At 40.7% G+C, this 72089-nt stretch overlaps 1 long non-coding RNA gene and 2 pseudogenes across 6 annotated transcripts; 2 read left to right on the forward strand and 1 right to left on the reverse strand.

The window, feature by feature from the left end:
• The first annotated feature begins 11127 nt into the window (after nt 1-11127).
• Nucleotides 11128-22312, forward strand: LOC143861479 (delta(3,5)-Delta(2,4)-dienoyl-CoA isomerase, peroxisomal pseudogene; annotated as a pseudogene).
• An 80-nt stretch (nt 22313-22392) lies between these two features.
• On the reverse strand, nt 22393-40836 carry LOC143862097 (uncharacterized). 6 transcript variants are annotated; one of them, XR_013240154.1, is made up of 7 exons: nt 40173-40836; nt 34115-34246; nt 32270-32335; nt 32069-32168; nt 31749-31872; nt 31558-31634; nt 22393-22599 (listed from the first exon to the last, which is right to left on the reverse strand). It is a non-coding gene; the product is annotated as an uncharacterized LOC143862097 (long non-coding RNA). The 6 variants fall into 6 exon arrangements; XR_013240156.1 differs by lacking the exon at nt 22393-22599 and adding an exon at nt 28942-29471; XR_013240151.1 differs by having other exon boundaries at nt 31558-31872.
• An 18465-nt stretch (nt 40837-59301) lies between these two features.
• On the forward strand, nt 59302-61195 carry LOC143861480 (cytochrome P450 71A1 pseudogene; annotated as a pseudogene).
• The last annotated feature ends 10894 nt before the right edge of the window (nt 61196-72089 follow it).

The following is a 72089-nucleotide window of genomic DNA, read 5'->3' on the forward strand; positions in this document are numbered from 1 at the left end:
CCAAGTAGCGGAGATGGAGATCATGGTTTCATGTCAGAGGTTAATTTGAAACTGAAACTGCGTACTGCGTACAGGTGATTGATTAAAATTGACGATGTGATCAAAACATTGCCCAATCATTCAGGATGTGATTATAATTGATTAAAATTTCCATCTGGATGTAGTATTTCTTCGTCTTCGTGTATTCTCATTTTTTGTTTTTGTAGTGATCATCTCGGTCTCCCCAATTGTGAAACTAACCAGTTACACCAAAAGCTTAAGCTGTTGGAGAAGGCAGTATTTAATCTTTTATACTTTAACACTCCCCCTCACGTGTGGCCCCTCTTTTTAGGGTTGGCCTACACGTGGCACATGTGACTCCTCTTTTGGGCTTTTGCCATTGCATGTGGATTTTGCTATCAAGGAGGTTTGAACCCAGACATTTGCTCTGACACCATGTGAAACTTAGCAGTTACTCCAAAAGCTTAAGCTGTTGGAGAAGGCAATATTTAATCTTTTATACTTTAACACCAATAATGAAATCTCCAATCATTAAAAAAAAAAAAAATTAAATCATTGCTCACTCATGATAACATTGCCGTGAGCCAAAATAGTATGAAGACTAGCTGTATACACATCCTTAAATGCTTACAAGTCAAACCACTAGTAAATGAGTAATTGCATAAAAAGAAGAAAAGCTACAGAAACCCTTTTGGAAACCCCAATAACAGGATTAATGGAGTTGTTAATTTTACTATCCAGCAATCAAATCGGTCAATTATCACTGATGGTGCTAGGTTATTTTAGGGAAATGATAAGGATTAAATACCTGAGTAGGAATTTCATCAACGGAGGGAACTCCAAATATCTGTAGCAAAATATCAGAATTCGCCATGTTCCCAACATAAATAAAGCAATCCTCTCCACGTTTGAGGAGAAAGATTCCATCATCAGTTACATACTCACTGGAAAGTGGAATTGTCGGTGGAATAATAGATTCATCAGCCTCCTGTCATTTCCGCAGAAGACAGCATTTGTTTAGTTTATCCATTTCTGAAGGGCATAATCGTGATTTTCAATTCAAATTCAAACTCATATTCCATACCTTTGAAACAACGTTATGGTTAGCCATCATCCTGGGATACACCAGAGGAACCACCAACGGAGTAGAAAGTGAGGAAACATGAAAACAAGAATACATAAACATGGAACATTCGAGGACTGGTTTTGGCACTCTGGGATGACAAAAGGGAGCAAAGAGGCTGCAAACCCCTACTTTAAAGGCTCCTTGGGGAATTCCAAATGCACTATCAAACAGTTAAAAGTTGTTGCCAAAGTTATTCCACCAGCCATGAGCTCCAGTCAAGCAAATCAGTTAAGTTTCTTCAGAGATATGCTATCAAACTCTTGATCTCACATGAAATATTTTAAGCTGAGACCCATGAAGTGCAACCCATCAGCACACCAGGTAACAATGATCTAGGACAGAGAGATTCTTGTTCTGGCATGCTACAAAGTGCAAATAGCAAACATGTGGATGGAAAGTTGTGTGGAACATCAAATTAATCAAAAAGCTAAACTAACTTGAACATGATCAAATGCCAGCCTAGGAAAATCTAATATGCTGCAAAAGGATATTACCAATTTATGAAATAAGCAAGAAAATGAAAACATACATACCACTAAATTTCAATGACAAAGGATTAATTTTGAATTTCACTTTGGAAGGTGAAGTACTAAAAAGAAAGAGGGATCTCCAAGTATCATTTGAAAAGTAGTTATGGAGAAAGCATATGACCTGCTCAAGTGGGAGTTCGTGCATTACCTTGCAGGTACATTGACAAGTGGCGAAAGTGGATGATGGGTTGCATCTTGTCTCCCCACTTCGTTATTATTAAGGTGGTGTGCTTCTAGGGAGACCCACATTCGTGCTGTAAGTAAAGCTGGGATAAAAGAGGACAAAGCCTTAACCAACTGAGCTAAGGCTCAACCCGTGTTCTTACTGAGCTTAAATGGCCGATACTACTGGAAGGATTCCTCTTTGGCTGATAAGTACTGTAACTAGTATTCATGTGATTGGTTCAATAGGTATTTTCTTTCACGGTTCATACTCCAGATTGGGCTCATCCCTATAGTGATCGGATGAGAACCGGATTGTGGACATGAAAATGTATGAACTCAAAAGGACCTTAACCCTCTTTGTTTTGTCTGATTCGATGGGTAAGGTCTCTTTTGATTATCACGAAACCTAACTCATTGGTTGGGCTTACTAGATGTTATTACATTAAATGACAATAATAAGTATTTCGAGTCATTCCAAATCGCGGTTGTTAGGCCTAAAATCGGTAACTGATACGGCAGTGACGTAAAAGCTGAGCTGGAGGACCCGAGGAGCCGAAGATAAGGACCTGAGTCCTGCGGAACCGGAGTGAAGGAATTGAGTCCTGCACAAGAGCAAACGAGGTCAGAAGACCAACCCGGAGTCGTTAGTCGGGACAGGCCCTTCGACACTCAAGTCAGTATGAGCAAGAGTACAGAGCTTGTTTTTAAGAGTGGTAGGTGAGAAGTTCTTACCCGCGATTCTAAGCCCTGGAAGGCCTTTTATAGAGGGAAACCTGGGGTGGTTGGATTACCTACCCCAGGACAGGTGTCGACCTGTTATAGGTTTAAATTTACCTACTCTTCAGGAAATCACCAGATTGCCCTTGTGCAACAGTTGGGCCTGTGGTGGGCCATCTTGGGGCCACGTGTCGACAGCTAACTGGCTGCTGTTTTTCATACCCCATCAGTTGCCCCCCAGTTCTCCAAGTCATTGTAGTGATTTGGGGAAGTGCGAGGAGTTATATTCCTGAACGGGGGAAGTCTGTCCGGAAATTCTATCTATCCGGCTTGAGAATCAGTTCGGAAATTCTGTCTGTCTGGCCAGAAAATCAGTCCGGAAATTTTGTCAGGACGGCCTGGAAATCAATCCGGAAATTTTGTCAGTCCGGCCTGGAAATCAGTCCGGAAATTTTGTCAGTCCGGCCTGGAAATCAGTCCGGAAATTATCTGTCCGGCTTGGAAATTGGTCCGGAAATTTTGTCTGTCCGGCTTGGAAATCAGTCCGGAAATTTTGTCAGTCCGGCAAATCTGTGCCATATTCTGTCTGGCTTGGGCCGGACTGATTTTTGTCGCGTAGCAAATGCGCCATATCCTGTCCGGCTTCAGCCGGACTGATTTTTGTCGCGTAGCGAATGCGCCATATCCTGTCCCGCTTGAACGGGACAGATTTTTGTCGTTTAGCGATTTGCGCCATATCCTGTCCGGCTTGGGCTGGACTGATTTTTGTCGTTTAGCGATTTGCGCCATATCCTGTCCGGCTTGGGCCGGACTGATTTTTGTCGTTTAGCGATAGCGCCATATCCTGTCCGGCTTGGGCCAGACTGATTTTTGTCGCGTAGCGAATGCACTATATCCTGTCTGGCTTGAGCCGGACTGATTTTCTTGATGGGCACAATCGCTTTAGGAGTTAATCTGTACACGAGCACCTTACGGATGTCCCTTACAGATACGCGCGTATTTGCTCACGCCCTTGCCTCGAAGTGTATGTCCGTCATTCATGAAAGACACGTGGCACCATACAAGGGCCCTCGAAGTGCGTGCCCTTCAATAAATGCGAACCGCCTTAGCCAAGGCTTATAAAAGGAGGGGTTTTTACCTTTCACATTTCACTTTTACTTTTGCTCTCTCCTCTTTTTCTTTCTTTCTTGCTCTGCCTGCTCGGCTCGGTTAGCTCGAGGTTGTGATCGTCCGCGGATTTAGGAGCTCTTCTTTGTTCGGTCCGGTAATTTCTTGAGCGCGTCTTTTATTCGTTTCTTTTCTTGCGTTCATGTCCTATAGTGACTCTAGCTCTGAGTCCGGTTCAGGGGAGTCCTCTTCCAGTAGCTCAGGGTCTAGCTCGTCGGGGAGGACCCAAAGTAATCCGACCAGGATTCCTGGGCCAAATATGGCAAGTCCCGGCGTTAGTGTAGAAATCATAAATAGTGAATACGAGGTGATTTTGGATCTGAACACCACTCCGCTCCCAACGGATAGTTATCTCCGGGCAGAGGCGAGTGTTGGTAGTGACGCCGCCGCGGCGTCCACAACATTCATCCCGGGCAGGGCCGTTGAGGTCGTGGCGAGGGCCCGGATGGACGCCAATCCTCAATACAACGTACAGGCTCTTTACGAGGAGAATATCCTTGATGAGTCCAGGATGGGGGACATTAGGGATAGGTACTGTATTCCCCCCAAGTTTGGGCTGAGGGCCGCGATAGAGGGAGATAGGGCTTGCAATGAGAGCTCCGACGTCTGCATATACGATGAGTCGTTAAGGGCCGGGCTCAGGTTCCCTCTGCACCCATTCTTCACCGCGGTCCTTCAATATTACGGGCTGGCTCCGGCTCAGGTTGCGCCGAACTCATGGAGGATGCTGATCGGGTTCATGTACCTCGTCCAGGGCCAGCTTCAAAGGAATTTGTCTGTGCCGTTATTCCGCGCGTGTGCGCACTTGAAGAGGCATAAGGACGGGGGTTGGATCTACATTAGCCAGCGCCCGGAGGTGAAAATGATCACTGGCATTCCCTCTTCCATACACTTATGGAAGAACAGGTTCTTCTACGTCGAGGACAGGGAGTCCACCCAGCCCTGGCCGGTTCCTCTAAAATGGGACGTCCCGGACACGATTGAGTTGAGCCGCAAGCCGTTCCTTGAGGGCGAGGATATGAGGACGTTCGCCCTAGTCTGTGAGGAGCTGGAGCGGGACGGCCTCATTCATTGTGCGGAATTCTATGGGGAAGCGGTTCTGGTCGGGCTTGGCCTTAGTACTGCGACCCCGGCACGTATGTGGCTAGTCTTGCTTTAAACTCCTTTTCCTTCTTTTTGCTTCTGACTGGTTTGTTCGTTCATGTTGACTTTCAGAGATGCAGGAGCAGTCAAAGATAGAGAAAGTGAGGCAAAGAGCCATTGGAAGGGCCCAGCAGGGCCAGAAAAGGAAAGCCGCGGAGATTTCGAGTCCTGCTCCGCCCTGGGACACGCCGCCCCCCAAAAGCAAGACTACAGTGAAGCTGGTCGGCGCCTACGGCCGGGGAGCAGGGTCCTCAAAGTCGGGTGGAACATTCACTGGAACCCGTCCTCCCCCGGCGAGGTCTGGGGATAACGTTTTTCGGCCCAATTTGGCCGTTCAGAAAAATGACTCTGGCCTTGGTGAGAGTCGGGTAGCAGCGGAGCTCCTCAGCAAGATTATCCTAGGCAAGGACAAGCTCCAGGTTCTAAACGAACCTCTAGCTGCGGCGGACGAGGCCATATTTTCTTCCCTTTACCAGGTAAGATGGCCCGTGTGCCTGCTTGTTTTGTCTTTTGTTTTGCTTCCTCGTGTTAACGCTTGTTCGCCTGCAGATTGGATTGTACTACAACGATCTTCGGGAGAAGAGCAAGAAGTTCTCCGAGGCAATAACTAAGTCTGAGGAGGAGATCGGCCAGCTGATGAAGGAAGCAGAGGAGCTCCAAAGGTCCATCGGAGAGAGGGACGCGGAGAATCAGCGGCTCAAAGAGGAGTTGGCCGTCCAGAAGCAGAAGGCCGCCGAGGCTCTCAACACACAGAGGGAAAGAGCCTGGGAGAGGCAGATTGTGGCTGTCGAAGCGGCCGTCGAGGAGGCTGTACAGAAGAAAGAGGACGAACTTATCAGTTTGTCCAGCGAATCCTACAAGGTGGGGTTCTTTGATTGCCTTGATCAAGTCAAGGAATCCAACCCGGCCGTGATTCTGACAGGCTTAGTTCTCCCTGACCCATTGGCGCCTGACGACACGGAGCCGGGCACCACCGCTGCTGCAGAGGTCCCGGTGGCAGACCCATCACGGGGTGGTAGCCATGGGGTGTCTTGAGCCCTCCTTCTTTCCTTCCTGGGTACTGTCCTCTGATTCTTTTTGTATTGGCCCTTAGAGGTCCTATTTTAGTAATGGCCCTTAGAGGCCTAACTTTTGTAATGGTCCTTCAAGGCCCCACTTTTCCATGAATAGAAATTGCATTTTGTTATCCATTCTCTACTTGTCTGCCCCCGGCTAATACTGTTTCATTCTAGCACTGTGGGTCAAGAATACTTTGGGCAGACGTTCGAGGTGAACTAACCAGCGAGTACCCAAGTTTTAGTGAACTGGGTTTCTAAGACGGTTTGGTTTTTCTGTCCGGGCCCGTTCTTGATCAGGAGTGCGCTCCCTTTCTTTGTGGAGACGAGCCGTGGCGAACCAAGCCGTGAGTACCCTAGTTTCACTGAACTGGGTTTCCAAGTAGCTTTGGTTTTTGCTGTCCGGGCTTGTTCCGGACCAGGAGTGCGCTCACGGTCTTTGCGGAGACGTGCCGTGGCGAACCAAGCGGTGAGTACCCTAGTTTTACTGAACTAGGTTTCCAAGTAGATTTGGTTTTTGCTGCCCGGGCTTGTTCCGGACCAGGAGTGCGCTCCCTGTCTTTGCGGAGACGAGCCGTGGCGAACCAAGCGGTGAGTACCCTAGTTTTAGTGAACTGGGTTTCCAAGTAGCTTTGGTTTTTACTGTCCAGGCTTGTTCCGGACCAGGAGTGCGCTCCCGGTCTTTGCGGAGACGAGCCGTGGCGAACCAAGCAGCGAGTACCCTAGTTTTAGTGAACTGGGTTTCCAAGTAGCTTTGGTTTTTCTGTCCGGGCTTGTTCCGGACCAGGAGTGCGCTCCCAGTCTTTGCGAAGACGAGCCGTGGCGAACCAAGCAGCAAGTACCCTAGTTTTAGTGAACTGGGTTTCCAAGGAGTACGAGGAGATTTGCAAAAGAGTTTCTATCATTCACATTCAATATATATTTACAAAGTCACTTTCACTCCGGGTGGCCTACTACTGATAGTATTTTCAGAGGTTCTTTGAATTCCAGGCATGGGCTAATAGGTGCTCCTCCAGCGTCTCCAGCTTATAACTTCCTGGGCGAATCACCTCTCTTACTCGGTACGGCCGCACCCAGGTCGGGGAGAGTTTTCCGACCTTCTTCGGTTGGGAGATAGCAGCCTTCCTTAGGACTAGATCCCCTGCTCGGAATTCTCTGAGGCATATTTTCAAATCATGATAGTTGGAAACTTTCTACTTGTAGGCGGCGACCCTGATTCGGGACTCTTCCCGGGCTTCTTCCAGTAAGTCGAGATTTGCGCGGAGCCCATCTCCATTGAGCTGCTCATTGAAGTTGGTGACTCTAGGAGACAGGGCTCCCACATCGACTGGTATTACTGCCTCCGTCCCGAAGGACAAGTTGAATGGTGACCCCCCCCCCGTTGGTGTGCGCGGGGTGGTGCGATACACCCACAAGACATGATAGAGTTCATCTGCCCACCGGCCAGCTTTTTCGTCCAGCCTCTTCTTTATCCCCTGCAGTATGATTCTGTTCGTTATTTCTGTCTGCCCATTCGTCTGAGGGTGCGCCACTGAAGTAAATCTCTGTTCGATCTTCAAGTCAGAGCAGAATTTTCAGAAGTTCCGGCAATCGAATTGTCTCCCATTATCTGTTATCAAGACGCGGGGGATCCCGAACCTGCAAACAACCGACTTCCAAAAGAAGTTCTGCACGTTTTGCTCTGTGATCTGGGCAAGAGGTTCCGCCTCCACCCACTTGGTGAAATAGACAATGGCCACTACTACGAACGCGCGCCTTCCGGAGGCCGGTGGAAAGGGGCCCAAGATGTCCATCCCCCAAACTGCGAAGGGGAGTGGGCTGATGATCGGGGCCATAGACACAACAGGTTGGTGGATGGTGGGAGAGAACTTTTGTCATCTCTCGCACTTCTTGACCAGGCTCAGTGCGTCTTGTCTTAAAGTGGGCCAGTACAGGCCTCTCAGCAGCACTTTGATTGTCAGGGCCTTGCCCCCTAGGTGTTCTCCACAAATCCCTTCGTGCGTCTCTTGCAGAGCGTATGCGGCGTTGCTTGGTCGGAGGCACTTCAGGTATGGGAGGGTGTACGACCTTTTGTACAGGCTCTCACCATCGAGGGAGAATCGGGCTGCTCTCTGTATCACTTTGTGGGCTTCCTTCTTGGCTTCAGGAAGCTTCCCGCTACGCAGGTATTCAATAATTTTGTCCATCCAGCAGGACTCGTGCTCCACCTGCATTACTTCAGCGGCCTCATTTTCGATACTGGATTTCTGTAGAAACTCCATACATATACTCCCAAGGGTGGTGTATCCGAATGCGGCCAGCTTAGACAGCACATCTGCTTTTGTGTTTTCTGTTCTTGAGATTCTGATGACCACAAAACTTTTGAACTTGCTGGCTAACTGGCGAACCTTGGAGTGGTATTTGATCATACGTTCGTCGCGGGCCTCGTAGACCCCTTGAATCTGGTTTGCAACCAGCTGAGAGTCACAATATGGTTTAAGCCTTTGGGCGCGGGTCTGGACTGCGAGATTCATTCCGGCGAGGAGGGCTTCATACTCTGCCTCATTGTTGGACGCGCGGAATCCGAACCTTAGGGCGTAATCTAAAGTGAAGTTGTCAGGCCTGGTGAGAATCAAACCGGCTCCACAGCCACCATTGTTCGAAGATCCGTTCACGTACACTTCCCAGAGCGGTTCGGTGGTTGATGGATCATGTTCTGCTGGTACGGGGACGATTTCTACTTCAGTCCTATCTTCTGCTCGCTCCTCAGTTGTGGTTTCCTTCTCCACAGCCGGGGTTTGTACAATTTCAGATTCGGTGCTCTACTGGGGGATGGTGCATTCGGCTACAAAGTTCGCCAGCACTTGAGCCTTTATTGCTGGTCTAGGCATGTACTGGATATCGAACTCGCTCAGCTCCACGGCCCATTTCACGAGTCGCCCTGAGGTGTCCGGCTTATGGAGAACTTGCCTGAGCGGCTGATCGGTCAGGACCTTTATTGTGTGGGCTTAAAAATACGGTCTCAACTTCCTGGCTGCCATGATCAGGGCGTAGGCCAATTTCTCGACCCGCTGGTACCTGATCTCGGCATCATGCAGGACCTTGCTGACATAGTAGACCGGTTTTTGTTGGCTGTGCTCTTCACGAACTAGGACGGCTGCTAGAGCCATGGGGCTCACGGACAGGTACAGGAGCAGCTCTTCCCCCGGTTCCGGCTTTGTCAACACCGGTGGAGAGGACAAGTACAGCTTCAACTCTTCGAATGCGGTCTGGCATTCAGCTGTCCAGGGTGCAGTCTTGATTCCTTTAACGGCGTTAAAGAAAGGCAGGCATCTCTCTGCGGACTTTGAGATGAACCGCCCCAGTGCGGCCACCATTCCCGTTAGCCGTTGTACTTCTCCGATGGTTTTCGGTGGAGTGAGCTCCACCACGGCCTTAATCTTTTCTGGATTGGCCTCTATCCCCCTCTGGCTTATCATAAACCCCAAGAACTTTCCCGAGCCAAAAGTGCACTTGGTGGGGTTGAGCTTCATTTTATGCTCTCTTAGGACCTGAAATGTTTCTTTCAAGTCGGACACATGATCATCTACGTAGACTTCCATGTTACGGCCGCTCTGATTCTGGAAGAGCTTGTGCACGAGCCTCTGATACGTGGCCCCGGCATTTTTTAGGCCGAAGGGCATGACACGGTAACAGTACGTCCCCTGATCCGTTACAAAGGAAGTCTTCAGTATATCTAACTCATACATTCTGATCTGGTTGTACCCGGAGAATGCGTCCATGAAACTCAGTAATTCGTAACCTGCGGTGGCATCGATGAGCTGATCGATCTTTGGGAGCGGATTGCTATCCTTGGGACAGGCTTTGTTCAAATCAGTGAAATCAACGCAAGTCCTCCATTTTCCATTTGTCTTCTTCACCAGGACCACGTTTGCCAGCCAGTCCGGGTATTGGATTTCTCGAATGAAGTCAGCCCTTAAGAGCCTCTCAACTTCTTCTTTTATCGTCTGCCGCCTTTCGAGGGCGAAATGTCTTCTTTTCTGTTTCACCGGCCTGCAGGTAGGGTCAACACCGAGTCTGTGCGTGCTCACCTCTAGGTCTATGCCGGGCATGTCAACGGGAGCCCATGCAAAGACGTCTGCATTGTCCTGAAGAAACTGTGTGAGGCTGTGCCGGGCGCTGCTGCTTAGAGAGGAGCCGATCTGAACGACTTTCTCATTATCACCTTTGCGCAAAGGGATGGAGATGAGGTCTTTGGCGGGCTGAGTCCCCTGGGCTTCATCCCTCAGATCTAGTAGTTCAATCGGCAGCGATTCCACCGCATTTTTGCCCTTGAGTGCCATTGCATAGCACTCCCTGGACTGTGGTTGGTCTCCCCGAACTTCTCCCACGTCGTTTGGCGTTATGAACTTCATCTTCTGGTGATACGGTGAAGCGACGGCGCGGATCAAGTTCTGGCCGGGTCGTCCCAAGATAGCGTTATAGACCGAAGTGGCCCTCACTACCAGGAAGTTGACCATCGCGAAGGCTTGACAAGGCGGCTCTCCGACGAGGACTGGGAGTTCAATCTGCCCTGCAACTTTCACGACCTCCCCTGAGAAACCGAACAGATCGGAGTTTGCCATCTCCGATCATCATTCTCTCGAAAGCATGATAGTAAAGGATATCGGCCGAACTCCCGTTGTCGACAAGGATTTTCTTCAGCTCCCAGTTCGCGACGAGCATTGTCAGGACCAGGGCGTCGTCGAGAGGCAGTATCAAGTTGTCGAGGTCAGCATCTGAAAAGGAGATCTCATTCTCCGTCTTCATCTTTTTGCTGCATGAGTGCACGGCGTTGACTCGACGTGCGTATGCTTTTCGAGCAGCAGATGATGTGCCCCCAGCGGCCGGTCCGCCCATAATTGTGCCGATGACTCCCCTTGGCTGGGATCAGTGTGGCTCTGGTTGTGAACTGGATGGCACGGGAGATTGGTTCCTCGCAGGGGGCGGCTGTGACAGTCGAGGGCTCTGGCCCTGGGGGTTCTCCTCTCTGTGCTCTGTCCTGTGGCCGTCACTTCGGACATACTTTTTCAAATAGCCCCGGCCAATCAACAGCTCGATTTCTTCCTTGAGCTGCCAGCACTCGTCTGTGTCGTGACCGTGGTCCCTGTGGAACCGACAGTACTTCGACTTGTCTCTCTTATTTCCCTTGGAGATCATTCTGGTCGGCCACCTTACGAACTCTTCTCCTCTGATTGCGGCCAGTATGTGTCTCCAGGAGGTGTTGAGAGGAGTAATGTTCTCTTCCTTCCTCTGGGGGGACTTCTCCCTTCTTGGGGCCTTATCTTCCCTACGTTGCTTGGTAGGGTTCTTGTCCTCAGAGGTTCTCCTCCGATTTGAGTCAAGGGCTGCCAACGTTTCTTCTACTGCAATATATTCCTCAGCTCCGACCATCAGATCTGCCAGTGAGTGTAGATTTTGGCGAGCCACTGACCGGCGGAAATCGTTGGATCTAGCGCCTGCGAGGAGCGCGTTCATGACGGCTAAGGGGTCTAAATTCTGCACTTGGAGTGCCTCCCTGTTGAAACGGCTGACGAACACCTTCAGAGGTTCGTTGTCCTCCTGCCGCAAGGCCATCAAGGATGCTGTTGTTTTCCTTGGCCTGCGGCTGCTCATGAAATGGCGGACCAGATCGTCCCCAAAGTCCTCAAAGTTGCTGATGGAGTTCGGTTTGATCCTTGAGTACCAGTCCCGGGCCACACTAATCAGTGTGGTCGGGAATGCTCTGCAGAGGAAGCCATCGAACGCGCCGTGGAGGAGCATCATCGTTCTGAACGTTTCCAGATGGTCCACAGGGTCAGAGGTCCCGTCATATTGCGGGACGGTTGGCATTTTAAACCCCCTGGGCGCTGGGGCGCTCATAACATCGTCGGTGAACAACGTTCTGCTTGAGAACGCCCGCGGGGCAGGCCGGCTCTGATTTTTTGCCAGCTCTTCTATGCGGTGGTCCATTTCCTCTATCCTTCATAGCATTGGATCAGCTCTACGGTCTGGTCGGTCCAGCGACCTGTTTCTCTCCACTGACGGGCTCGCCGCAGAGCCAGACTGACTTTCCGGACTCCTTCGACGAGGTCGGGATTCTTCTTGCGGTGTGTGGTCTTCATAGGCTTGGTGCTTTCGCGCAGAACGGGACCGCAAGTCCTGTATTCCACCTATTCCTCAACACTCCCTCCCAATTCAATACCCTCTCCCTCGATTTCTTCTCCAAATTCCCCAAAGCCGTCGATTCCCTCGACCAAAACCCCTCTGTAAACGTTGTCATCCTCGCAGGTCGCGGCACCCACTTCTGTTCGGGCCTTGACCTCTCCGCCCTCGGTTCCCTCTCAAAACCCTCCTCTACCGATGCCTACAGAGTTAAAGAGTGGCATCAACAACAGATTTTGGGCATCCAAGCCGCGATCTCAGTTGTTGAGCACTGCTGGAAGCCCATCATCGCCATGATACATGGTGATTGCATTGGCGCTGGGATCGATATCGCCGTCGCATGTGACATTAGGTACTGTATGGAGGATACTTCCTTTGTGGTGAAGGATGTAGATCTGGCTATCCCTACTGATTTAGGGAGGTTAAAGCGACTTCTGAAGATGGTGAGATTTGGAAACGCTGCTGAAATGGCCGTTAAGGAGGGGAGGTTCTCAGGATCGGAGGCCAAGGGTTTTGGCATGGTTTCTAGAGTCTTTTCCTCCAAAGAAGCCATGGAAGAGGGCGTGAAGGGGATAGCTGAAGTTAGGCGTCTCTACTTTTTTTTTATGTCTATCAAAGATTTCTACAGGAAAAGCTATCTAAAGCCAATTAAAATTAAAAATAAAAGTCAAGGTGAGTTAGTGCAATTATCAAAACATGGTAGGGCTGTTAGGGTGTGTTTGGCGTACCGTTTGAAATAGCGTTTAAAACGCCGTTTTGCAAAACGGTGTTTTAGTTCAAAACTGCATTTTGCCAAACGGCGTTTTCATGTTTGGTTCGCCAGATCAAAACGACATTTTAAACGGCAAACGGAGGTATTGTGTGTTTGGTTGCAAATGCCCCAAAACGGAGTTTTAGTGGTAAAATGACCAAAAAGGGCATTGTTTGGTTGGCCTCAATGTAACTCAACTACTCTCTCATTAGGCCCAATATTAAAACGTCATTAGGATCTCATTCAAACACTATTAAAATTAAACATCATTGCCAAAACAAAACAAAAAAGGCTATACCTTTGGGGTTCTTCTTCTTCTTCTTAACGGCCGGATTTGACGGGTGAGTGGAGGCGCTGAGGCAGTGAGGCAGACGAGTGGGTTTGCAACTTTGCAAAGTAGATGAAGAAAGTAAGAAACTAGGGTTTCTTCTAATTCTTTTGTCTTTAAAAATCAAAATTAAGAGATCATATAATGATATCAGCAGCCCCATTGTTTTGAATTAAATATTAACAATTTAACAAATTTGTGTCCTCAAGAATGATATTAATACCCCCACTTTTTTGGTATTTGACGTAACGCATAAAGTCGCACGCATATATGTAAAAATGGGTTTTGGTGAGGGCAAACACGTAAAAACCCACAGCCCAAAAACTCCGTTCAAAACGGCGTTTTGCAAACGGACCTCCGTTTGCAAAACGCCGTTTTGAGGGTTCAAAACGGTGTTTCAAACGGCGTTTCAAACGATGGCTGAGCACCTAAACACTCCCAAACGGCCCTTTGGCCGCAAAACGGTGTTTCAAATGCCAAACGGTGTTTTAAACGGTATGCCAAACACGCACTTAGTCCTCCTCAAATCAGCTTTTAAAATCTTTAAAAAAAAAATAAAAATTGGGTAATTTCTTATCTTATCACACTTTATTAGCCTAAATAATAAGAAACTATAGGCTCCATCTATCTATCTAGATAAGTACAGACGTGATGAATGGTCATATTTACATGTATGCTTGCAGTTTTCACTTGTGTTTGTAACTGTTACAGCAGAAAATTCAAAATTCAAATAGTTGGGAGTTACCGCACGTTGTCCACTATTTGCAAAATACGCTTAATGGCTATCCAAGGAACATCAGTGGGCTGATGTATAAACTGGGAAACTTGCTTTACAGCACAGGCAAGCTCTGGCCTTGTGATTGTGAGATATTGGAGAGCCCCGACGGTGCTACGATAAAGTGTAACGTCCGTAAAAGGATCACCTATAATGTTGGAGGGTTGAGAGCCTGCCACAACTCGAGTTGAATAAGGTTTAGCACCATCCATTTTGGTCCGAGCATTGCCCTTTGAGAACTATAGCATTCTCTCCTTCCAAAGAAGCCAAATAGTTGCTAGGAAAGATACATTCAACGTGATCTTTCCTTTCTTATGCCATGGGACTGACGACCAACAATCCAGAAGATCAATGAGGCTTGCAGGGAATACCCAGGATATTCCAATTCTGCTCAAAATATCAAACCACACCTTCCTTGCTATGTTGCAGTGCACAAACATATGGTTGACTGATTCCCCGGCCTCTATGCACAATGAACAATGATCAATGATCAGAATATCCCGATGTCGAATAAAATCTACCGTCCGAATTCTGTCAGGAGCAGCCCATCCAAAAGCACATACCTTGGGAGGAGCTTGGAATGTCCAAATTTTGGCCACTGTGCATAGATCCAAACCCTTTTATCGACCCCAGATCACTTAATGTAACACCCTTCCAACATCTTGAGCAGCCTAACTATTGAATTAATCTCTCTCAAAGAAGTTTCTGCGAAAGATCGGCTTCCACACTACCTTGTCTTCTCTGCGCTCAAAATATTCTTTTACCATACCCTCCTTAGACATTGCAATGAGAAACAAGTCCGGATATAGCTCCTTCAATGGGAGCAGGTTACACAACGTGTCTTGCCATAATCTAATCCGATCACCTAAATATACTCTGAATCAAATTCCTTATAAGAACTTCATCCATACATGATATCTCTCCAAATTGTCACTCCAAACTGACAGAATCTATGATTGGACTTCCAATGACCAGGAGTGGACCCATACTTGCTTTCAATCACTTTGGTCCAAAGTTGAGACCCCTCCTCCCCAAATCTCCGAAGCCATTTTCTCATAAGAGCTTGGTTCATCTCCTTCAACTTTCTTATACCAAGGTGATAGAAGGGAATGTTTTTTCTTGAAAAAAAAAACTCCCTAGAAAATTAAAAATCAAAGGTTTGATGAAGCACATTAACATCGATTTTGAAATTCTCGGAAGAAACTTTCCACTAAAAATAAGAGAGGTTAAAAACTTGCCTAGACCTGTTATTTTGTTTTCCGAGAAAGTAAATTTCTCACTTATCGGGCTATCACATCACATATGAGGTAGCTTTAGTTGCCCAAACCCAGCATTTTCTATCAACTTTTCTTCGTGCATTTCGACGAAGATTCTTCTTCCTCATGCATTCAAAGGTGCGAAGAGGTAGTACACTCTCTTACCTTCACAATCGTCTAGATCTTAGGGTTTCGTATATTCGCTATTCTTATTGAACATTCACAGATTCGTTCGACATGTGCGACAAGCTCCTCATCCAGAGTAGAAGCGGAGGAGGCGAAGAAAACCACTCTGGTTTTCTCACTTCCGCCTAGATCTATCTGGTAGGATTTCTCTTAGGCATTCCTCATTTGCTTGCTCTGAAAAATAATTTGGGAGATTAAGATTCATTGAAAAGAGAGATCGAAGTTCTGGAAACGAAATAAAACGAGAGGTTACGATCGAAGTTATGGAAACCAAACCCTATCCCTAGCGAAGACGAAATTGTGGTTCCCGTAAAGGAAGACATGGGTCTGATCAGGGTGTAAGGAAGGGAGGTAGATGAGAAAATCGATGAAGCAATGGAGGAAGCGTGCTGAATGTCACTGAGAGGTACAACCTAGTTCTAGTGTTTGGGTTTCTTCATAAGAGAGTAGAAGCTTGCTGAAGGTCGCTGAACAGAGGACGGGCTCCTTTCCTTTGCTCTGTTTATTACTGATCTGGTGTTGAAGTTCTTTGATAAACAAAACATGCTGGAGTTTGCCGAAGATGGCAACAAACAAAAGTTAAGCCAGAAGAGCACTGTCTCTTTTGAAAAGCTGTTGTCATCTTCAGTTCTCCCTCTGCCTTGGGATGATGCTCTCAACACAATACATGGTCTGAGATTCAATGGATCCTGAAAATCACGAGCTAACCCCCAGACAACGTCGTATGATGGAGCTGTTAAAGGACAGGAAAGGGAACGACTCCTAAATGAAATCGAAGAGGAACTCAACACACACACTCTAGAGCTGTCCAAGACATCCCTGAACCAAGAAATAGAAGAAGATGAGAATGCTTTCAACACCTATCAAAATCTCGACATTGTCCATGCCCACTGGCAGAGGCTCAAAGATGTTATTGTCATAAAAAATGTCAGTACAATGCAAACAGAAGCTAGCAAAATCAAAAGAAAATTTGAGAAGGCTAAAGCAAAGGAAGAAGCCATAGTACAGATGGGAAAAGGAAGGCTACGGATGCAGAACGGGGTAATACTCAAAGTCCTCAGGATATTGATGTTGGACCAAAGCAATGGAACCAGCTCCTCAAACGGAACATCGAAAATCCAACCTGGTCCAAGCTTGAACACACTAAACCAGTAAAGGAAGACGAAGAACAGTAAAAAGTCTCATTCGAAGAGGAAGACTTCAAAGAAGCCATAGAGAAATGGGCTAACTGTCTGGTTGGGTATTTCATCGGTAGTGAAAATGCAACGATAGGCCCAAGTATGATGGTGGCAACCCAAAAGGGGGTGAATTGGGTTTATAAAAATAAGTTTTAGCCTTTTGCTCTTTTGCCCAAAATACAACTCCAACAAGTTAAAAGATAAGATATCAAAACATTCAAGCACACAAGTTAAATCTAAAGTGCAATGCAAATGTAAAGATCAAGATATAAGAAAGAGTGCACCAGAGATTTAAAGTGGTTCGGTCATCAAACCCACGAGGCCTACTCCACCCCACCAACCAATCACGTTGATGGCTTCCACTATTTTACCTTCTTAACTTTGGAAAAAATCGTGCCGTTTACAATCCGAACGCTTTAACCTTGGTGGCGAACTCCACCACGGAGAGAGGGCTCCGCTTCTCCGAACACTCGCCCAATTACAATGTTGATTGAAGAAAGAAAGAAACAAGAAAATCCCTTTCAAAGGGTTACAATCATGATGTAGAAGATGTACAATGAAAGCTCATAATCCAATCCTTATCCTTGAATCAAAGGAGGCTCAAGTATGTTCTTCAACTCAATATGTATTCAAATGAGGCGTAGGGAGCGTTAGAATCAAAGGAGGCTCAAGCATGCCTATCTCTAGCCACTCTTGAGTTGCAAAGCACACATGTGAATATGAATTGGACTGTATACCAACTGCTTGAGTTAATTCTTGTGAAAAAATTCCATAGCAACATCTGATTTTCATAGTTTAGAATCAGTTGGAATGAAATCAATGGGCACTTCTTTATTGGTGGTTTAGCTCATCAAGGTGGAAAGACACAAATTCATGGGCTATTGTAGTGCTCGCTAGAATGCATCATATTCTGAACCTTGAGTTTCCACACACCAATGCTTAAAACTAGCTGAATTCCTATGCTATATGTATTGGAGATATTAGTGTCTTACTGGAATTGGTAATAAGGATCCCAGCCATGTGGATTTTGTTTAGATATCCTTGGTGCCATTTGTATTTACATGAGTGCATGCCTCCCTTTCATATGGCCATGGTCTGTAATAGCTCTTGATTTGCCCTTTAGCACAAGAAAGAAGTCGGGAACCATCTATATACCGATAATGAAATTAATGGTCACAAGAAGCCATGAAGAGTTGGCAACTTGGCATTAATTGGATAGCCTTCGCATGTATGTTTGAATTGGATATCTTCTATCCCTACATGGAACCGAGGCATGGACTTCTATTAGCCAGCTGATCCTGAAATGTTAGATAAGTCTTATTAGGATACCTCATATTTGTATTGAAATTCTTACTCAAAGATTCTGCATTTTAAGTGAAAGATCCTTTGATTACTGAGAATCTGCAATCCAGTTACGTGCATGATTCTTGAGCATAGTTAAATTAACTGTTGCTGTAAATTGGAAGACGACTGTTAGGCACATTGACCTTCATTGGAAGCTCCCAATGAAGGTCATAGAACTCATTTTCGGGCTAGCCTTTTACAAATCCTACTATTCAAGGACTTTGACAAGCCCTGCAATTTTCTACTACATTAGTAGCTTCATAGAAGAATGCTTTTTATTTTCCTTTTGTTGTGTCTGTAATTGCATTTCTTTTTCAGTGAATTGGAAGGGGTGATGCATCCTTGCAATCTTTGTGATAGAGCTTGTTGGATTGGCCATGATTTGAAGGGAATTTCACTTTCGGTGAGGCTTTCACGGATGTTGGGCCGAATTTGACGGATTATGCTGCTTTTTTCTTCTTCTTTTATACCCAGTTTTCAATTGGATTTATGGGGAAAATGGAAGACGCCAAATTTCTATCGTGCGCTACAATGTGTGCTCCAGGGATTGGTCCACTATCGTGCGCCATCTTCTCCATCCTTTCTCCACCCTCCTGTGAGATACTCTCCAAATTATCAACGTCATCCTCCGGCTCTAGTTTCGATGGGTTTCTTGATTTTGACTTGTCCTCCGATTCGACCTTGATACTATTCGATTTAAGAGCTCTCCTCGACAAGAGTTCTGTGTCTTTCCTAACTTCATCCACAGGGTCCTACCATCCATGCAAGCTGGGATGGCAACTGAAATGGGGCAGTTACCACTGGAACTTATCTTCACTTCTGCAACTTTGTACCCTGTACCAGATTTACAAGAGAAGTCTGAGGACACAACCTTTCCAATCCTTCGAGCAATTCGCAAGAAGGTTTCCTCGCACCACACTTCCGGAGGGACGCTGGAAATGTTCCACCAATTGATCGTTCTGATGATGAGAATTTGATTGACCACGGGGCTAATTCCACGAATGGGGAGTTTGTTGCTGATTTCCAGATAGATTGAGTTCTCTGGATGTTCATCCCAAAGGGGATAATGACCATCACCACCAATATGTCCATTTTATACACTTCTAGCTCTGATTTCGAACTACATCGTCATCTAAGCCATTCTTGAAGCGCCGAGACGTTTCCCGGCCATCCTTCACGGATTTTTTCCCCACAGACTCTGTGATGTATTTCTGATTGGAACCAACAGGACAATATCGCTTCTCTCTGGCTTACCTTCTACAATCTTCTGATTTTGATTTCCACCTTCAACATCACCGATTCTTCCGTCATCCAAACTTCCATTACCTTCCCTAAAACACCATAATCTGGCCTAGGTAAGTTTGTATCTGACCCTGACCATGTTTTGCCGCATTTCCAACACGATCCTCGCTTGCGGAAGTTGCGAAAAGTACATCTTCGGCAAATCCAATCTTCCATTCTTCCTCCTCTTCTTTTCTGATTAGAACGACCGACCTTCCTTGTTCCTTTACCCTTTACAAGTTGCCAAGGTTCCTCCATCCTTGACTTGCTTGCATATTAATTCTAGTTTTTTTTAGGAGATCGGTGTGAATAATTTGTTTTCTATAATCTTTAAAATTTGTCATTATCAAACATTAAAAACCCTTAATTGTCTGTGAGTGTGGGCCAAGGAAACTTCGGACATTCCTTCTCTGCCTTGTCCATGTATTGGGTCGAAAGCTGAAGTATTATTTATGTTTAATTCTGCAGAGGAGGCAGCAAGATCTCTGGCTCGAGGCAAAGAGGTCTGGGGACATCATCTTCTCTCTTTAGCCTTTTGGGAATGCAATTTACAAGAATCTCAGCCTATTTGGGTTAATTTCCATGACATTCCTTTGCATGTTTGGGCCATCTCTACGGTCGAAGCTCTGGGAAATTCTATTGGGCAAGTCCTGGAGGTGATAATGGAAGAAAGACACTCTCAGTGCATGAGCTTTGTATCGGCAAAGATATCGGTCCCTCATTGGCAAAATGTTCCCTCTGTTATGCTTATTCGGGTTTGGGGGCATGACTTTCCAATGCGTGTTGAGTCTCAAAACCCTAATTCTGAATCTGGTCATCCCTCTTTGGACTCAGTCATGGGCCACTCCATCTGTCTGAAGGACCCGTCTCTGGAGGGGTTAAGTCGGAATTTGGAAGAGGAAAAATTGCCTGGGGAGGCTCGAGGGCTTAGTTCTGTTGAACCTGGGGGACCCGTCGCTTTGAATTTGAATTCAAAATTCAAATCTCGTAGTACCTCCCCCGGGTCTACATCGCACGGACAAGGGATCCCCCTTAAAAAGGCTTTTTCAGGCTTCTAGGAGATCTGGAATAGCGGATTTGGCTAGCTGGCTGCCGCGAAAAGACAGGAAGGCTTTTTTTAAGAGAAGCAGCCTATGAAGTCTGTCATTTTTCTGGGGCTGCGTCCAAGCCTCTGTTTAGGAAGGGATCCAAAGCCTGGATGTTGCGTGCTTCAATAAGGCCTCGCGTGGGGGGGCTAATTTAGGACAGGCGGGTGGTATACTTAGGCATACTTTATGGATAAGAAAATCAACCAGTAAAAAGTAGGGGGATAGGGTATCACCAGTTACTCTTTTCAGGAAGTAATTGGTTTTTGGGCTGGGATGGAAAACCAGAAGTCACAGGCATAAAAAGTATACTTGGAATTTCTATGGAGCTACGGCTCTTGAAAGGAGAAAAAATATTCGGTTTGGTTATTGTTATCTGGTGACAAGAGAGAAGTTGTTAAGGTGCCCCATTGGTGCCCTAACTAGGCAAATGGAAGATACAGATTGCAATAGGACTCTCACTTTTGCCTAGGGGGTCGAAGGAGGAAGTTGTTCGTGGAGATAAGGGTGTTGGAAAGAATCCTGGAAGGGATCCCATTTTGACGCCTACATGGGTTTGTCAGTAAATCATCTACAAAACCTTTTGGATGAGCTTCGCAATTGTTCAAATTAGTTGTTTCCGAGGGCGGTGGATGGGGAGCGGTTGGAGTAATATTCTACTTGTCAGGGGAAGGGGCTTTTTGATGGGCGGATTGTATTGGCGTTTGGGGATGTTGATAATCCTGGGTAGTATATGGTGTTTATGTAAGCAGAATGGGACTACTGGTCCCTAATGCCATTTTAAATATTAATGAAATTGTCGCTTTTCAAAAAAAAAAATAATAATATTAAAAACCCGAACCGATGAAACCCGACCAAAGGAACAATCTCGCGTAGGGTCGGGTTTATGAATCCTTGGGTTTTTCAATAAAAATTTGACCTGATCCAACCTGACCCAAGATAATTTCTCAGGTAAGGTATAGTTTTGGAAAAACCGACCCTGCCTACCTAGACTTGCAACCCTATCCTAGAGTAATCAATTCACCCTTTCCCGAAATCTCTAATTTTATCCATTTAGTTCAAGGTGTAAATCTATTAAAAACCCTAGAACTTCCACTGAGTTGGCTATCATGAGTCGGAGGATCGAGGCATACTTTTTTAAAAAGCGGGTCCACCCCTTTTTGACTTGAACCACATTTTCTCGACACAGTTTAATCAAGCCAGTAAAGATTTAAAAAACTAATTAAACTTCTGACTCTTAAATTAGACCGTTTCAACCATTTGAATATAGACCTCTGGTTTTTAAAATTAGACCGTTTCAACCCTTTGAATATAGACTGCACGGTTCATTTACATAACCTCCTAATTACTTAATGTATCATTATCTTTAAGAATTAATAAGTAAACAAGTAAAAACTTGAACATCTAAGATTTCATAATTTTCTTTTAATTTTCACAAGTTAATGACATGGTATATGATCATTAGTAGGTTGCTTTATTTTTAATTTTTGGTATTTTTTATTTCTCTTTTAACTTTTTTAGCTTTTGTTTCTAAAATTTTGCTTTCCATTTATAAATGGCATTATGGTTCGACCGAACCGGACCGGTCTGGTTTTTAAAACATTCGTATTAACTACTGTTTAGCTCCTGTGCATATCATTGATTTGCCCGAGTTGACTCAGTTTTACCTTGACCAAGATCTCATTTGAGTAAGTCTTTCCCTACTGGAGTTACTCAAAACTCTCGATTGAGCAATCCAAGTTAATCTCAAATGGACTGTGCCAATCATTGACTCGTGTGCGAGTCAACTTGGTTTTACCATATCCAAGTTATCATCCAAGTTCAAGTTTTTGCTCACAGGTATTAACATAATTGGACTCGTTTTAATGACACGAATTGCTGAGAAGTCTCCGCTTGCTGTAGCGAGATCAAAAGCTGTGTTGCTGAGAAGTAGAGGTCTGACTATTGATCAAGGATTGGATTGTGTTGCTGTGTGGAACCCGGCGATGCTTCTGTCTGATGATTTGCAGGAGGCAGTGACTGCCCAGATGCAAAAATGAAGGCCTGATTTTGCCAAGCTCTGATAGATTGCCCATTCTAAATTGTAAGGGTAGCTTAATTAGCACATCTATCACAAGACGCCTGCATTTGCTATGCACAAACATTGCCGACGTGAAAAATAATGTTCATGACTATTTTGATGGATTGCTAACGTCAATGTTGCTATAGGCACTCCTAGCATGCCTCACACGTGGGATTTAGCACTCTTTTCTTTAGTTGACAACCAAACACTATTCATTTGAAAGATGACAGAATTCATTAATATTCAAATAGCATTCATGACCAGGAGTCCCAACCTAGGTGTCCCAACCTGCAATTACAAAATATTAAGGTGCATTAGCACGGGCATACCCGAAGCCAATTCAAAAGCAATAAGAAGAGATTACAAAAATCAACTATTCCTTTCCTCTATTATGATGACCATATTCCTTTAGCTATACATAATTCTAATCCACATATATTCATTCCTCTGTACATTTGTCCGTTCCTTTCTTCAAACCTTTCGCCTATACCTTTTTTGGGCTGCACATAATTCTGCTTTTCCTACGTAAATTTGTAGGAGGCCGGAATTCATAAATACTACCAATACTACAAGATTCTGAACCAGCAGGCATGCCACCTGAAATTCTAAGGGAAACATCGGATCTAAAGCATCCAGATTAGAGAACCTCAGCTAAAGAACTAGTCTCTCAAGCTTTGGCTATTGGAAATCAAGACTCCTGGAAAATTCTGGAGAGAATTACACACAACCGTCCTACACCCAAATCCTGTAATTCCACCCAAGGCCACCAATCTAAACCAATACTGCACTACCTCCACAATCACTTTACCAAGGGGAACGTCCACACTCGCTCATGAACCTAACTTATTTAAGCATCTACTCTAGTACTAGTATTTTTTTCAATTTCGATTTCTTTTGCCTTCTTTTCTTCCTCGTCTCTTGCCTTCATTGCGAGACACACTTTTTTGGTTGCCCCCAAATCTTCCTCGTATGTAATCTCAAAAACATCCCCCATCGACAATAAATCATTGAACTCTTCGGAGCTATTATCAACCTTCTTTGCCTTACCTTTAGGATCCTCAGAGACTTGGGACTCCTCAGCTCGCAGATCTTCAACCTGCCCTGAGATGGCCGGGATAGCATCTAACTTCGGTGCTAGGTTGGATTGATTGTTTTCCAGGTTACTGATGACAGTTTTTCTTTCCTCCTCCCAAAGATGCCACCGGGTACATCTTTCATTTTCTAGAACTTTACTGAATATAGGGAGGTTACGGAGAGGTACGCGCAATTCCGTATCACTGGTCGATTCCGAATTAAGATCAAGATTGTTGATGGAGGATGGGATTTTCTTTAGCTACCCCAACGCTTTTTTAGCGGGGAGAGGAAAATCTCACAAGGGGTGGCGATTCCTTCCTAGAAAGTTTTTCATTATAGCGGAGGTCTTTCAGCAATTCGATGTCTCCATCCTCAAATGGGAAGTCCTGAATGGGTGGAGCGCTTCCATCATGAAGCGATTCCTTTCCTGACATTGCTAGCGAAGTGGTGGCGTCAAGATTTTGGGGGAGTTACTTACAACTACTCTACGAGGAGACTACTTTGCTACTATTACACGTTGAATATTTCAGTTCTAATTCACCACTACTCTACAAGGCAACTACGTGCAGCTACACAGAGCATAATCGCTCTTAAAAATGTAATGTATTTAAGAGCATTGCTTTAATAGGGCGGGACCTCTTTGTAATATGATGAAGTGCAGCCGCTAATGGTATAGTGGGGCCTCACTTTTGATTGATCCAAATTGCCTAGCCCTAGCTTTGATCTCTTATGGCCCAAAAATATGTCAATCATAGTTTTAAATAGTTCCTTTGAAAAGTTGAGGGGATGGCGGATGGCGACTGGTATTGCGATACTTGCACTTTCTAGAATTTCAAATGGAGGCGATCTTGTCGTTGGGATAAGCATCATAACCGAGATCTCGTGTCAGGTCCTAACCCTTGGAGTTCTTGGAGATGGGTAGAAAAAAGAACTTTTAGGGATCGACGTTTGAGTATCTCAACTTCAGCTGGCGAGCCAAATGCCAGAGATGCCCTCTGGACATAAAGGTCGGAGTCTCACCTCTAGATGGGAAAATAGAGAAAATGGAACCCGGATCGATCAATAAGGAAGGTGAGAGATGGCTCGACTTTGGGACGATTTCAATATTTCCTGAAGAAGGTAACCCGGCCCTGTCTATCTCAGTAAAGGAAGTAGCTTCAAGGCTACAATCTCTTAAAAGTTGTTTAGTTGGGAGAAAAAGAATAAATTTGAGACCCTTCAAGACCTATGGTTTTGGGTTAAGAGAGGTTGGAATCTTCCCCTGTTGGCATGTCTGTGTATCTTATCTGAAGTATTATTTTTCTTTGAATCTAAGGAGGCTGCAGTGATATTGGACAAGGGTCAGGAAGTGGGTGGGGGGGGGGGATTATTTACATTCTCTCTTCCCTTGGAATAGAGATTTCATCCCGGGCTTAGAGGAATATTGGGTTAAATTCTTTAGTATCCCTCTCCACGTTTGGGCTATATCTACAGTGGAAGCTCTAAGCAACCTCTTTGGTCGGGTATTAGAAGTTAAAGTGGAAGGGAATAATATTCATTGTATGACCTTTGTATCTACTAAAGTCCTTGTCCCCTGGTGGAAGCGGCCGCCTTCCTCTATTCAAATTCATATTTCTGGCCAATGTTTTCCAATTGGTACTGAACTCCAGAGATGCCGGAAGATATCTAACTCTGAAGTCCCAGTCATGTATTCCCAGTTGGGAAGGTTTCCATCTTTTTCCGGATTCGGGCCCCTTGAATCATAGTTCTCCTTCACCGGAAAAAATGCCGCTGGTGTTGGAACCTTCGGCTTCTATCATGTCGGAACGTTTGCCTAGGGTATCTGTTGAACCTTCGGAGTCTATTCCATCAAGTATGAATTTCAAATCTCTGTCCTTATCAGAGGTATTAGGCCTTGTCAGTAATGAGGGTAATGCTTCCCTTATCTCAGGTAAGGTGAAAAAACAAAACTTTAAGGAGTCCCATCACAAACGCCGCCCTGGCAGTACCAGCCCTTTTCATTCCTGGTCTAGAAATGGCATATTTCTAAATGGAAAGAAATATCGGGGATTTACTAGATCCGGAACCTCCAATTTAGTCCAGGAAAGATGCAGATTAAGCCCTGGGGCCCCAGGTAAGTTCAGAACCAAAAGGGATGTAAGGAACTTTCAGAGGGTCATACCCTGGAACCTATTCTAGAAAGACCAGAAAAACCATTGACTAAAGTTAACTCTTCGAGTAGGGTTCCCCTACTTTGCAGGACTGGGATGTCTTGTGGATGAGGCAATTTCCAATCTAGGTTGGTCCTTGCAGGGAGCTGTGTGGCGCATTTGGTGAAGCTTTTGGGGATGCTTGCCTGTGGTTGTCTAAACGATGGCGTAGGTTATTTGTACATGGTTGCTTCTAAGTTGAGCAATTTGCCGGACATAATAGATATACAAAATTGTTGTTTCGTGTGCGAGAAGTTAAATCGTTTAAGCGGCTTCTCAGCTAATGGGCAACCCCTTACACGTAATGACAATTCTTTTAGAAGCATGGAGGATAATCTCTCTTTTTGGATTGGTGGGCAGTCTAAAGAGAAGTGGGAACGCAATGGATATTGTTATAACTTTGGGACCCTAGTCACAACTCACAACCCTTGGTTGGAATGGTCTCTATTATGAATATCCAAGGATTGTGTCAGTTAAGACCTCTGGGGAAGAGTGAGTAAGAAAAGAAATTATTATTCCCTCGGTTTTGCGTTTAGGAGGCTTTTCCTCTGCCTCGTTAATGATAAAGTGGTGGCGGTTCTCTTCGCTGGCTTTATGATTACCTTTTTGAGCTTATCTATTTTCAAAAACCGCTTTTCCAGATTTGGTAGTGGGCCAAGCTTTTGTGCATAGGAACGGCAACTCTTCATCTAGTTTCTGTACTATGGCTGCTTCTTCTCCTCCTGCAAATTCTAGGACTTTCAAGAGACTAAGAAGAGAGATCCAAACTTTTCCGAGTGGTTTGAACATCATCGGTGGGTTTGTAGTTTGCAATACAATAGAAATAAAGCCTCGGTGGAAGCTCTCACCATTCCCGAACAGGTTAAAAAGACAATCAAACAACAGTGGCGGCAATTCCAGGCGGATTATTGGATGATTGCTGAAGCGTTTTTTCCTATCATGGGTACGTACATTCTAAAGGATATTTGTACACCAATCTACAAATTTCCTTTCTTACAAGGATGGTTGGACTTTGCAAATGACTTAAGGCGGAAAGAATGGGAGGCAAAGAAAAGCCTTTGCATTCGGAAAATAGCTGAGCTGATTTCAATCCGGAAGAACCCTGTGGAAGAGGTCCCATTTCCGCAGTTCACCTCCGACTATTGGCCTAAAGACATGGAATTGGAACTTGACATTGGAGTCCTTTCTGTGGAACTGAGCGATTGTGCGTGATAGCTATCGGCTATAGGTCTCTTGGTTTTGGTTCTAAAAGGCCTTAAAAGTTTTTTGGGACTGGAATTGATTATATTTGGATTGAGAATTGTACAGATGGCAAAGGAAAAGGAAGGAATCATTCGGAACTTTTTGGTTGGGGATAGAATACTGTATTGAACTATGGCTATCATCTAGTTCAACTTGTCTGGACTAGTGCCGACGTGTCGGCCTAGTTCAACTTAATATTTTGTAATGCATAATGGGACTACTGGTCCCATTTGCTACCTTAATATTAATAAGATTTGTCAATTAAAAAAAAAAAATGTCAATCATATAGTTCTTAGTTCTTACATCTAGTAATGTTGTGATAGAATATGAATTTCCCTATATGTAATTTTTGACCCTCTATGTAAACCAACAAAACAGTTCAAAACAGTTCATTCCAATCAAAAGTGAGACCTACTATGTCATAATGGGCTGCTCGGAGTGTGCCTTACTGAAACATTTCTCATTTATTTAATAGGTAACATATATATATATATATATATATATATATATATATATATATATATATATAGAGAGAGAGAGAGAGAGAGAGAGAGAGAGAGAGAGAAGGGTTCCAGCTAACGTTAGCATATAACAAGGGTGGGGCCACATTGTTAGGGTGATCCTAAGCATTCATTTGAAAGGCCCCATCATGCATGGGGTGTGTACCAAAAATCAGCTTCATTGGATCATCATAGGGTGTCCATTTGTGGGGGTGAAAATGGACAGATGTTGTTTGTCCGCTAATCTGCCCATTTTTTCACCCCACAGATGGACACCCTGAGATGATCTAACGGAGCTGATTTTTGGTGGACACTCTATCCATGATGGGGCCTTCCAAATAAATGCTTTGGATCCCCCAACAATGTGGTCCCGACCTTGTTTTATGCTAACATTAGCAGCAACCCATTCCTCTATACAGAATATATATATATATATATATATATATATATATATATATAGAGAGAGAGAGAGAGAGAGAGAGAAGGGTTCCTACACACTTGTGTAGATAAGTTATCTACACACTAGTTTATACATATCAGAAAAGTGTTGGTGCGCTCAAGTCGTTATAACGCCTCCCATTGGTTCCTGTATGTGGATCCAAACATTTAAACCAATGAGAGGCTTTATAACGACTTGAGCGCACCATTTTTTTGGTGCGCTTGAGCGCACCAACACTTCTCTCTCTCTCTCTCTCTCTCTCTCTCTCTCTCTCTCTCTCTCTCTCTCTCTATGTGTGTGTGTGTGTACTAGTAAAAAACCCCAAGCGATGCACGAGTCGACAAAGAACTGTACGGACCACATCATAAGTTGATCCAAACCGTCCATGTGATGGAACACAACATAAATAGGTTGTGCCCCATAAATCATTTCCAAAGGCTGATCCTAGCCCTCCAATCTATAGAGGTTTCCATAATATGTTGTTCCTCTTAAATCGGATGGTTAAGATCACCCTATATATTTTTTTATTAAAAAAGCATAAAGGATTGGGGTAAGATTGAAATTATGTGGCTTTAATGGGTGCCTTTGTTAAAAAGCATAAAGGAGAGGGTAGGATTGAAAATATGTGGGTTGAATGGGTGCCTTTGTTAAAAAAAAGTCAAAAAAATTGATGTGTAATTCTCATAGAATTTTGGAAGAAATTCAAAAATTCTCTTATTTTCTCTTCTGTTATATAGATATAATAATATAATATAACTAGTAATAAAACCCCGTGCGATGCACGGGCCGACAAAGAACTGTATGGACCACATCATAGGTTGATCCAAACCGTCCATGTGATGGAAACATAAATAGGTTGTGCCCCAAAAATCATTTCCATAGGATGATCCTAGCCCTCCAATCTATAGAGGTTTCCATAATATGTTGTTCCTCTTATATCGGATGGTTAAGATCATCCTATAGATTTTTTATTAAAAAAGCATAAAGGAGAGGGGTAGGATTGAAATTATGTGGCTTTAATGGGTGCCTCTGTTAAAAAGCATAAAGGATGGGGTTGGATTGAAAACATGTGGGTTGAATGGGTGCCTTTGTTAAAAAAAAAGTCAAAAAAAGTAATGTGTAATTCTCATAGAATTTTGGGAGAAATTCAAATAATTCTCTAATTTCTCTCTTACTATAGTAGTAGATATATACTTGTAAGAAACCCCGTGCGACGCACGGGTACAGCAAAGAAAAAAAGAAAATGAAATGGCAAAAGAACATCTCCATGAAAGATCTCAACTAAGTGGAGAAGAATGTCAAAATTTTATGATAAGATGATAATTAAATGATTAATCCTAGGATCCAAAAATAATTTAAAAAGGAAATCAAAAATCAGACAAACTTATCAGAAAGGAAACCAATGACACCCATAGTGAAGCTATTGGGAGGCTCATAAGGGAGACTGCATTGGCATGCTTCTAAAAAAACTCCTCATATTTAAAATAATATAAAAAATCAGAATATCTCCCAACATTTCTAAGTGTTGTTGCAAAAGATATTATTATGTGTTTTATAAAAGATATTGCCAAAGATTTCAAACCCTATTCAAAAACTTCAGAATAGTGAGCCCCAATATGAAATCCCTCTGCGATGGATGAAGACCAGCTTGCAAAGGTAAGCATAAATTCAATTCCTTTCAAATTTATGCTTTCAGTATGTTCTCTTCCCATATCTCTGCAATCATAAACAGTGTGCTTGGGCAAAATAGAAATGGAAAAGAATAGGCATAAAGAAATGCTAACAAAAACTATCAAAAACATGTATGTGGACTACTCATTAATCCAATTTGAATATTAGTAAAGGAAACACGGAGAACCCTTTCAAGAATCCAACCTAGTTAGCTACCTGATCCAGAGCACAGGTGAAATAAACTCAAAAGATTTGTGAAACAGTCTTCGCTAACAATGCATTATAAATGTATATCACATGCAGTTCTTCCAAGCAAGCAAGCCTACGCTGATTTTGTGTGGAATTTGACAAAATGGACCACAAATAGTATTAGGGCCGTTAGACACTTAAAACATGACAGTGTCCCATCTATCCACGACATCGACAAAGGCATAAAAGAGATGATATTGTAATTGTGATGATTATGTCTAGTAGACCAATGGCAAGCTTTGAAACTGGACCCGTATAGGATTCTCCGCCATTGTAGTGTTGTAAGGAGGTCACATAGTGAGGGTACTGTTCTTTTAATGAAACCTACCTATTCTCCAAAAAGAAAACAATTGAAATGGAAAAAAAAACCATGAGAAAGATACAAATTTCAAAGTTGTTGAGGATTGAACCTCTAGCTCAATGGTAAAGACTATGTACTAGGTCCTTGAGGTCAGAGGTTCAATCCCAGCTGGTACCAAAAAAAAAATCGGAGTTACAGAGTAAGTTCCTTCTGATGTTTGCCTGCCATTTCTGAATCTGTCGAAGCTATTGTGTCAATTGATTCTCCCGCAAAATGGGAAAAAAACAATTATAACGAAACAAATCTTCATTGCCACCTACTGTTTTGAGTGAATACCCATTAGCTAATCATTAAGCTGAAGTTCCGAGGCAGTCAATTGAAATCTCTATTATGATGATGATGATGCTGACAGAAGTGATTTGCTGAGACAGGAACAACTAACCCAATTGTAATGAAAATTTTATGAATATCAGTGGAACCTTTGAAAGTGGAGTTACTTATGAAAGGAATGTCGGATCAATATTTTGCCAAAGTGGATAAAGAAGAGTGGGAAGATCTACAACTTCCTGTTACATCTGGCCCATATAGAGCAAAACTCTAGTATCCAAGTAGGTCATATGTCAATGGTCATAACCTAAACTACATATTACTATTGTATCTACAGACAAAGAGAAGCTGCATGTTAATTAATCAATATTGAAATTTTATTTATTATTATTTTACCTATGGAGTATATTTTATCCTTTTTACAGTAAATTCCGATAATTATAAAAAACTAACATGACTTGGTAGTCACCTTGGAAATTCTATTTTCCTCCTAAAATAATAGAAGCTTCAATAGCAAACCATGTGGATTTGGAGATACAGAGAGAGTTTCTGGTCTATTTCATTTATAGTGAAGAGAGTAGTAGATATTAAGCTTGGTTTAACTTCAAATCTTAGAGTGAACTCACTTTAATCCTTGAATCAGAACTCTGTACTGATGCCCGGCTACCCACTCAATGCTCCACACACCCACTCAATGCTCCACACACGCTTGCATGCTCCACACAGGCCTATGTCTCTTTCTATATTCTAAACCCTAGAAATTCTATCTATGCTACCAATGAAATTCACACACACACACACACACACACACACACACACACACACACACACAGAGCGCTTCTGGAAAGTCTGTTTGCATTGGGTAGAATTATTGAGCTAATAAATTTGCTGAAAGGATCGATGGAAGAACAGAACGTTGAACTATTAGACACTTGTGATCTCAAATCAATTTTCTAGAACTGATAGTACTCAGTTATAACACCATACGATTAGAGAGAGAGGGAGAGATATCTTGTACCCAAAATCGTTGTATAGATTGTGTACACAAAATCAGAGAGAGAGAGAGAGAGAGAAAGATCTTGTACCCAAAATCATTATATAGATCGTGTACACAAAATCATTATATAGCAAACATTTCCAAAAGAACCCAAGAATCAAATTTCAAAGTAAGCAAATTATTCCGGTGAGATTAGAATTAAGCCTTAAATGACCAAGTTGTAGAAAAGGGAAGATGAATTGGATAGATTATTTTACCTTAAAGAAGAGAAATCTGTGGGGAAGAACGGTTGAATTAAACTGATGCTCTTAATTGACTCAACCCAAGATGATCCCTTCATATATTCACATTCAAGTCAAGCAACCGAAAAAGGTGGGGGTTAGGAAGGGAAATCAATAGGAATAACATTAGCAAGTCTTGATAATATATAATTCACCAAAGAGCACACCAATGATTATGAAACTTGAGTAGCATACGAAAATAACTGTTGCAAAGGAATATGAAACTTGAGTAGCACACCAATGATTATGAAACTGGAGGTCAGCCCCAAAATGATGTCTACCCACCATAGCCTACATAAGAAGAAATAAACACAGAAATAGCATAAACCAATGTGTGTACTGTGTACAGTACACTAATTTATAACTAACAAAAAATGCAGGAGAATAATTGTAAACCAAACCAAGCAAGCCAAGAATAGATAAATAAATAAGCTCTTGCCTGAGAGAGAGAGAGGGAGAGGGAGAGAGAGAAATGGAAATGGATTACCTTTGTTGGGGCTCAGCTTCAAATTCTGTTTCTTATTTCGATGGAGGGAGATGGGAAATGGGAAGTTAGCTTTGCAAATGGATTAGCATCAAAAGGTAATCTACAGAGGGAAAAAAAACAACTTAATAAGGAAAATTAAAGAAGAAAATATTACAGGTATATATGTTTGAATAAATCATAAGCTTTCTTGCATAAACATACAAAATCTGAGCTCTTGTGCCTTATCCCAGGTGAACTGTTGAGCCAGCGCACCATCTTGGCATAACCCTAAACCATTGAATCGATTCAGAGAAGAAAATGAAATGTGAAAGGAAGGAAAGATCCAAACAAATATGGACAACTACAATAACATTGTAATATACTTAAAAAATAATAATAACATTGTAATATACGAACATAGAAACACAGAGAAATAAAAAAAAAAGAAAAAGAAGCATTAGTAAATAGCCAACCCTTAATTAGAGGAAAGACGCATCAGTCTATAAACAGAACAAAATACCCTCAAAATACATTCTCCAGCGATTTTAGGGTTTCGATCGAGACGACGACGGAAGCTGCCATTCTAGGCAGGCAAAATGAGAGAGAGAGAGAGAGAGAGAGAGAGAGAAGCACATGCCGAGATTTTAGGCGTATCACAACAATCATTTTTTCGCTTCTATTTTCTCTCTGTGCATGTGAAAAGAGTTCTTGTGGTCTTTGAAAATCTTGCAAAGATAGGGCTGAGATTTTAGGCAAGCAATCTTTTTGCCTTCTATTTTCTCTCTCTCACTGCGTGTAAAGTTTTTTTCAAATAAGCGAAAACCTAGAAAATATATGTTTAAGACGATGGGAAAGCTGACACAACAGCATGAACACTAAAAACAGACCCGTGCGATGCACGGGGCGACTTAAAAAATATGCTTTAAAACTGTGTTTTTGGTGAAAAATAAAGAGGGCAGTCATCAAAATAAGGGAGAGTTGAATCTTCTAAGCATGAACTGTCCATTCAACGATGACAACTATCCAAATAGGCATTCATGTTTTCAATCGCTTCCTGTTCCAGTACAAAATGATATAGAAATATAATAATAGAATTTCTTTCCTTAATTGAATTATTTCCAAATGGGGAGCACCCAGCTCATTACACCAGATTCATAACATCAAGAAATGGGAAAAAAGTATTTAAATTGGTTAATGTATATATATAGTATCATCATCAGATGCTCACGTGTAACCAGTACAACCGATAAGCATACATCTTATAATGCTAAAATTACAATGGGTATTAGTTTCTTACCTAGCAAACACTATAGCCCCTACTTATTGACAATTAATGTTATGCACAGGATGTCAAAGATTGTGAAATTAAAGAGTGACCCGCCATGAATAGAATTTTATAGGAAATAAGAAGAATTGAGAGAAAAGAAAGAAAGATACTAAAAAAACAATCTACATTCGTCAAAATGGTATAAAATGGTGTACGTCCCCTGAACAATATAATCCAGCAAATGCAAATCAATCAACTACAATAAACAAAATCAGCCCAAATAAGGACGCTAAAATGAATACGTAACTTTAGAAGAGATGAAAGGGCCCTATTGAAACATACAATAATCAATGGATGAAAACTTGTCACGGGCACTATAAAAGGGAATTATTTCTACCTTGCGACGACCTTATGAATAGACAACTATATGCTCTCCAACAGTCAATTTACAACTTCCACATCAACAAAAATCCGGAAATAACTTACCCACAATCAATTTCTATTAAACTGCTGAGATTGTCAAAAAAATTTGGGAAGCAAATCTTCGGGATTTTTGGGATATGAAGAAGTCGTTTCGCATTCTTAATTTATTAGAAAATTGAATATGCTGAAATATTGGTGAAAATCTAAAATCTAAATATTGATGGATGCAATGAATTCATTTATTAGCAAAAGATTTATTTAATTCGTCTGTTTTGAAAGATGTAGAGTTTGAGTAATTTTATGATTCCAGGTCTTATTTTCTACACGGAGAAGAATTAAAAAGGGCAAAAAAACAAAGAGTATATGATGAGATTTACCTGATGGTTTGTAATCTGTTTCGAATTGATTTCTGGTGGTTTGAGGATTTGTTCGAACATCCGAATGCGTTTGGGAAGGACAGAATCGAGATAAGACTTATCCTTGAGCTTTGGTTTTTGTTCTCCGCATATCTACAAAATGGTGCAAAACGATCAAGGAGGTGAAATATGATTCTAGGTTTAAGTTTATATATTATCAGATAGGGAATACAAAGAGAAAGAAAATTGCCATAAATACGGAATAAAGAATATAGGTGGTTTACAGAGAGATGGGAGGGATTAGGGAGGTAGAGGGTAGATTGAGAGATTTTAGGGATAGGGCTTGTTTAGATTCTTTAGAAAGCGAATAGGTTTTTAATTTTCTATAATTAGGCTAAGCACCGTTTGAAAGTCGAAAAGGCTTAATCGTGCCTGACGTTTCAATTTTTCATACGGAAGCATACTGACTGTTCTTGCTATTTCTTTAAAGAGATAATTGATAGTGGGCATCTATGCTGGGCCATCATTGCAAATGGAAAGGCCTTCTTAAAGAGGAAACGTTTTGGTGGGGAGGGGAAGTATACCAAATAAATTCTGCCGTTATTAGTGCATTGATAATCATAAAGTATCATTTTAATGGACGTGTATTTGGAAGAGAAGAGAGAGGCAGAGAGCAGTCTTCATTCATTGCAGATTTAGAGTGGCAAACGTTTTGGAAATGCATATTTAATAATCAGGAACTCTCTTTTTCGATTTTTATATACACTATAAATGAACTATACACAGAGGATACACATATATTCCCAGGTTAGAGGAGGGGCTGACACGTGGCACTACCACGGCTTAGAGGATTCCGCTTTACTTATATATATACGATTTATCGGGTAAAACCTTGAGATTTAATTCTCAAATGGTCTCGTACACCAGTCTTCACATGCGATGGGGGAACAAGGCAAAATTTAAAGTTGCTTATAAATCAGAAGATGGATTTAGACATGTTCATGTAGCAGTCGAGGTTTTATATAAATCTGGGACTGAAGGTATTTTTTTTTTGTTTTTGCATACAACATCGTGTCCCCCACCATAACTAAAGAAGTTTGGAGATACATTGCTCTTTTGAGCCCTTCAAATTTGTTTAGCTCTCCGAAAGTGGAAGCAGAATACTTCACGAACTTCAATAAATTGAGCGTCAGATGAGCATGAAAGAAGACAAGTATTTTCTCTGTTCAGAAAATTCCAAAAAACACACACCCTAGAAATTATCTCAAAACAGAACCAGCTTTTAATCAGATGCTATGGCTCTAAAACCCTGAAAATAGAGATATCTACTTTCGAACCCTTAAAACCCTTGAAACGTTCAAGCAAATCATATCTGGCACTCTTAAATTCCTAATTCTCCTCTTCCAAGAAACACATACTTAAATTGGAGGCCATTTCCAAAATCGATTCGAATTCTTACTTCCTTTTGTATCCTGGCAAATTCCTTCTTCTCCTTCATCCTGATCTCTCTTTATTCTTTACTCCATTTCTCTCTCATTTGTATGGTACACGGTATGTTTAATTGTTTGTCTACACCCCTTACCATGATCCCTCTAATTTATTATCATATTTTCTTCTTCTTCTTCTTCTTCTTCTTCTCTCTCTCTCTCTCTCTCTCTCTCTCTCTCTCTCTCTCTCTCTCTCTCCTAATGGAAGGATGGAGCCATCGACGTGGGAGTAGTATTTATCAACGATGATCATATATAATCATCGTTGGCTGGCACGGGTCTTGCAGACCCCTGCGTTGCACGGGAACGAAAAACAAAGAACCAAATGAAGCGGATGAAAAGAACTAATAATCAATATGGAATGGGTAACTAATATTAAATTAAAAAAGTCAAAACATAGATTTAAAGGAAATCCAGGAATTTCAAATCGAAGAGAAAATGGAAATAAGATCAGTCAGTTTTGCTATTTCTATAGCCATTCTACTTCCCTAAAATCATTTGTTTTTCCATTCTCTGATTTATCGCAAATTTATAAGCTATTAATAGCAGGCCTAAAAGGAACAAAATCGTTTGATTTTCCAATCTTTGATTTCTTGCAGATTTATTAGCTATTAATAGCACCACTAAAAGAAACAAAAAAATAAAATATTATTAGATGGTTTTAGCTATTAATATATTATCAGATATGAATCCAAAAAAGCCCTCCAGCAGAAAATTTAAAGTATTTAATACAATTTAAAAAAAAAAGCAAAACTTAAATATCCATGAAACTCCCAAAATACCAATCTCCTTCCACTATAAGCGGACGCTAGTCATGTTCATACGTCCACCGCAGGCCAAAGATATTCAGCTACCCTCAACGTAACCTTATCCTATTTTTTTAAATCACATATCCAAGTACCCGTATTGCGTCGTACCCGCACCCCGTACCCGTATCCATACTTCATAAGTTTTAAGGGTCAGGGTTTATATGGATTAGGGTTTTCTAAAGATTTGGAGAAAGGCTGTAGGTATGGGATTTGGAAGGTTCAATAGCTTGTCTGCTATGAACAAAGAACCGAAAAAGAGGAATGTGATTTGGGTTTCAAGGGCCGAATAACGATGGCGTGAAGGTGGTTGTGGATGGCTCACTTGGATCAAAGGCTTTGCTACCGAATTTGATGAAGGCTAGGGAGAGAAAAGAAGAAAGGAAGACGACGAGAATAGAAGTAGAAGAAGAAGAAAACTTTGGTGCTTTGCCAGGTCAAGGAAAAGCGGATTCTCAGTTAGCTGCTTTTTTTTAGCACAGGAGAAAATGTGACCGAAGTCTGACACTCATATTGTAAGGGACTGAACTCCGACGGGTAAGCAAAAGGAAGTCGACTTTGCTTTGCTTCTGGGCTTGACTTTCATTCTTCAAGCGTCACTCTCTTGTTGTTTGATGGTAACAGTTGTCTTTCTCTTTAAAAAAGGAGAAGGTTGGGTAGAATTCCCATCAAGTTGGAAAGCCAGTTTTTTATTAGCGGTTGTTGTGCCTCGGGAATGAAATCCTTCTTTTGCGAGCTGGAGGGTAAACTGGCTAGGCAGGGTCCGAAGGAGATTCCCCTATCCCTGCCGGATGAATAGAGGCTTAGGGCACTAGCTTATGTGATCCGAACTATTGGTTCAGTTCTGCTCACAGAAGCATCCGAACAGCTAGGCTTCTAGATTGTTACTTTGGAGCTATAACACTTCACCCTCTCATACCTCATCCGATAAAGATCCCAAGAAAAGTGTACTGGAAGATAAAATGAGAACTAATAGGGAAGAAAAACTCGGACGTTCTCCAAGCACGGAACAAAATCCTGATTCGTTTGAAGGATGGATCAATGAATTTTGGACTGAAACGAGCAAACTGCCTCGTGGGTCTAAACAACTGCGTGTGGTTTTCTTTATAGCATGCGACAAGACTGAATAAGAATCAACCGCCTCAGAGGTAAGAGAGTCAATCAGGCCAAAAACTGTGCATCTGAGCAGAAATCTGCTCTTCAATTTCAAATAATTCTTGAGCAACTTAGAGCCAAGGTTTAAAATTTCGATTCGGAATGCGTTTTGGTCCTCACAGAAACCCAAATTCTTGCCGAAATTTCACAGAAACCCAAATTCTTGCCGAAATTTCAAAATTTCGTTCAAAATCCGACGAAATCAATAAAGGTAATATTTTATCCCGCCTGAAATTTCGGGCGAAATTACCGAAATTTGGCCCGAAATTTCAGGGAAATTAAATAATGAATAAAATACAATTTTTAGCGTGATCTCCCTAAAATTTCAGGAAAACGAAATTTTGACTGAAATGTCAAAATTTCGGTCGAAATAAAGTAACGTGTCAGGTTTACCCAATTTTGATTTCGTTATCGACCGAAACCCAAAATTTCGGTCCAAAATTTCAGATTTTGGTCAAAATTTGAAACCTTGCTAGAGCTAAATGGAAGGAATCCTTTCTTAGCCAACTAAAGATCCAAACAGTATCTAATTGCTAATAACATAGGTCATAGCAACTGGTTTTTTTAGCCTCCAAAATCCAGACACTAACGATTCCAAACCAAGCAAACTGTGCACAATGTTACTTCTCAGTCCCTTTGAAGAGGCTCATAGAAGCTATATGCAAGTAGATGTTCTACTCACGTTTCATGTCACCCTTCCACGGGCCATTGGAAATTCAATCAAAATATGGAATTGGATGGAGATTTTTGCAAAAGAAAAGAGATCTTGTAGATCCAATGTAGCAAACAATAGGACAACTGAGAATTTGAAGTGAGGAAACAAAAATGAGCGCCAGGACAGCAGCAAAAAAATGGAATTTCTGCTTGATCTTGCTCTGGTACCAAGTTTGATGTTGATCATGATAGCATAAGTTGGAAATGGGATTTAGTTTCAATAAATTCTAAAAACTGTTCGGGTGAAATTACCGAAATTTCAAGGAAATTAAATAATGAATAAAATACAATTTTTAACGTGATCTCCCTAAAATTTTGGACTGAAATTTCAGGAAAACGAAATTTTGACTGAAATGTCAAAATTTCGGTCGAAATAAAGTAACGTTTCAAGTTTACCCAATTTCGATTTCGTTATCGACCGAAACCCAAAATTTCGGTCCGAAATTTCAGATTTTGGTCGAAATTTGAAACCTTGCTAGAACTAAATGGAAGGAATCCTTTCTTAGCCAACTAAAGATCCAAACAGTATCTAATTGCTAATAACATAGGTCATAGCAACTGGTTTTTTTAGCCTCCAAAATCCAGACACTAACGATTTCAAACCAAGCAAACTGTGCACAATGTTACTGCTCAGTCCCTTTGAAGAGGCTCATAGAAGCTATATGCAAGTAGATGTTCTACTCACGTTTCATGTCACCCTTCCACGGGCCATCGGAAATTCAATCAAATATGGAATTGAGATGGAGATTTTTGCAAAAGAAAAGAGATCTTGTAGATCCAATGTAGCAAACAATAGGACAACTGAGAATTTGAAGTGAGGAAACAAAAATGAGCGCCAGGACAGCAGCAAAAAAATGGAATTTCTGCTTGATCTTGCTCTGGTACCAAGTTTGATGTTGATCATGATAGCATAAGTTGGAAATGGGATTTAGTTTCAATAGATTCTAAAAACTGTTCAACATTCAAGCCCTGGACATTCTTAGTTCTAGCTTGGGATTGTGAATGGTGAAACTTTCTGGAACTTATTATAATAGCTGAGATCTTCATGAATAAGGATTGAAAAAACTCATGAATAATGAGAGTGGTGATAACAGATCTTAACCAAACTTATGAGATCAGACAACTAGAGCAGATATGAAAGAGAAGCAGAAGTACAAGGTGCAGAGATGTTTTTGTAGTAGAAACCTATATTATGGAAGCTGGAAGTAATTCCGACATCTTGAAGGTTTGGATCTAAAGTTCAATCACTGAACTCCATGACTTTGATTTGGATCATGAATATCCTCTTAATACAACACCTCAAGAAATGTTTAATTATCACAGAGAACTAGTTAAGTTAGCATTTGACGTCAACAACACGGCCAAATGCATAGCAGCAAGTGCTCTATGCATACCTGTGCTGTCCTATGCATGCGGTTCTTGGATATTGGATCAAGAACAATAATGTGTTATTAGATTTGATCCAACATTAAGCTCCCATGGCAATTTCAAAGGCAGAACAAAGCAGAACTAATTTGAAATCAAAAGGAATAAGTCTTGCAATGCTTCTCCAAGAACAGGGGTAAGATCTCGGAACGGAAATGAATTCTCATTAGACATATAACTTGGAATTTGATCTTCGGAAAAAACATGAAACAATTGCTTGAAAACAAGTGACGAACATTAAGCTAATTCTATGAGGGCAGAGCATTTGAAACATGAGCAGAGACTAGCTGGTTTGAATTTCCATTAATTCATAAGGACTATTGACAGTCAAAATGAAAGAACAATGAAAAAAATATATAAAAACTCAAACCCTTTTTCCAAAGGGAAGACATATTCTTAATCAATAAAACCCCTAAAAATCAGAAAGTCCTCGATAATATCATTCAAAATAGAATAAACAGGAAAAGAAAGAAAAAAAAAAGAGCATCTTACCGTTCACAATCGTTGTCACCTCGTTTTCCATTTCTTCTTTGCCAGTAAAAGCCCTAGAAACCAAACCAAATTCCTTAGCTTCTGATCCATATATTCTCCTGCCCGTAAGTGCCATTTCCGCAGCAATTCCTAATCCCACAATCTAAGGCAGCCTCCTTACAGCTCCTAGATCAGGACTAATCACCTCATTTACCTCAAAGAAAGTATCAGTGGGGCAATACCTAATAACACATGAGGTAATGATATCTACACCCACGCCCGTGCATTCACCGTGAATCATTACTATTACCGGCTTCCGGCACTCCTCAAGAGCAGATATCGCCGTTTTAATGATTGAAATATGCTGCCGAAGTTGATCCGGAGCTCTGTCCGCGGTGGAGGTGGTTTTTAACAGTAAATCCATATCGGATGGTTCAATGCTTGAACAAAAATCTTGGCCTCGGCTGGCAAGTACAATCACACGTACATCAGGGTTTTGTTTTAGCGAGGGGCGTCTCAGGAAACGGTAGAAGATGGGACGTTCGTCCACGATTTTTAGGGTTTGGAAATCCATTTCTAGGGTTTTGGTTGAGAATTGAAAGACACAGTAGATGTCACAATTCACAAAGCGCAAAGGAGAAGTTATAGAGTTTTGGTTGAGGCAGATAGAGTAATGTTATGTTCGCCCAAATCGCAATAGAGAAGCTTCCGGTTTAAAATCTGTTCGCCCTATTTATTACTTGGGACAGCCCCTGTAGTGCATTTATGATTCCTCTTTTACACTAAAGGGGGCTGCTCCTGATAAAACATGGAGCGAAAATCTATTGACGTTTAAGACAAACAAAAGAGGTGGAAATGTAAATGAGGGTACAATCAGAGAAAACAAGAGAGCATTGACGCATAGTAGTCATGAGCATAGTTTTCCATTTATGATATCCGGTCGGCGTCTTGCCTAACCCATCTTTCCAACCAAAAAAACATGAGGAATCACTAAGAAATATTGGAAAAAAACAAACGTTTTTTCCTTGTCCTGCACCCCCGTCACTCCCACTCTCTCAAGTTTTCTGTCCCATCCATCTCTCACAAAGTCACAAGTCACAAGTCACAACTGCTCACACTAATATTTCATGGAATAATTTTTCACGGTTGCCAAACATGCCTTTAATATAGTCATTTTCACGAGCAATCAAAGTTAAAAAACCAAAGGCTCTCTTCACTTCTTTTCCCTGGTACTGTTTTGGTACTGTTTTCCCTGGAAAACAGCTTGTTTTTTTTCTTCCTAACAAGACCTCGACAAGATAGAATTTCGATGTTCACTTCTTTTTCAGGGAAAAATATTATCAGATGTGGAATTTCTTATTTAAAAGCTGAAAATGATGTGGAAATTGACTTTTTCCCTGTTACTCGAGATTTGGTTTCCAATTAAATATATCGGAAAGAGGCTTTCCAAGAAAAATGAAACCTCTTCCTTGACAATTTCCCTGAATTTCCTTTTCATTCTGCCATGTCACCTGGAAAGGAAAGGAAAACGAAATCCTTTCCTTTCGTTTCCGGAGAAAAGAAGTGAACAGAGCCAAAGTAAACAAAACAAATGGTAGAAAGACCCAGATAGAAGGTCCGAAGTATCATTTCATGTATATATTGAAAACACTATTCATTGTTGAAAGATTGGATACTTCTAATATTAAATATAAAACGTGGGTTGTCCTGCCATGCTTCCATGCTATTTCAAACTTTACACTATAATGTAGCTATATTTAGCTATACTTAAATCTTGCATATTATGCAAATGTTAATGTGAAGACATAGATATTAATTGAATTTTCTAATGATGCATAAATTAGCTATTTAATGCATTATTTATTTCCAATCATTTTACTAGGAAATCATATGTGGCATTTTCATTTTTAAGTAACAATTTTTGGTTATCATCCTTCCAAAAATAAGCAACAAGGATATCTCATTTATCTTGAAAATTTTCATGTTTGCCAAACATGGGCCTAAAGTCTTTTAGGTCCTATTGTGGGAAAACCAATATTTTAAGAATATATATGCCCTAAATGGAGAAATACGTACGATTTTCTTAATACTTTTCAAACATCTCCATATATATGCTCCAAAAGCATTCGTCATACTAATTTATTCGCAAATCTAATTTTCGTAACTATGATACATCAAAACATGAAAAATCGTCGATTATAATTGAGTAAATTGTCCGCAGGTAGAAAAAAACAACACAAAAGATTTTTTTAATTGAAACTGATTTGAATTAAAATTTATACGAATTTAACTTTTTTACTTTATTATAATTTACAATGTTCTAAAAGGCGGCGCCTATGCGTTGGGCGTGGAAAAAACGCACCGCCCAGGCCCTAGGCGTTTAAAAAAGCGGCCTCACCGCCTGGGCGTTATTAGGCGGCCGCCCAGGCGATGTGCGTGGGCCTGGGTGGGGCGGGTTTGGGCGGTGTGATAAAAGAGGGGGTGTTTGAAGTAATAAAAGAGGTGCCTTTTTAGTTATTTTAATTTTTAAAGAGGGGTGCCTAAAGAAATAAAAGGGGTGCCTTTTTTAGTGTATTTTTTAGTTCTTCTTCTTCCTCTCGTACCATTCCCAGGAATGTAAGAGAACTTGAAGAAGATAATTTTCAATTGGATGATGAGACAGAGGATGAGGGGGTGGATGAGGAGATTGTGTTTGAAGAATCAGATGAGGATAGAGTCTTGGTCTTGGAGGAAGAGGACAATGATTTATGAAAACTGAAGAAGTGCTTGGATCTTAATCTTTTTTTGGTTATGGATTTGTGTTGTATTGTTAAATACTTAAATTATTAAGTATTTTAAGCTTAATTTCTTATTAAGTTTTTGACTTTTTGTTATTATTTAATGTTTAGTGCTTATGCATAAAATGGTTTGGATTGTTATGTATTCAAGTACTTATATTTTATATAAAAAAATGCAAGAAATTATGAAAATATATTAATATCTATAAAAAAAATGAAAAATGCCTAGAAACGCCTGGGCGCTGGGAGGTCAGTCAGCCGCCCAGCTCCGCCCAACGCTTTTTAGAACACTGATAATTTATTGATTATTATAAACTAATTTATTGATTGATCCATGTAGACGAACCCAACTAGTGTCAGGAGTAGACTTAGTCATTTTGAATCGGGTAGATCCTTTCACCTTCTTCTTGAAAATTGTCTAAGGGCCTATTCAGTTGCGTGCAGGAAACGGAAAGGAAAAGAAAATGACGTGGCAGAAGGAAACGGAAAGGAAAAGAAACTGCTAAGGAAGCAGTAAGAGTGCGCATTCAGTTGCCAGGAAACGGAAAAGAAACATCACAGAAGTGGTGGAAATATCATTTTCTATGAGAAATTATACGGAGTTAATTTGTATTTTTTCAGGTAAAAATATGGGCAAGCAAACATTAATAATTAAGAAATCAAGGTACTTATTGGGAACAAAAAGGCCATGTTTGGAAATGTTGAAAAAATATTTTACAAAAAGACACAAGAAATATCAGTATTTTAAAAAATATGCAGAAAATAAACATCTTTTTTTTTTATATAAAGGGAAATATTACCAAAACATTTTTATTTCAAATTGGGCAAACGATAACTCTTAATATTTTTTAAATAGAGCAAGTTTCACCTCCATTCGCAACTAAGTACGTCTTCTGAAATCAGTCGTTGAACTGATTTATCTCAACGGTTAAACACAAGACTAGGAAGAATATGAATGTAGAAAGATGTTTTACAACACTTCCCATAAATGAGAACTCTTCTCAAAATCTCTCAAGAGAGCTAATTAAAGAAAATTGATATCCACTGTTCTCTTTTGACGCAGACCTCGGATGGCTGAAGCTTTCTTTGAAATGGAGGTGATTCCCCTTTGTTCACAAGGGTACGCTAGTAGCTAGCGCTACCTTCCCATAAGCAAGCTCGGGTAAACAGATGAGCTACAAGCGAGCTACGGGAACTGGTTTAAAAAGGGCTACTACAAGAACCTGAGAAAATTTGATCAGATCTCACTTGTCCTGCTCCCTCCAATACTCAAGGCAGTTACTACAAGATTTTGGTACCACCTACGAACTGGTGAATTCCAAACAAAAATCAGAAAATGAAAGTGAGAGAACTAAGAAATGAATGCAGAGAAAGATCATGCTGAACTCCAATTGAAAAGAAAGACGTTCGGTAAAAATGTAATCAACAACTTATGAAACTAGTTTCGCGCATCTGATAATTCCTTGCTTCACTTCTGGTATTCTTTTGATAGAACTTCAGCAAAAATAACCATAAAGGACTGACAGAAAGGAAAAATACCAAAGTGGACTGCTGGAAAGAAGTTAAAATTCATAATTCTAGCTCTAATTGAGCTATATTTCACAGCAAAAACTCCTGAAATGCACGGCTGTTGGAGCAGACTGGTGGGTTAAGATTCTTGGTCAGATCAAAGAGACCTAGTGATGGTTCTTTAGTACTAGAATTGTACAACAACACAGAAATTTAGGAGAACCCAAAGATTGATAAAAATTTCAATCAAAGGGGTGAACTTATCCAAACCAAGAGGTATATACTACCAACAAGTAAGCAATTCGTGAACAGTCGAATACGGGCAGATCTTTGCAAGATAATCATGGATCTTGAAAATCTATGCATAGTGAAACTCAGTAGAATGGCAGTGAAGCAGATATGTTGTGAATTCAGCACAAGAGGGTCCAGCAGGAAAGGCAGCAAGTTCAGTCCATAGTGATCTTGCTGTCAGACAACATTGGCACTTTGCAATAAGATACACATGAGTTTAGAGGTCAGTTCTAACTTGACTGTAATGTTTCCTTGGTCGTTTGAAATGCCATTTTAGTGGCAGAAAACGAAATACACTCACAAGAACTAAGTAGTATAGAGAATTAATAACAAGAAATTCAAAAAAAAAAATTGATATAATACAAAGTGAATCTAAAGTTTATTGGAATATAGGGACTGATTACAGTGAAGATAAGATGGAAAAGTGGAGGCACAACCATGGAAAAAAAACCATACCAAGCTCCAACAAGTCCTCTTTTTAGAACATCAAAAAATGCCCAAGTGTGTTCCTCTTCTCCTATTTATAGGAGCAACAAACCTTTCCAGATATTGCCCACTTGTAAGCTAGGTCAAAGCCATATGGAACTTGCTGAAATTATGCAAATACACACAGACAACACGACTGATCAACTTAAACTACACATTACATGACATAATCTTCCACCTGGTCCATTCTGTCCACTATGTGTAATGGTTGCTTGTCATCAGCCATTAGTAGTGCGACTGCTTGCCCAACTAGCTCATTCCTACGCTTCAACTCATCTCTTCACATTAACTCTTTCTTCCTCCTCCTTGTAGGATGACGGGGCATCTTACTCTAAAGAAGAACTCAATAACACAATGAAAAACACAACACAATCACAAATAAAGCATCTTAAACAAAATAAAAAAAACAATCAACATAATCACAAACAACACAATCAGAATAAACACTTCCATCCATAAACCATCAATCCACCCATACACACTCCCTCCATAAACCATCCAACCATGCATATACTATCCCTCCACAAACCATCTATCCTTAAACAACAACTCCATAAACCATCCATCAATAACCCATTCATCCATAAACAACCCCTCCATAAACCATCCATCCATAACCCATCCATCCATAAACAACCCCTCCATAAACCATCCATCCATCCAAGCACATCCAAACAATATAAGCACATCTACCTAAATAGGAAAAATAAAATAACTGGGAGTGTTGATTACCTTGAAAATGATGGAATAGTTCTTGGAAATGATTATGAAATGAGAGGGTGACCACCTGCAAAACGAAGGAAAGCAAACCAGAGATTAAACAGCACTATTGGGCATCACAGACAAACAATCAACAAGTATGAGAATCTCGGTTTATTGCATCACAAACATTTTGCTCACAGACAATAAATCAGATCCAATAAACTCAAATGCGTAAATCCGAACCCTTAAATCCAAGCCAATGAACTGAAATGGAGAAAATAAAAAAAGAGGGTTTCCTACACTATTGGAACACAGAATAAGGGCTTCAAAAAGAGGGTTTCAAATATAGATCCAACATCAGTAAAAGAAATGGCAATAAAGAGGGTTTCCAACAAAGAAAATGCCAAAAAAGGGTTTAGATCATAGATCGAACCCAAAAACGAGGGTTTCCAACACAAATATGAAAAACAAATGGCAAGAAAGAGGGTTTCCAGCAAAAAAGAGGCTGTCGAACCAAAAAAAATGGTCAAATATATGGTTTACAACACAGATCAAACCATAAAACTAAGGTTTCCAACAAAAAAATGAAAAAAATGAGGGTTTCCAAGATAGAAGAAGAAAAGACACATTTATACGACCAAAAAATTAAAAAAAAAAATAGAAAGAGAGGGAAAGAGGATAGAGGGAGGCGACTTTCCTGTCGATTTTTGAAGAGTTGCGACGAAGAAGACGAAGTTGGGAGGTTTTCTCCGTGGATTTTCTTAAAACAACGCTCCTCCTCTTTTTCCTCAGTTTTTCCGAGGCTCGAATCCGACTAATACACTCGGATTTCAAATGACAGAAACGGATAACCCACGTCTGATAAGTCGGAAACCACGTCACATTCACGCTTTCTGTCTCCGTGCAACAAAATGGTGATTTTAAACTATTTTCCGTGGATTTGGGGTTAAAATCCGTTTCCTTTCTGCAAAAACTGGGCAACTGAACAGGCCCTAAAGGATTCATTAGCCGACCCAAAACAGTTCAAAACAGTTCATTCCAATCAAAAGTGAGACCTACTATGTCATAATGGGCTGCTCGGAGTGTGCCTTACTCAAACATTTCTCATTTATTAAATATATATATATATATATATATATAGAGAGAGAGAGAGAAGGGTTCCAACTAACGTTAGCATATAACAAGGATGGGGCCACATTGTTAGGGTGATCCTAAGCATTCATTTGAAAGGCCCCATCTTGCATGGGGTGTGTACCAAAAATCAGCTTCATTGGATCATCATAGGGTGTCCATTTGTGGGGGTGAAAATGGACAGATGTTGTTTGTCCACTAATCTGCCCACTTTTTCACCCCACAGATGGACACCCTGAGATGATCTAATGGAGCTGATTTTTGGTGGACACTCTATCCATTATGGGGCCTTCCAAATAAATGCTTTGGATCTCCTAACAATGTGGCCCCGACCTTGTTTTATGCTAACGTTAGCAGCAACCCATTCCTCTATAGAGAATATATATATATATATATATATATATATATATATATATATATATATAGAGAGAGAGAAGGGTTCCTACACACTTGTGTAGATAAGTTATCTACACACTAGCTTATACATACCAGAAAAGTGTTGGTGCGCTCAAGTCGTTATAACCCCTCCCGTTGGTTCCTGTATGTGGATCCAAACATTTAAACCAATGAAAGGCGTTATAACGACTTGAGCGCACCATTTTTTTGGTGCGCTTGAGCGCATCAACACCTCTCTCTCTCTCTCTGTGTGTGTGTGTACTAGTAAAAAACCCCATGCGATGCACGAGTCGACAAAGAACTGTACGGACCACATCATAAGTTGATCCAAACCGTCCATGTGATGGAACACAACATAAATAGGTTGTGCTCCATAAATCATTTCCAAAGGCAGATCCTAGCCCTCCAATCTATAGAGGTTTCCATAATATGTTGTTCCTCTTAAATCGGATGGTTAAGATCACCCTACATATTTTTTTATTAAAAAAGCATAAAGGATGGGGGTAAGATTGAAATTATGTGGCTTTAATGGGTGCCTTTGTTAAAAAGCATAAAGGAGAGGGTAGGATTGAAAATATGTGGGTTGAATGGGTGTCTTTGTTAAAAAAAAGTCAAAAAAATTGATGTGTAATTCTCATAGAATTTTGGAAGAAATTCAACTTCAAAAATTCTCTTATTTTCTCTGCTGTTATATAGATATAATAATATAATATAACTAGTAAAAAAAACCACGTGCGACGCACGGGCCGGCAAAGAACTGTACGGACCACATCATAGGTTGATCCAAACCGTCCATGTGATGGAAACATAAATAGGTTGTGCCCCAAAATCATTTCCATAGGATGATCCTAGCCCTCCAATCTATAGAGGTTTCCATAATATGTTGTTCCTCTTATATCGGATGGTTAAGATCATCCTATAGATTTTTTATTAAAAAAGCATAAAGGAGAGGGGTAGGATTGAAATTATGTGGCTTTAATGGGTGCCTCTGTTAAAAAGCATAAAGGATGGGGTTGGATTGAAAACATGTGGGTTGAATGGGTGCCTTTGTTAAAAAAAAAGTCAAAAAAAGTAATGTGTAATTCTCATAGAATTTTGGGAGAAATTCAAATAATTCTCTAATTTCTCTCTTACTATAGTAGTAGATATATACTTGTAAGAAACCCCGTGCGACGCACGGGTACAACAAAGAAAAAAAGAAAATGAAATGGCAAAAGAACATCTCCATGAAAGATCTCAACTAAGTGGAGAAGAATGTCAAAATTTTATGATAAGATGATAATTAAATGATTAATCCTAGGATCCAAAAATAATTTAAAAAGGAAATCAAAAGTTAGACACACTTATCAGAAAGGAAACCAATGACACCCATAGTGAAGCTATTGGGAGGCTCATAAGGGAGACTGCATTGGCATGCTTCTAAAAAAACTCCTCATATTTAAAATAATATAAAAAATCAGAATATCTCCCAACATTTCTAAGTGTTGTTGCAAAAGATATTATTATGTGTTTTATAAAAGATATTGCCAAAGATTTCAAACCCTATTCAAAAACTTCAGAATAGTGAGCCCCAATATGAATTCCCTCTGCGATGGATGAAGACCAGCTTGCAAAGGTAAGCATAAATTCAATTCCTCTCAAATTTATGCTTTCAGTATGTTCTCTTCCCATATCTCTGCAATCATAAACAGTGTGCTTGGGGAAAATAGAAATGAAAAAGAATAGACATAAAGAAATGCTAACAAAAACTATCAAAAACATGTATGTGGACTACTCATTAATCCAATTTGAATATTAGTAAAGGAAACACGGAGAACCCTTTCAAGAATCCAACCTAGTTAGTTACCTGATCCAGAGCACAGGTGAAATAAACCCAAAAGATTTGTGAAACAGTCTTCGCTAACAATGCTTTATAAATGTATATCACATGCAGTTCTTCCAAGCAAGCAAGCCTAAGAATCCATTTTGTGTGGAATTTGACAAAATGGACCACAAATAGTATTAGGGCCGTTAGACACTTAGAACATGACAGTGTCCCATCTATCCACGACATCGACAACGGCATAAAAGAGATAATATTGTAATTGTGATGATTATGTCTAGTAGACCAATGGCAAGCTTTGAAACTGGACCTGTATAGGAGTCTCCGCCATTGTAGTGTTGTAAGGAGGTCACACAGTGCGGCTACTGTTCTTTTAATGAAACCTACCTATTCTCCAAAAAGAAAACAATTGAAATGGAAAAAAAACCATGAGAAAGATACAAATTTCAAAGTTGTTGAGGATTGAACCTCTAGCTCAATGGTAAAGACTATGTACTTGGACCTTGAGGTCAGAGGTTCAATCCCAGCTGGTACCAAAAAAAAATCGGAGTTACAGAGTAAGTTCCTTTTGATGTTTTCCCGCCATTTCTGAATCTGTCGAAGCTATTGTGTCAATTGATTCTCCCGCAAAATGGGAAAAAAACAATTATAACGAAACAAATCTTCATTGCCACCTACTGTTTTGAGTGAATACCCATTACCTAATCATTAAGCTGAAGTTCCGAGGCAGTCAATTGAAATCTCTATTATGATGATGATGCTGACAGAAGTGATTTGCTGAGACAGGAACAACTAACCCAATTGTAAGGAAAATTTTATGAATATCAGTGGAACCTTTGAAAGTGGAGTTACTTATGAAAGGAATGTCGGATCAATATTTTGCCAAAGTGGATAAAGAAGAGTGGGAAGATCTACAACTTCCTGTTACATCTGGGCCCATATAGAGCAAAACTCTAGTCTCCAAGTAGGTCATATGTCAATGGTCCTAACCTAAACTACATATTACTATTGTATCTACCGACAAAGAGAAGCTGCATGTTAATTAATCAATATTGAAATTTTATTTATTATTATTTTACCTATGGAGTATATTTTATCCTTTTTACAGTAAATTCCGATAATTATAAAAAACTAACATGACTTGGTAGTCACCTTGGAAATTCTATTTTCCTCCTAAAATAATAAAAGCTTCAATAGCAAACCATGTGAATTTGGAGATACAGAGAGAGTTTCTGGTCTATTTCATTTATAGTGAAGAGAGTAGTAGATATTAAGCTTGGTTTAACTTCAAATCTTAGAGTGAGCTCACTTTAATCCTTGAATCAGAACTCTGTATTGATGCCCGGCTACCCACTCAATGCTCCACACACCCACTCAATGCTCCACACAGGCCTATGTCTCTTTCTATATTCTAAACCCTAGAAATTCTATCTATGCTACCAATGAAATTCACACACACACACACACACACAGCGCTTCTAGAACCCCCTTCCTTATTAGAAGACTAACTTAGTCTTTATAGTTGCCTTAAACCCTTATTTATCATTGTTTGGGCAATGATAGGGATACTTAGAGCCCCCATAGGAAACATACATTGTCTCATTAGTAGTTAGTTGTTTCTCCTTTTCTGAGACAAACTTTGTCTCATCTATCTTAGTTATTTCCTCTCTTTTTGTGTGACATGTTTTGACTTATTTGCACCCCCTCTTTATAGAGTGTTTGACATGTTTTGACTTATTTGCACCCCCTCTTTATAGAGTGTTAGATATGTTTTGACTTATTTGCACCATCTTTATAGAGTTGTTAGATGTGCTTTGACTTACATGCACCCCCTTTTAGAGTAGTTAGTTTAGAAGTTTATTTCATAGACTAGTAGTCTATCCTCTAGTTAGGAGTTTATCCTTAGACATTGTTTCCTCATCTTTCATATTGACTAGCTCAGTCTTATTAGAGCTTACTTACTTGGGATCTTATCCATTTTTATTTTTACTTGGGACACTAGTTTACTTGTTTGTGAATCATTTCATTTTGACACTAGTTTACTTGCTTATGGTTTCCCCTTTAGCCCTAGGGATTTTGCTCTAGTATGTTGTTTTGTTTGTTCCCTTTGGTAAAAGGGTAAAATCATCACTAAAATTCAAAAACATAAAATTTTCCTCTATACAATAGTAAAAACGTCCATCTCTCTCTCACACTTGTTTTTCTTCTCAAGTTCAAAAACTACCTTCCATTGAAAGATATAACTTGAGATCAAAACCTCCATCAATATCTTAGATTCCTAATTCAAAATAAGGGCTGATTTAGATCAGTTCTTGATATAGAATAAATATTATTCTATTCTTTCTGTGAATATCGAAAGGATTCCGTCGGATCAATTTGCAGTGTCCGTGGCAAAAAGTTCGTTCGTTGCGATTCAGGGAGTAGATCAAGCAGACGATCTTCTTCGAGGTAACTTCTTCAAATGTATGATTTTATCTATTTATTTTATCACCAAAATATAATCTAGTTCCTATAAATCCTGGGCTAAGGGCAAAATTGAATATAATATTTATACTATGTGATTTTATTCCGCTGCGTATAGAGATTTTAACCGGGGTTATACGACCCTTCTAACAAGTGGTATCAAAGCTAACTAGGGAATCGATTAGGAGGCTAACGAACCAAAGATAGATCATGCGGTTACCCGGTGTGAGTCCGGACGTTTATCCCGGCTATCCGAGGTTCCTAGTCTTTGTGTGATTTTAATAGACATAGGACTGTTTTTAGAAAACACCGGATCTGATCTACTTGCTGGATTTTTTGGACGATCGCTTTACATGATTTAATTTTTCAGATGTTTTGATTTTTTAAAATTTCTGAATGTTTTTGACACAAGAGGACAAAATCCCATATCATAAGGGTATGATAGACTCCTGATATCCCGCAAAGGTTGGACAACATCCTATACTTTGCGGGGAGGGCTGGATGGAATCACATCTTTGCAAGGGTTGGACAGCATCCTATACCTTGCAGGAATGGATAAAATCACATGACTTGATGAGAGGTTGGACAGAATCCTAACCCCTATGATGATAGGACTGACTCCTATTCTAAAGGAATGACTCCCATACGAAAGGACAGACTCCTATGCTAAAGGACTGACTCCTAGACGAAAGGACTGACTCCTAGACGAAAGGACAGACTCCTATTGTACAACCCTAAGAGGGGAGTGCTAATTAGACTAGGCTAGTCTCCTAAAAGAAGAGGGAAGGGACTAGTCAAGTCCCCTAAGAGTAACTCTATAATGGGGCTAAAATGGTTTCCTAAAGGTGATTTGCTAATAAGATGAGGCTTGTCCCCAAGGTAAATTGCCTAACGAGACAAACCTTGTCTCCTAATAGGGGCTCTAGATGACTCTTTCATTGCCCTTGTACTGATAAAGGATTCTAATATCTAAAGGTGTGTAAAAGACGGAGCTATAGTCTACTAAATAAAGAGAAGAGTGCTACTGGGACCGAGCAAGTCCCCTGAGGATGGGCTTGGGTTGACACTTCATTGCCCTTGCAATGATAAAACATCCTATGTCAAAAGCATTTATTTGATATAAGAACTAGAAAAAGATTTTTACAAATGAAATCCTTTATTTTGCTCTATTTGATAAAGAACATTTATCAAGTTCAACGATTTTAAAATGGCATTATCTCCCTATCAAGCTTCATAAACTTGCTTATGCCTTCAGTTCATAACCAAAACACCAATAATAAATCTGTCTTCTTCTCCTCATAAGTTTAAATGAATACAGGCACACTTCTAATTCAATCTCATGAATAAGTCAGAGGTGAATAAGGTGATCCCAAAATGTTGTGGATTTCAAAATCATTAAGTGACTGATAGAACAACAAAAATAACAAATCAGAGACAAAGAAATAGGCCAAAATCAACATTGGTTTTATTCTTACTATCCCTTCCTTTTACCAGTCTTCCTGAACAATGACATGACAGAGGTCTGATTTCAAATACAGACAACAAATGACAACTATACTGTAAAGGTGGCTTGTAACTCAAGCATACATGTGATCAAATTAAATGGAACCAAGAAGGGAACTCAAATGTACATAAACTGATGACAATCATATCCTGTGTATACCTTTCGAAAGCCATACAAGTGTTGTATTCTCCTGATGAACCTTTGTGAGCAGATTAAAGAAGGAACACAAGCTAAAGTTAAGCTAAAAGCCAAATATGGTTGCACTCATTGACACTATTAAGTTTTGATACCCCCACCACGACACCTCCTTTTCTTTAGTAATTGAAGAACTGTTAGAATATTAATTCCACTCCCAAAAACTATCACAAGCCTATTAACAGAAACAACAAGCCTTAATCATGCAAGCACTCAACTCGACTTGTCTCTTTATCACATCAGTTATGAGCAACCCGTGCAATCCAAAAGGAATGGGACTAGGCAAGCAAGCTAATTTCGTGCAATTCTAAAAACATTGTTGAACTGATATCATTCCCCATGAACAACTAAATCAGTTTAGTGCAACTTTTAAAACATGACCACATAAACCCTCTAGCAGGCTTTACTCTATACATACAATCATCTTAACTCAACCTGCTCTTCGGTATTCGAATAACACACCAAATGACATAGAATATGACCATAGCTCAAGCATGACATTCAACAGAAGAAAAAAATGACTGAATTCAAACAATCACCAAGACACGACTAATCAAAGCAATAATGTGTGGGCGTCTTATGACAACAAAACTTGAACCAATGGTCAGCACATAATCATGAAACAGGTGATGAATACCTTGAATTTGAGTGGCAAAAGGACTGTAGCAATGTGGCTTCTTTGGATACAAGATCATAGTCTTTTGAATCCACTACTACCATAACCAGGGATTGTGATCCTAAGGGAATCAAGAGGGTTCTTCCTATAACAATGACCCAAGCCCTTGGAATTTCAATTCAAAGATCAAAAGTACAAGTGCCAAGGCTAGAGCTAAATTGAGACCCGTAAGCAAATGGTATAAAACTGAAATTGAAGACATGGTACAAATAGAGCTAAAAATCCAAGGAATTTAAATAAGCCAAAATTAGTAGGCTACTGAGTGCTAAACCTATTAGAGGATAAGGAAAACCAAACTAAACTTCATAAGCTCCAGGGCATTAGACCTGATATGGGTACATCAAGTATTCACGAAGGCTTAGGGAACAAAGTTAAAGTGGTGAGACATGATTGACCCAATAGAAATAATCTAGGCTATTATTAGAGCCAAACCATGTCAAGATGTAAAGAGAGATAATGGCAAAGGCATCATTTTTCCTAGTGAATGAAAAACCTCAGCTTACCTTTCACTAATCATCTTAGCCACCATTGTCATTTCGATACTATCCCACACACAATGCAAAAGCATCACCAGGATCATAAAAAAATAATGCACAACTCTATTGACACTATGAGTTGTTGTAAAGCAAACACACAAAAATAACATTAACCAATGAAGAGATGGAATGAAAACAACCACAACCACATAAAAATAGCATCTCGTTCGAGGGAATTTGAAAACCAGATGGACTAACATGTGAGGTTCTATCTTGCGTCAGTTGGCCCACCGATGCACCACCACCACTACCTAGTTGCTCTCCCCACGATTGCACCAGATGGTTACTCACCTCGACTTTGCCCTGTGATCTTGCCCCGCCAGAGGATATCTCATTCTCATGTTTTGGCTTCTCTTGCAGGCTGTGATGGGGTATGAAAAACAACAACTAATTACATGCCGACAAGTGGCCCCAGAAGGGCCCACCCCAAATCCAGCGTCGGCCCAGGGGCAATCCGGTAATTACCTAAGAGTAGGTAAACCTAAACCCACAAGAGGGCCGACACCTGTCCTGGGGTAGGTAATCCAACCACCCCAGGCCTCTCTCTATAAAAGGCCTCTTAAGGCTCGAAGTAAAGGGTAATAACTTCTAAGCTACCACTCTTAAAATTTGGCTCTGCACTCCTGCTCGTACTGACTTGAGTGTCGAAGGGCTCGTCCGGAGCAACGACTCCGGGTTGGTCTTCTGACCTCGTTTGCTCTTGTGCAGGGCTCAACTCTTTCACTTCAGGTCCTCGGGTCCTCCAGCCCAGCTCTTACGTCACTGCCGTATCTGTTACCAATTTTAGGCCTAACAGATTGCCGCCATCTGTGGGACCCCGAACTAAAAGCTGTTCGAATCCCCTATACAAAATGGCAGGGCGGAAGAGTGCTCGGGTACTAACCGTCCGAACTACCTGAGCCGTAGTACCTCGCAGGACCCGGAGTGAGCGAATCGCCTCGCAGGTGGTGGCTCCCTCTGCTACAGCGGAGCAGAGCCCAGCTCATTCAGAACACCTCAATCCCACTCTCACTCCGGATCAAGTGCAAGCTCTCTTCCAATAGATGACTGCTCTGTCGATCAATACCAACATCTGATCCAAGCGCCTCCCCAGCATCCCCTAGAGGCCCCACGACCTGTACAGGAAAGGTCGAGTGCCCACAGGGGAGAGCCAGTGTGCCCTAGTGGAAACTGGACCCACCACTCCCCAAGGCGAGTCCATCATTCCAGAACCAGGCAGGCCCATACAGAACCTCGCCACCGCCAGAGGTCACGATCTCGCTCCACGCAGAAGCACCAAGCCAAGGAAGACTGAGCGCCGCGGGAAAAATCCCGGCATCATCAAAGGAGTCCGAAAAGTCACTCCGGCTCCGCCGCGAGCCCCTCAGTAGAGAAAAATGAGTCGTTGGGCCGAGCAGACCGGAGGGCTGACCCAATGTTACGGAGGATAGAAGAGATAGACCACCGTATAGAAGAGCTTGCAAAGGATCAAGGCTGGCCCGCTGTGAAGACGTACTCAAGAGAGTGTAAAGTTGTTCTTCCACGTAATCAATTACCCTTTCATCATTCTTGTGTGCTTGAAGGGTAATCAATTACCCTTTCCTCATTCTTGTGTGCATTAAATTATATTACGGGTGGAATTAGAGGGGAGAGACATGAGGATTACGGCCGAGATCATCCATAAATCCCAAGGCCCTCCCCCACCTAGGCTACTCTCTTAATTGTTAGAGAAATAATTATGTATCTGTTGGAAAGAAAAAGCAGTAACCAGTTTGCTTCAAGGCGCGAAATCGCTTTCCTTAAGACAGATTTCGCCCCCACTAGAAGTGTGCAAAGGGAATCCGCGAACTGCCTCCAAGATACAATGAAGCCAGTAGGAATGTCCTACTAATTTGACGACGCTATGCACAAGCGGAGTCAAATCCGAAATGCCCTTAGAATCTTACAAGCCTGAGAGAATCAGTCTAATTTCTGTTACTGCAGTATAACAGTAATTAGATAAACAATAAGAAAATAGTTTAGTAAAACGAATTTTGGTGGGAGCAAGAAAGAGAGTATAATGCACTAGAAGTCTTAAGAATTTATCCAGAAATGGGTAAATTCGATTGTACTTTGAAATTGTTGGGTTCTGCAACTTTTATAGAGCCTCTGGTGTCTTTTCAGTGTGAAAAGCACCCCTGTATAGAGTCTTTCCAGATCGGTTTGAATTCTGGCCGTTAGATCGCGCCAATACGCGATTCAACGAACCAGATCAATCCTAGAGAGTCTGTTGGGATATTTAAATTCCCGTCCTCCCATCTAACCGTTAGATGATCCATCTATGGTACAGATCGCACCCCTTAGATCCTTGACCGTTGGGAAGGGACACAACCCAATGGATCGCACCCACTGACCGTTGGAGCACTGGGCCCGCTGGGCCGACCGTTGTGCTCGAATCAAAGCCCAACCCAATCGAACTATTCGACACTGGGCTTGGGCTTGATGGGCCTTTGAACTATTCGGCCCACCCACTAGACCGATCCACAATCGTCTAGATCCAATGGTCCAGATCAGATCTGGAAAAATTAAAGGCTCCAATCGCTCCTCGCTACGATGCGGCGTGCGAAGTGCAAAGTGCGCCTAAAAAAGCGCCAATAAAGCGCCACTATGCGCCCTATAGCCCATTGCCCACGCCGCGCGTGCGTGTGCGCGTGAGCGAACGGTGCGTTGCACCGTCCCGCGGGTCCAACCATGGGTTCAACCCAATGTGCAATCAAACAAGTAGTAGAAAAGTGTAGTGCTTTATAAGCCCTTCTCTTTCTTTTCTCTCATCCGATTTGAGACTATCTTTTCAACTACATTACACTATTCTCTTTCTCTTGCAAAAAGCAACTATTTCCAAAGAAAAGTTTTTCTTTTTCCAAAACACACTTAAAGAAAATATTTTCCAAAAATTGTTTTGACAAAAAACACTTGATTTTGAAAAATCTTTAACATTAATTAGGTAGATTAATTAGACTTAATAAAGAGGGAGGGATTGAGCCTAGGTTAGCTTTGAAATCCTACAAATCAGGGCATGAATAGATCCTAAATTGCAGGAATTCACCTTCCCCTTTTGCTCTACCCGTAATTTATTTCTCTGTCACAATCCCTACCTTGTCCTTCTTTTAAAACCCACAATCAAAGGATTCCTGGAAATCAGCAAGCAATGAGAATGTAAAATTGATGAGATGCTGTTTCTCAGAGGAACCGGTGACCGCAGGTTAGTATGCGGTCGCCAGATCTGTACTACAAGTCATCCAATTTAAGAAGGTCTGTTGGCCCTCAGGGCTCTGTTATGTGTCTCACTTGACACTCCAGACCTTACTTGAGCCTCTGATGGGTTCCACAGTGATGCAAATGTGATAAATGCGAGCTGGAAACAAGTGACAGAAAAGGCTTGACTAACGGCGGTCTCATTTTTTTCCGTGGCTGTTGTTCCAATAAGATTGGTGCTCTAGCTACACGAAAGCGAGTAGCAGAAACTCACGACCGCTTACGTGCGGTTGCGAGACTAAGAATAGTGCAGTCGCATGTTTGTCTGAGACTCGCTTCAATTACCCTAGAGCACATGTCCCTTTCATGATTCATTGATTCAACGTGGTAAAAGTTGGACAATTAAGACCCGATTATTCCGGGAAGGAATGATGCCTAGCACCATCCATTCCTGTAATGTGGCATCATACCCAATCTATGGGAATGTGGGCAGGAATCGGAGAGTCATTCATGGGTCCTAGGCCAATCCGAGGTGGCGACTCTTGTCATGTCCCCATCAGATTGCAGTCCGTCTGAGGAAGCAATTGGAACTCGCTCTTCGGTCATTTTGATATGAGAGAGAGAGAGTGAGTGAGTTTCACAACAAAAAATATGACATATGCGACCCACTTAGCCCGCGAGGGGAGAGTGGGGAGAGGGGGGGAGTGGTCTCCCAGGGATACTTATTAACCACCCTCCACTCTTTTGACTTTTCCACATGTGTAGTAGTCCCACAAGCTCTTCTACATCACTTTAAGAAACACCAATTTTCCAAATCAACTTTTTATTTCCAAAGAGAATTTTTATTTCAAAAAACTCTTCAATTTTGCAAATTTCAAAACAGTTTGGATCTATGGTAAATAAAAAAACTCTTTGAAGAAGCCGAAAAAGTTTTCATGAAAAAAAATTAATCCATTGAAGAAAAAATCAAGAGTCTAGTAGGATGAAAATTTTATTCTAGAAAAGATGTTGCATGAAAAATGTTGTTTGAGTCGATGTGTTGCACCAAATGTCACCGGCAGACCAAAGAAGCATGCCATAGGCCCTCCGAGAATGCTTTTTTTTTGTTGACCTTTCTTTGTGTTGCTTGTAGGCCAGGAGAGCTTACCTACCGAAAAATAAGTATTGGGATGGAGAAAAACATTTTGTAATGCACCCTTCACGTCTATCAGAGCAGCATTTTCCTTGCCTCCTCACCTAACTAAATTCTAGCAATGGAACCTATGGAGCTCAAGCTCTATTTAAGATAGAGGGTTTCGGGGACCCAAATAGACAATCATGGCTCTCCAATTCCTGCAAGGTGTTATAGAGCTTAACATTCAAACCTCGACTTTCTCTTGTCTCCTTGTAGTGGTTGTCTGTTTGTTTCTCATCAAACACATTATGAAAGGAAATGGAGGCTTGAATCTCCCTCCTGGTCCCTCTGGACTCCCCATCATTGGCAACATGCACCAACTTGGCAAATTTCCCCATCACACCCTACGCCAAATGGCTCAGAGGTACGGGCCGCTCATGTATCTCCGGCTTGGCCGAGTACCAACCGTCGTGGTTTCATCTCCTGACATGGCAAGGGAGGTCTTGAAAACCCATGATCTTGCACTTTGTAGTAGGCCTCCGCTCACCGCCTTGAAGAAGCTCACATATAGTTGGTTAGACATGGCCTTTGCTCCCTATGATGAGTACTGGAAGCAAGTTAGAAAGCTTTGCATGGTGGAGCTTCTTAGCCCCGTGAGAGTTCAATCATTTCGATCCGTAAGGGAAGAAGAAGTCGGCATACTTGTGGATACGATTTCTCACTCTTCGGGCTCTTTGGTTAATCTGAATGACATGTTCTTCTGTCTTTTGAACAACATCACATGTAGGGCTGTTCTTGGGAGGAGGTATTCTGAGGCCGGGCAATGCCGAAGAAGTCAGTTTCATGAGATGCTCACGGAATCCTTGTCATTGTTGGGAACTTTGTGTACCGCGGACTTCTTACCATATACAGAGTGGCTTAATTCATTCACAGGCTTGCAGGCGAGGATTGATAAGAATTTCGAGCAAATGGATGCTTTTCTGGAGGAAGTAATCGAGGCGCATCGCAGTCGCAGTGCCCTCGGATCAAAGCATAACGACCTTGTGGATTTTGTTCTCCAAATTGAGAATGAATTCACTACTAAAATCCCTCTTACTAGGGACCACATCAAAGCAATCATCATGGTTTGTGCATCACACCTTCTAAAATTCACAATATGGGTCTCTTTGGTACCTCCAAATTTTTTTTGCATACAATCTAATATGGAAATGGTTTTGAAGTTAAGATATGATTATCAGCAAATAGTGGTTATATTAGTCTTAATATTAAAACTACCCTGCGTCATGTTGGACTTCCCCGAGTCGACTCCCTTTTTCCTTAGCCGCGTCCTTGTCCGAGTCAGTGTTTTGCCTACAAAGTCAATCAAAACTTCTTTGACTCTTAGGTTATGACTGTGTCAACTGAGAGTCAACTAGGATTTCCTTTAGCCGCGTTTTGACCCGTATTCATGTTTTGGAACAATGATATTAGTTATAAAAGTGATAAGAGTTAAACTAATCTTATTTGCAAAAAAAAAAAAAAAATCAAGTTTTGGTGGCATCAAGAGAGACCAAAAGCCTTCTTAATTACTAATCCTTTGATTAATTGCTTCTAGTTTTTCTTTTTCACTTGCAGGATCTCTTCCTTGCCGGAACAGATACAACTTCGGCAGCTCTAGAATGGGTGATGACGGAACTTATGAGGAATCCAAGAGTGATGAAGAAAGCACAGGATGAAGTGAGGGGGATCATGGGGAGAAAGGACAAGGTAGACGAAGGCGATCTTCACCAATTTAAGTACGTCAAATTAGTAATCAAGGAGGGTCTACGATTTCATCCTCCAGGCCCATTTCTAATCCCGAGAGAAACCCGCGAGGAATGTAAAGTTAACGGATATGTAATTCCTAAGAAAACAATGCTTTTTGTTAATGTGTGGGCTATTTCGAGGGACCCCGAATGCTGGAAAAATCCGAATGAGTTCTGGCCGGAGAGATTCATGGATAGTTCTATCAATTTCAGAGGACAAGATTTCCAGTTCATACCGTTCGGGGCTGGTCGGAGAGGTTGCCCGGGGATTTCGATGGCGGCTACTACATTGGAGCTTACAATTGCCAATCTGCTACACAGTTTTGATTGGGAATTGCCCACCGGGATGAGCACAGAAGAGATTGAAATGGAGGGAACAGCTGGGCCTGCTGTTCATACAAAATCTCTTCTTCTTGTGGCGAAGCCCCTCTTATCTATAGAATAAAAACTATTCGGATTCTACTACTTCCAATATGTCCATGAAATAGGGTGTGCCAGGTGGTTTATGTAGTTGTTATAAGATGTAGAATAAACGAGAGACGGAGGGAAGAGAGGACTGAAGAAAAGAATTCCAAACTCTAAATTCTCTTGTATTTCTTGTTTGCGTTGGTGAGTAACATTTGACAAATATTTATAAATTTACATAACCTCTCTGCAGATGGATGTTCTCTGAATTCCTCTTCGCACCCTGAATCTCTTAAATCTGTCTTCTCTCAATGAATCTATTAAAGTAAGATGAGTTGTTAGCGCAGAGCTCAAGGAAGGAGAAAGGCAAAACTGAAATTTCTGAAATTCTGTAACTCTTTTTTTTTCACTTAATCCTCAAATGAAGACATACATCTGTTTATATAGACTTTTTACATACGCTTCTCATAACACTCTTTGAATGCGAAACATTATTTCCAAGCCTAGCAACATTTTGTAGACATAAACTTGTCATTTTCTAGACATAACCATTTCCCAAACTTATCATTTACAAGACTTGTTTATTTCCTAGACAAAATACTCATTTAATAAACTAGACATTTCCAAGGCTTAGACTTTTGGACTTAACTCGTAATATATTTCCAAGATATTAGAAAGTCCTAGAAAGGACATTAACTTTCAACACCTTTAATGGCCTTTCTTCATAAATCCAAGCATTTTTCTGAAATAAAAGAATTTCTCCTTTGGTAAGGCTTTTGTGAAGATATCTGCAACTTGTTCATTGGATTTCCAAAACATCAAATTGATCTCCTCATTTGCCACAACTTCACGGATAAAATGATGCTTTATAGAAATGTGCTTTTTTCGATTACGAAATACTGGAATTTTGGCAATTGCAATGGTAGTAGACTTGTTGTTGCAGAAAATTGTGGTTGCTTTTTTCTTGTTGATAGCCCAAAATCTTCTAGTATTTGTCTTAACCAATTTGCTTGACTTTTAGCGCTTGATGCTACCACGTATTCAGCTTCTATTGATGATTGAGCAACAATGCTTTTTTTCTTTGAAGACCATGAGAATGCACCTGATCCAAGAGAAAATACATATCCTAAAGTAGTTTTCATATCATCAATTGATCATGCTCAATCACTATCTGTAAATCCAATTAACATTGATTCTTGAGATGAGCAATACCATAATCCAAAATCATTTATTCCCTGCAACTATCTCAAAATTCATGTAGCAGTACCAAAATGAATTTGTGAAGGATTTTACGTGTACCTTGAGACCAAGCTTGCAACATACATGATATCAAGCTTACTTGCTGTAAGATATCACAAACTTCCAACCAAGCTTCTATACAATTTTTCATTCATCTTTTGAGAACCATCTTCTTTTTCAAGTCTTTGATTTGTTACTAAAGACGTTTCGACAGGCTTACAACCCAATATTTTGAATTTTGGGAGAGTTTTCAGCATGCCTTTTTTGTGAAATGAATGTACCATCTTCCTTTTGATATGCTTCGATTCCAAGAAAGTAATGTTAGAAGGGTTGTACCTCCGGGTGAAATCGCAATGCACAGCGGAACTAGAAATTGCATAGACCAATAATTTTCTCCTCGATATTCACCTGTCAACCCAGAATCCTAGCGTCTAGATGATCTGATGGTGATTCAAATTAAAAGATAGAACTTAAAAATACCTGTGTCTGTTCGCAATAACAGCCTCTAGTTGATCTACTTCTCGAATACCCACGAACGTTCCGATTGCTGTGGACCCGCAAGTTGAACCGATAGACTCCTTTAAATTGCATGGAGGGAATTATAATAACTTTTATTGTAATATGTGTATCGATCATTGTTAGAGTATATGCCCTGAATAGCCAGTAGAATGACATTATGTAATCAATAAAGGTTTATTTCTGTAGACACCCCCATTTTGCTCCACCTTAGTCAACAAAGAAGTTAGTATTTTTCTATCGGTTTTCAATCATTTCTGCCGTGTTTCGCATTTTTCCGCTAAGTGTTAAGAAAGGTTATTCGCGAGAATCCGAGCAAGGGAGAATTTGGACTCGTTTGGTGGGCTCGCATTGAACATTTCGATTGGAATGGGATCAGGCAGGTGTGCCCTGCATTGAGGTTCATGAAAAATAGGAGTTTTGAGCTTATTGAATCTAAGAAATGAAATCGCTTCCCATGGGTGGACCCTCCAAATCGACTGACCCATTAAAAATCTGTGGGCCCTATCCAAAGTGATTTTATTTTATCTTATCGTTTTGAGTCCCACTTAAAGATGGGATGCTGTGTGTGAAATTTGTCAAATTTATGTGGGGCCCATGATTAAAAGCATTGAAATTTAATGGAAATGATTTGGTGGGGCATAATTCATTTATGCCGCGACCCAACAATTGGATAGCTAGGATCATTATATAAGAAATGATTTAGGTGGTCACAATTAATCTATGGTTTGGCCCATCATTTGGATGGACTAGATCATCAGAGGGAAGTAATTTGCGGGATATGACCCATCTATGGCTCGTTAAATGAACATTTTGGATCATCTTATGGGGATGGTGTGGATCATTCCAAATGGGCTCCATCCCAAATTCGGCCACCATGTGTGGGCCTTGCTTATTGTGCATCCTTCCATCCTAAAATGGGCCACCATGTGTGGGCCTTATTTAAGAATGGATCCAATGAAGAGTTAACCGTTTGGGTTGGGTTATAAATAGAAATTCTCTATCGAGGGGAAGGAAGAGGCCAAAATAAGCTCTACTATTAGTATCCTAGGATTTGAGTGGACGATTTTCACATTTTTTTTTACCTAGTTTCTAATTAATCCTACTGCAAATGAGGTAATACATGTGGGAACTTCATCGATTTTATACGTTTGAGGTTCCTTATTGCTGAAACAGCAGTTATTCTCATGAAAAATATAGAATTACTGCATTGGGAAGGAGCTATATTAGGTGCAAAGGATGGGTTACTTGATTAAAGAAGGAAAAGATAGCAATTACATGGTAGAGGAAAAAGGAATTCGAGGATTAAAAAAAAGAAAGAAAGAAAAAGGATCAAAAAAGGATACTCCCTCACCAGCAAAAAGAGAAAAAAGAGAAAAAAAAAAAGGGAGAGGAGGCAACAGAGGATCGTCGGTTTTCCCTCTCCCCCTCTCACTCTGTTTTCCATCTCCCCATTGCTCCATCGGTTTGTCCATCTCCTTACTCTCTCTGTTTTTTTTTACTCCCATCTCACCCTCTGTTTTCAACTCCTCACTCCCCTCTATCTGTTTTCTCCCTCTCCGTCTGTCGATTTCACTCTCCATCTCTCAGTTTCTTTTTCACTCTACACCACTCTGTTTCCTTCTCACTCTCTGTTTCTTTCTCACTCCCCGTGTCTCTCACATACCCACTCTCTCTATATCCCTCTCTATCACTCTCTCACTATCTTTCAAACCCTCCACCTCTCAAACTCTCACTCTCCATATCACTCTCTCTCTGTTCGCTCTCTCTCTCACTCTCGGATTCTTACACCTTCTTTATCCCGCACTCTCAATCACTCTCACTCATTCCCATCCTTTCTCTGTCAATCTCTCCTTATCTCTCACACTCTATTTCTCCACAGTAAAAAAAAAAAAAAAAAAACAAAGAAAGAAAGAGAAGAAAGGGCATTGGATCGAGCGTCGGCGGGATTTTTCGGATTTTTCGGCTCTTGGATTGGGCGAGGATCTCTATCACAGGTAGGTGCACTATTCTCAGATTTTATTTACTGTTGGAGTTACATGTTTTCACAAAGTTTGGATTGATTTACTATGTGTTTCTTTATAAATTCATAATCTTGACAGATATTTTTAAAATCGAAAATTAATAGTAAATCACCATTAAAATTCATGAAACTTTTCTCTCTCGTCTAGAGAAAGCTACTGTAAAATTTTCATCGTATTTCGATTAGATTTTCTATGAGTTTATGTGTAAATTTATAATATGGACAGAAATCTTCAACATGAGAAACTTGATAGTAAATCATCTTGAAACTTCATGAAAATCTTACAGTAACTTTCTATAGTCAAGAGGAAGCTACTTAAAAAATTGAAATCATTTAGATTAGATTTGCTATAAGTTGATGTGTAAATCTGTAATCTGGACAGAACTCTTCAACATTGGAAAACTGATAGCAAAATATATTTATAATCCTTGAAAATTTTACAGTAATCTTCTGTGGTCAAGAGAAAGCTACTGTAAAAATTTCAGCTTAATCCGAATACATTTGCTATAAGTTGATGTGTAAATCTCTAATCTGAACTGAATTTCTTTAAAATACTTAAGAAAATCAAAATAAATTCAAATTGTTATCAAAATTTCCAAAGACTATCATGTATTCAATCTTTAAACTTTTGAAATAGAAACTTTAGGAGCCATTGATTTTCTTTGCTAATTTGCAATGCTATGATAGTTTAATCGCCAAGATTGCGTTCATAATTGTATCTTAATTGCGATCAATCCTTAATAATTTGAGCATTTCAATTATAGTATGTTGTTGGCTCCGAGGTCCACTCTCCACGAAAATCCTGAGAAATATGCCAGGCAATGACATACTATAACTTACGTGTCAAATTATGCAAGGTGAAAAGCACGATTCCCTTCTATGAATGCAAATCAAAGCTGAAATTCATCAAGCCCTAGAACCTTTGGTATTCCTTAGATATTAGGAATCGAAAATCTTTGAAAAATTGAAAATCTTTAACTTAATAAATTAAGATCATTCGATCCATGCTTTTGGAACCGTTGGATTGCAGTCTCCCATTGTAGGAACCTTTAGGGCCCATTTGGAACACTTACGTCGTGTTGTGATCTAGGTATTAGGGTGTCCTAGAGTGGGTGTCCTAGAGTGGGTGTCATAGAGTTAGGGAGTTCAGCCTCATCACGACCGATTGCTATTATTAGCAATCGAGTCATAGATCTAGTTACACTAGTTATCCATTTTTTCCATAAGACAAGCCTAGTTACCTAGGATGTAGGTTCACCTGCATCAGTCTAAGGGATGTCTTGCACTTAGATAGGACTATATATCATCTTAGATGGAGTCCTAGGATAATAAAATCTACTCAACTTGAATTAAATAATCTCTTGAAAGCTGTTGAAATAGTCAATCCAGTCTAGATTGGTGTCCTAGATGTCTTAGGCATGTAGCTTAGTTCAGGCACCGAACTACGATCGACTCTGATTCCAGTGAGGCTTGGATACGTAGGCAGCTTTGGATGCTTTGAATGGCATACCAAGCACGAGTCGCCCACTACAAATGGTGGGATTTTGTATATTAGTTTTTTATAAATTCTTAACTAAATATATAGGATTTTTCTCAAATTAGAATTTTAGGAGAACATTCACTTAGATTGAATCCAAACAAATTAAGAAAATCAAGATACACATTAGGGAATATATTGAAATTAGATTTTAGGATGCATGTCATATAGTTCGCACATTAATACAGAGTTAAATGAGCCATTTAAAAGAAATTTAAGAGAGTTAACTTTTGAAATTGAAGACCGGATTATCAGGCAAGAATGGTGCATGTGGTGGTAACTCCCCATACCTTCCATTCTCATAATCAGGTAATGAATCGAGATTTCTGGTCACTTATGGATCCTAGATCTCTCATCTAGGTGGCGACTCTGTCATTATCTTTTGCGTGAAATTCGGATTGCTTTAGTGATCCCAAGTTCACTGAAAAGATGAATTAAATCAAATAATAAACGGCACACGCCAATCGCGTGGGTACGAGAGACTAAGAGAGAGGGAGGCGGGTCGCGCCGCCCCTCTCGCGGGATTGGGTCCCACACGGTAAGAAATTTAAAAATATAAAAGGGCGCCAAATAGGGGTGGGCGACCACGATGGCTCGGTCGAACGCCGCGATCGAGCAAACTAGCCGTTGGGGCGTTTTCTGCTTGAGTTTTTAAAGCTAGTTATTTCCAGTCTTACCCCAAACGGTCATATTTTCAAATACACTATATATACATGATTAAAACCTATCTCTACAAGCTTTTGATCATTTTAGAAAGATCAAATCCCATTTTCCTTAAGCCAAAACTTTTCTATCAAAAGCTAAACCTCTTTGATCTTACATTTGCACATTCAATCAAGAGGTACTCCATAGGCTTTACATTTTATCTTTCCTTGGAGTGTTGGTGAGCTATTAAAGTTTGTAATTCGCCTATCTAAAGAGGCATTGAGAGTTTTTCATTTATTTTCTTCATTGTATTTGAGGGTCTTCTCTTCGGCCCGGTAACAAAGGTGAAAACGTTGTGAGGGTCTACTCTTCGGCCCATTAAGAAAGAAGAAGACATTGTAAGTGTAAGCCCAAGGGTTCTCATGGGTTAATCATTCAACTTACCTTCTTGTTTTGATGCTAGCAAACTAAATTGATTAGCATCTATGGACTAATGTGTTGCTTTGAGGTGTTGTGTTGTATACAGGAATTTTATGTCATAATCGCCATTACACAACTCTTCAAAAAACATGGCTTGTGGATCAAGAAGCAAAGAAACCAAGAGCTTGCATCTATAATGAAGACATCCTCATTTGAAGATGTTCAAATCAAGAAGCTCATCATGAAGATTCCACAAGTTCCTAGCAAGTGTCAAGAAGGAGCTTGGAGTTGAACATACCATGGTGACACCTCATGTACCATTCAACATTCATTGAAGATTGGAGGGAGTCACAAGAGTCAGGACAAAGTTCAAGATGTTCACTCAAGCCGAAGAAGTTCAAGAAAGTGCGAAGGAGCCGATACATTCCTGTAGACACCGCATTTTAACCGAACCCTTTTACGTTTTGTTTTAAATAATTACCCTAATAAACTAGTGTTCTGAGGTCCCAAATTGTGCCATAGGTTAGCTTAGGGTCCCACCGAGGTCCCTGCAAAATTTTGTCAAAATTCGAGCTGGTTTACACGGCAAACGAACCCCGAAAAGTGTCGTGGTGCAAGTTCAGAAGGGTGAGCATTTAGCCAGAAAAGTGGTTGTGTTGGAATCTGGAAAACCAGTTCAAATTTGCCATTATGGGCTGTCCAGGAGAATCTATGGGTACACAGATTAGTGTATTACATAATTGAGGGGTGCATTATCCAGGAGCTGGGCATTTTTGTAAATAAGAAAGATCCCTTTCTTATTTGGCAAGTAACAATTAGAAACTAATCTAGATTGATGGAGGTTTAGGGTTATGATTAGTTGGGGAGGAATATTAGGAAGCTTCCTAGGTGGTTAAAAAGCCTTCAATCCTCACCATTGAGCATAAAAGAGATTTGGAGGGTTGAGATCTGTAAGCCCAATGGTTTTTACCTTGGCATTCCCATCTTGTTTTGATGATTCCAATACACAAGTGATCATTTATCACTAATGTGTTTGATTGTCTAAGTTGTAGATCATGATAAAGTAAGATCAAGGATGCTTGGATTGAAGGCCAGGAAGCCCACATTGGACCACTAATTGGAAGGCCAAAGTCATCAAGCAAGAAGTCATGAAGACTTGAAGACATGAAGAAATTCATATTGAAAACCATTTTTTGTCTTTTAGAATGTAATTGATCCAAACCTAGATTAGGTTTTTTAGAGGCATAATTAAGGTAATCTCACACACCCTAAATAAACAAGTGATTGTATTTGTGGAGTTCCAACACCTTGGAACCCTCATAGCAATCCCATCTTGGTTGAGAACTGGAAGCCCAAAACAGAATTGAAAATCTGCTCTGCATAGGCTTCTCGGAACTCCGAGAGTTTTTCTCGGAACTCCGAGAATTCTCGGAACTCCGAGAAATGGTCCAGTAGACTTTTTCCAACTTCTGTGTGGCTTCTCGGAACTCCGAGAATTTTTCTCGGAACTCCGAGAATTATTCTCGGAACTCCGAGAATTATTCTCGGAACTCCGAGAACACTCCAACAGTCTGAAAAAGAGCCGTTTGGAATTTTGCTGGAATTACCTCAATGCCATTGAACGGTCATATTTTGGTTTTCCTATAAATATGGGTGTTCTAAACATACAAACCATCAATCCTAACACTCTTAAACTTCATTTGAATATCCAAGAGTGAATCAAACCTCAATTGTGCCTCTCATCACCATCTTTAGGATTTGGATCATAGGCTCTCAATTGTACATCTTTTGTAACCCTTGTGAAGGGATTTTTTAGTTCTTTCTTTCAACCTTCGAGTGTTGTATTCGGGCGAGTATTCGGAGAAGCAGAGCCCATTCTCCGTGGTGAGGATAGCCACCAAGGTTAAAGCTATTGGGGTGAGGATAGCCACCAAGGTTAAAGCTATTGTAAATTGGCATTCGATTTTCGCCAAGGTTAAGAAGATCAAATAGTGAAGCCATCAACGGGTTTGGTTGGTGGAGTGGAGTAGGCCTCGGATTTGAGGACCGAACCACTTTAAATCTCGGGTGCACTCGTTCTATCTCTTTGCTCTTTTATTTGCATTGCACCATTAGATTTAACTTGTATGCTTAAATATTGTTTTTGATCTCTTAATCGGTTTAAGGTTTTCAAATTGGTAAATTCTAGTTTTCTTAAACAACCGTATTCTCCCTCCTCATTGTGTTGCCATTATAGTATAACTTGGGACCCCCCTACATCGGATTTTCACTTGGTATCAGAGCCTTGGCTCTTAAAAGATTTTAAAATTTTTGTGAAAGTTATTTCAAAATCTAACTAGGGAAAGATTTTATTTGGCAACTTCTAATTGTGAAATGGCACACCAAATTGGAACCGGACTTCCGGAAGGCCATTCCACAACTAGACCTCCTTTCTTCAATGGGTCAAACTATGGACATTGGAAAACAAGGATGCGCATCTATCTTCTTTCGATAGATGTGGAACTTTGGTACATTGTTGAAAATGGATACAATGTACCTTCCAAACCATTTGAAGAATGGAATGTGGTAGAGAAAAGGCAAGCTAATTTGAACTACAAAGCAATAAATTCCTTATTTTGTGCCTTAGCTACCGAGGAGTTTAATAGAGTTGCTCTTTTTGATTCCGCCAAGACTATTTGGGATACCCTTGCGACTACCCATGAGGGAACATCACAAGTCAAGGATTCCAAAATAAACTTGTTAAAGAGCAAGTATGAAATGTTTAGAATGAGTCCAAACGAGAGTATTTCGGAAATGTATACTCGTTTTTCTATTATTTCTAACGAACTAGCTAATCTTGGTAAATCTTATCCTAACGATGAGCTTGTGAGTAAGTTACTTAGGTCTCTTCCTCCCCATTGGGATCCAAAGGTGACCGCGATTCAAGAGTCAAAAAATCTCAAGACGCTAACCATAGAGGAGCTTGTAGGATCTCTCATCACCCATGAGATGCTCCTTACTAGCCGACAAGAAGAAAAGAAGCCAAAGGAGAAGGAGAGGGAATTTAGATCCCTAGCACTCAAGGCTTCCAAGGAAGACTCATCAAGTGAAGCGGATAGTGACGAAGAAGAAGCTTTACGAATATTTAAGAGCTTGTGGAGAAAGAAGCATAAGAAAGACAAGAAAAAGAAAGAAGAAAGTGATGTTGATGGAGCCTTAAGATGCTTCAATTGCAAGAAGATTGGACACAAAAGACCGGATTGTCCACTTCTAAAATCAACTTCCTCTAAGTACAAGGGTAAGAAGGATTGGAAGAAGCATAAGGCTCTTGCCGCCGGTTGGGATGCGTTAAGCACATCGGGCAAAAGCTCAAGTGAAGGGGAAGAAAATAAAAAAGATGATCTTTGCTTCATGACATTCACCCATGAAGTTGAGGTAAACTCTAATCCCTCATATTCTTCATCTAGTAGTAAAAGTGATAGCATACCTTATGATGAATTATGTGAAACCTTGCATACCAAAATTTCCAAAAACAAGGTTCTTAAAAAATCCATTTTAAAATTAGAAAAACAACTTGATTTTTTGAAAAGAGATTTATCTTCTTCCATATCTCAAGAACAAGTTAATCTTGCAAATCATAAACTTGAGATTGATACCCTTAAGGGTAGTTTGGATGAGAAAACTTGCCAACTTTTAAAACTTCAAAATATGGCAAGCTCCTCCAATTCTTATGAAGATGAAAGAAATGAGCTTTTAGTTCAAACATCCCATCTTCATAATCAAAATGAGAGACTTAGATTATGTTTACATGGATTTTTAAATGGAAATAAAATTATTGACATAATCCTAAGTAAAACTAGTCTTAGACCTCCACATGCTTATCATGATAGGACTAGTGTATCTAACCCTCTTGTTAGATGCCATTTTTGTGGAATGAATGGTCATTGCCAATTCCAATGTGCATCCAAGAGTAGGGCTAGATGTGGGACCAAGAAATCTTGGGTTCCCAAAACCCCCATATGATGTTATTCATATTGTGTAGATTAGGGGTTTTTGAACTTAAAATTGAATATATTTCATTTGTATGGTTTTTTGATAACCCCTCTTGTATTGTAAAATTATTTTAACTAGGGGGAGTTAAAATTAAATTTTTCTTTGAAAAAGGGGGAGCTTTAAAATTGTAAATTTTAAACCCTTTGTTTTTCTTACCCCTTCTTTTTGTTGATGACAAAGGAGGAGAAGAATCTAGAGTAAAGACTCTAGAGTAAGAAAAATGTGAAAAGAGTATATGCTTTGATTTGCAAATCTCTTGTGCTTGTCATCATCAAAAAGGGGGAGATTGTAAGCCCAATGGTTTTTACCTTGGCATTCCCATCTTGTTTTAATGATTCCAATACACAAGTGATCATTTATCACTAATGTGTTTGATTGTCTAAGTTGTAGATCATGATAAAGTAAGATCAAGGATGCTTGGATTGAAGGCCAGGAAGCCCACATTGGACCACTAATTGGAAGGCCAAAGTCATCAAGCAAGAAGTCATGAAGACTTGAAGACATGAAGAAATTCATATTGAA

This window comes from Tasmannia lanceolata, unplaced genomic scaffold, assembly GCF_043159265.1.
Source record: "Tasmannia lanceolata isolate RefF3 unplaced genomic scaffold, GAP_Taslan_0.1 ptg000037l, whole genome shotgun sequence".
Classification (NCBI taxonomy): Eukaryota; Viridiplantae; Streptophyta; class Magnoliopsida; order Canellales; family Winteraceae; genus Tasmannia; species Tasmannia lanceolata.